Here is a 72,089-nt window from a genome sequence, read left to right as displayed (position 1 = left end):
GTGCTTCTTTGTGTTTTCAGGCGTACTCTAACCTGTTCGCTGGTTTACTTTACTAATGTGTAACTAACAGGGTTACTGTTGCCTCTGTCTGACAGATAAAAACAAAACTTCCTGTGTGCAGCAACATGGACATATGTGTGTTTGTGTCAATTACAGATTACAGTTTTAAGAAGTCATGTTGTGAAAGTACACGACGAACAAAATGTCGGGAATGGCTGCTGTCCTCGATACAGTGTCTGTTTTTTATCTTAGTGTGAAAGCTGATCAGGCTCAACGGGAGATGGGGAAAAATATTTCCCAACGTCCTCCTTAAGGTGTCTGTTGCCAAGTAGTCCAGCTCCGTATGGCACAGAAGGTTTAGCTCCGCAACAGCTCTCCATAAATCCTTAGGGTCTGCTTATATCATCCTTCAAGTAACTCCAAATTCATTCAGACCTACATCACCATCTCGATCTTATCCCTTCTTTTGCTGACTTGAACTACAGCTGCACCTACTGGCAACAGAAAAGTCATTTCAAGTGCATCCCCATCTCTCTTACTATTTGCCAAATGCATTTGATGTATATTATGACCCCTGGTTCTCTAGGCAATGTTCATTGGACAATACCATGTTTGGACTTGTTTCTGTTGTCTTTAACCTTTGCTGCTTTAAGTCTTTTGTGTCTGGTTTTCTGTTCCAGTTTTTTTTCTTCATGTTTCTACACACCTGTCTTCCCTCTAGATCAGGGTTTCTCACTCCTGGTCCTGGGAAGCCACTGTCATGAATGTTTTAGGCGTTTCCCCTGCTCTATCACACCATTTAAATAAATGGTTCATTATCAGGAGAGCTTACTGATGAGCTGACCATTTAAATCAGGTGTGTTTGAGCAGGGAAACACCTAAAACATGCAGGGCAGTGGCTGCATCTTTGGCAGAGTTTGATTCATTAGTCTGTGCTCCTCAGAGTCTTGGTTGGTGTGTTTTATTTCAGTTCACTCTGTTAAGTTCCTTAATTTTCTTTGCTGTCCCCTCCTGCTTTAGATTTACATTTTTTTTAACCTACTTTTTTCGGAAAACGACTAATAAATTCAGCCCAGGTTGTCTATGCACCAAAATCATTTAATACCGTTCTTTGTCTAATTTTGTAGTAATGCTGCTTTTTGCATAGTAAAACAATGATAAAAATCCACACAACATTGCACCTTTCGAACAGGGATGCATGGCGTCGGCTATCAAATCTGCAGCTAAGAAGAATCAACTTCTCAACTGCTTTTCCTTTATTTTTTCACACTCTCCTGTTCGTCAAATGTAAAGCCATGTTTTCCTCTGCCACCACTTTTACACTTTGAAACAGCGCGAAGGTCAGGGTTCAAAGGTTAAAGAGAAGTTCTTTTCACACTCCCACGCCTGTCGCTGCTTTGCAGAGCAGCACTACAGGTGCAGAGTGTCTCTGAAACAACTTTGTGGCCTCCTGCCTCCGAGGAGAGACCTCTGTGAGGGAAAAAAAATACTCTCTTAATTGTTCCCTGCTCTGTGCCGATCAGTGGCCAAAACACTCCTTGTTATTGAGTCTTTGCACAGTATTTTTTCAGTCAGAACAGCTGACAGAGGGGTTGGTGCAAGTTCACAGTCCCTCTTCCATGACAGTAACTCCTCCTGTCACCTTCTTTCATATGGCTGGGGTGTTGGTGTATAGTGAGAGACTCCAACTGACACTCCTGACATGGCTGGACTTAATGGGGACTGATGGGAGCCTGTCAGCGGAGTGACACATTAAGCAGCTTTGTCATAGATCATCCATCGACTTTTATGCAAAACCAGGCCTTGCGTTTACTTGGAGATGACCTTCCGAAGTTCACTGGAAGTCTTGCAGATGCAGAGCTGGGTCAAGTTGAATTTTTCAACTTTAGGATGCAGGGATCATTGAGTTTAGCACACATGGGCATGCATGTATGGATACTGACTTCAAAAACACACACTCTTCCTTTCTCTCTCTTCTATACACACACAAACGCACACATACACTTCTGAATTTCACCCCACAAAGTTCAGCTTCAGGAGTATGATTTTTAAGTACTGCACAGTGATTCAAGTTTGGAATCAAAAAGCCAACACTGCTTTACACATCTCTCTTGTGAATAAAAACACCTGAAAATACTGAATGCAAAGTGAGTTTAAGGTAAACAGGAAAGTGATTTGGTTTGCATAAGTAAAAGGTTTGGGTAAAAGCTCTCTGGCCTTGCAAGGCAGTGAGAGTTGGGATGATAATAAAAAAAAAATCTTTGAAGCACCAACACAAAGAGAATAGAATAAGGGTAGACTTTGCCACAGTGGATTTGGAATATGTATATTTTTGTGTATTTATTTTGAAGAAAAATAAACAAACTTAACTATTAAATATTCAGCTACTGTCTCTGTCAAGAGAACATAAACAATGTGTTTGTCAGAAATGCGGTGATTTGTCAATGCATCATGAATATGAAAGCTGAATTACTGCACGTGTGCAATTCAACCTGGATATGTGATGAATGTAAAAACAAATGTGTGAATCAAATGTCCATTGCTTGAATAAAGTAATTAATTACTTCCAGATATGATGTGACTTGTACATATCCGTCAAATGCAGATGTTAACGTTTCAAACACTGGCCTTCTCAGTTTCATGGTAGTCCCTGAACATCGTAATTCTTAAGACTCACTCCATTTAAACTGGAAATGAGGGGGCTGCATGCTGTAACTCTCCATGATAGTCATATATTCCTGTCAAGACTAACACGGAGTCACTTGCTCATTTGTCTGAATTGTTAGAATAATTTGTGTGAATGTGCTTTTATTCCTCCCCTGTGGTGCATAAATCACAGACAGCTCTTTGTGCCCCACTAATATAATTTGTTTCCTTTTGTTTATCCCACTTAAGTCACTCAAAGCTTGATTCATAGTGAGACAAATCTTGCTTGTAGAGTTTGTCATGTAATCATCACAAATATATTTTCTGCAGTAAATTTCTTTTTAGACTCATTGCTCAAAGTCACCTACAGTCACATGTGAAATTTAATGACTGTGGTGACGCGACCTGAATCCCCAAAATCCTGTGATAGTTTTTTTTTTGCGATACAGAGAGGTCCAACTTTCATGCATAGAAAATAAGCAAAGGAAACAGAATATACCATACCATGTATACCATTGTTGTTCTGAGAGAAACTGTCCTCTACAGCAATATTTATCCTGAAAATGAATTCCCCTCAGCACCTGATGTGTATGCATGTCTGCTGCTGGGTGAGAAAGAATCAATTTACACTATGACTATGTTCGCTACGTACCTGCTCTGCAACCGAGCGCAGGGTAACGAGACAGAAGTCTTTTTTTTTTTTTTTTTAAACGAGACAGAAGTCTGCTTCATTTCCTGCCAAAACAAAACTAAAAAAAAACTGGGCCACAAAGTTGCACTTCTAATTGTTTCTTTCAGGAAAAGGACGATTCATCATAAAATACTTGCATGCAGTGACACATTCAAAGACAACAAAAAATCCCACCCCAATTTTGAAATGCTAAATGTGATGAACGTTCGTTGCTAACATGCAAAGTAATGCAAGTGTATTTATAATGTTCTCTGTGGTCGATTGTTCTTTTCTTTCATTTTAATTCTCTATTTCGAAATGTCTTATTATTATTATTATTATTATTATTATTATTATATGGGTATTTTGTACAATGAGCTACCACTTCACCATTTACTGGGATTCAATAAAGATTATAATTAGAATTTAGGAAAATGGGCCATCATTTAATTTAATTTATCTACTGTCTGAACTTAACAATTAAAGGAGCTTGTGTGCATTAATTGTGAGTCAGTAACTAACAAAAATGTATGTTCACAAATTTAAGGTTAATGATTTGTGTTGAAAAATAGCATGTAAAAAAGAAAAGAAATTGCTACAATTAATAAATAAAAATTACAATAAATCATATCTTGAAAGCAAGTATAACAACTAAATTAAAATAATTATATTATCCTTGACTACAACCTTGTTATGTTGGAAAAGTTAAAAATATTCTTTCCTCACTATAATGTCATATTGACTTATTGACACCGACTGTGTTTGTATTTAAGAGACAAAGAGCTTTGGCATTTTTTTCCTTCTCCAAAGTAAACAAGTTTGAATCTATCATCTTTGAGTGTGTGTGTGTGTGTGTGTGTGCGTGTGCAATTGTGTGTGACAGCGTCTGTGTGAGGGAGAAAGACATAAAAAGAGAAAACTATTCCAGTCTAGCAGCAGGAGAGGGAAAACAATTGTTCCTGACTGATTTTCCCCTAACCCCATAATGAAGCCCATGTGTACGACTGGCCTTTCAACAAGCTGCAAATCTGTGCACGGCCCACTCTCCACTTGATTAAAGCAACGTCCACTCACCTGCTCCTCATTAGCCCTGGCCAGGAACAGACCCAGCCAAATAAGTTAGCACCTGTATGTTCCAATTCCGCATGCCTTCTACATGTATGTAATATTTGTGTGTATTAAGCTGACAGCCATATAAATGATGGCATGGCTTTAGTCGACGGTGCTGCTGCTGCTGCTGCTGCTGCTGCTGCTGCTGTGTGGTTGTGAGTGAGATGAAGAGAGATGGATGTGTGGAAGCAAAAGGGCCACGGGTGGAGAAATAGCAGGGAAATGCTGGATGGTTTGGGTCTGTGCAGATAGATGAGGGACTATGTTTGGAAACCCTCATTAGCCATAATCATGGCCCCTAAAGGAGAGCAGATGGTGGCAGGGGGGGGAAAGAAAATAATAATTTGCTCACGTTACATTAAAATGTACATTCTTGAATACAGAAACAAACAAACAAAATGACCCAGAGATAAAGAATATAGTTAATATACATCAACTATAGTATCAAGACCATTCAGAAGAATATGTGTGTGTGTTGGTAAACATTGTTTATATCCAATGTGGATGTATGTAATGCTAAATGTGCTCAGACGTGCTGGTCATTACAGAACAACCCTAAAGGGCATTGTGTGGGATGGAATCATCAGAGCACTGTTGTTTCTGTCTGGTTCCTGCTAACCAGTGACTCCCCCTGACCTCTGCCTGCTCTGAATGGAAGCATATTAACACTCCAGGCTCTCAGCAACATTTAACCAATTTGGTAAATTATCTGTGAGGCCACTTTTATAGGGCCTTTCTTATTATTCAGAAGGAGGGGGAGTGGAAAAGGAGAGCGAGAGAGATAGAGAGGCTTAATGAAGGGATGTGGGCATGAAGAACCTGTTCCCATTTACATACATTACCAGTGCTGTGCCTTTCCCAGAGTCACAGAGAGGAAGCACCTGTTAGCCTCTCATGGTCATCCCCCTCTACCTCTACCTCTCTCTTGTTCTTTTTCTGCATTTCCATCACCACTGTAGCTTCTTAGTCTTGAACCCTTAGATTCAACCCACAAGCAGGTGTTCTCTGCAAATAGCAATTTCCCTTCATAGGTTCTGTGCATGGAGAAAAGAGAGGGAACTGACCAGGAGGCCAATATGGGCCCTTGCATGAGCAGGGAAAGACTGGTGCTGGGGGGGGGGGGGCCTTCAGTGGGGTAACACTGAACCCTACTGATCCAGGTGTTTGGTGCTATCACTTCTTATTTACCACATGTCGACATACAGTTGTTGCTTGGGCCTCGACTCACAACAAATTGCTGGAGCAGGCGGGGGGGAGGGGGGGTTGTAAAAGAGATGTCTGTTCTGTCGGCAGAGGGGTTAAAGTTAATGTGATCGGGCATGTGTACTCTGGGCGAGGAGCAGAGAACATCTGCATTCAGTGGCATGGCCCCATTTGTTGCAATTTTGGGTCTCATTTCCATTTGCAAGAGAGATAACTGCTCACATATGGAAGCAATAGATAGAAGAGGTCAATGCAATTTCTTTCACCAGGGGGACAAGGCAGGGAGAAAAACCCTTATGCAGTAATCTCAGTTGGCAAAGGAAGAAACAAAAATCGGGGGAGTTTGGAGAAAGGAATTCCTTTCGATGCAGTTATTCCTTGATTCCTTTACCAGCCAATAACGATCCCACACCCTTTCCAAACCCACTCCAATCACTCCTATTATCACTGATTGGATCTGGTGACATGATGTCGTTCAGCCCATACGTGTTCCTGCTCTCCCTGGGAGTAGCATTTCAAAACATATACCACACATCATGCATTGGAAAAAATGTTGTGTTTGATGTAGCAAGTTACAGAAAATGCAAAACCACAGCATTGATTAATGTTCCTATAAATACACGTTTGTGGGAGTAGGGGGGGCAGAAAATTGCAAAATTTCCAACCAATTAAATCAATAGTCAATTGACAAAAGGTGGAAAGAGATGAGAGTCAGGTGAGATGCAGTGATGGCACCGATAATGGGAACTGGGGATTATTTTTCACTGACAAATCAACAGGCAGACTGATTGGGTTAAAACATGCAAGCTGAATAACATTCGAAACGCAGCTTCATCAACATATAATCTCCAAATCTGCATCCAAAAACCTCGCTGTTATTCACTGGAGCATTTCCCCCCCCCCCCCCCCCCCCCCTTGAAAACCTGCCTTACTGATGGAAAACTCTGGGCACAAACTCCAGACATCATTATGTTGCAGACGATAACTTCACAACATGTCGCAGAATAATCAAAACAAGGGCCAATCTAATCTCCATATACTGTCTATGGATGATTCTAATCTTTCCTTTCATATTAGTCAGTCCAAACTCAATACACTCAAACCAGACACTCTGAAAATCCCCTAATAAGGCAAGTTAAACCCCAAGCTTGCAACTGGTATGAAGTCACCGGAGAGCAATTATGCTTTAGCGTGATAGTTAGTTAAGGACCAGAGGAATGTCTTTTTTTTTTCCTCCCATAATGCCAGGACTTTGGAGACTAACCTAATTGAGTGTCTTTTTTGTGTGTGATTATTTATGATTAAAAAGTGTTAGTGGAAAATCTGGAGGAGATATCTGAAAATGGAGAGTGTTTGATGCGGATCAGTGCAGTGCTGCGCTCTCTGATTAATTATGTCCTAAATGTCTAATGGCTGCCTCTGCTCGGGAAGGGTTGTCTTTCACAAAGACAAAAGCCCCCAAACTTTTTTAAGCATTCTTTGAACTGAAATGGTTTTTTCAGAGCATTAAATAATTCCTGGGTGTAAATTCTGGGTTGCGCGCTCGGTTCAGACAAAATGATTTATGTCAGAGAATGAAAGAAATTGTAAGAACTACAATGTATTTCTTGGCAACTGCCCTGTTTTCGATCAGCGATCCGTTGAATATTAGCATTAGATTCTTTGTTTTCCACATCTGCTCTGCGAGTGTCTGTATCCTACATGTGACTCAGTCTCCCGACTCCTTACCAGTGCCCCTGAAGCCCTCATTTCCTGTTGGGAGTCGGCAGAATTGGATAAAGGACAGGGCTCGGGGGCCTCTTGGGGCCCGGATTAGGGCCTGGTAAAGCACAGAGAGCTAGTCTGGACACATGTCCATCCATCACAAATCAAACTGGCTCAAGGATCCGTTCAATCCCAACAGCGGAGTAAAGTAATGTCTCTGCAGCCAAAGCAGGTGCTTTTTATTTGTCCTCAAGGAACATGAGCACTGCAGTTGAGACAAGGATATAGTTAAGGTCAGGGTTTCAGCTGTAAGAACATTTTCACCACTAACAGTGGAACAATGGCACTCGTCCACCATGTTTCAGGAGAGTGGGTTAGTTTGAACCTCAGGGTAGGACTGTGCCCAAGAGCTGACAGAGAGACGACTGTGTGTGCGCTGAGTCTGAGCTCATTAAGCGGACTCTTGTGTATTTAACAGATACCAAGGGCTCTCTTTCTTCCAATAACAACTCATTAATGAAGGTTTGTGTGTGTAAGGGAATTAGAGTGGCTGTAGTCATGAATCATGAGACACATCAGTCTTGTGTTATTGATCAGATCCCAAACACCAGGCTGACAGAGATAAACACAGCTGTAATGTGAGAAGCAGGAAGAACAACAGCTGTTTATGCACATGCCATTTATTCCGATACTCACAAATGACTCTTGAATGGCTATTACGCTTGACTTCCCATTAGATTACCTGATTATCCAGAATAGCTACATGATGCATTTAGCTTATTAATTCTATTGATGCACTGCATTTCATTCTATTCGTGTCAGAAGACATATTTATATATCCACACTTTAAAACAGACTATAAATGGTGAGGTATGGCAATGTCCCATAGTTTCATTGTCAGCAACTCCCATGCAAAGACATGAGTCGCTCAGCCCCTCCTTTGCCCAATCATTTATTCAACAGGTCACATAAAACAACTGAGTAGAAAGTGTCACAGTTCACTAACATACGCATCGATTCAACACTTAGCAGAGCGTTGCCTGCCATGGCCGACTTAACAGCAAGAGTTGCAACTGTTGCTGAAGTGTTGGTGACGCGTTGCCCCCTTTGTCCACTGTTGTTAGGTGACTGACTGGGAGAAAAGGCTTCTCTGAGAGCTCTGTCTGGATGTCGTAGTGTTTGAGCTTAAACGCAAAAACTATATAAATTTGCATAATGCCAATTTTTGCCACTTTGAGAGTTGCTCAATTCTATATTTCAGCTGCGCGGTGCAAGAAAAGCGGACCAATTATTGGACCCGCAATGGAGTTTGGCAACGCTTTGACACCACCACGTTCAAAGTGAATGAGAAGTGTTTCATTCGATCCTTCCACTGCTTACATGGGAGTTGGTCATGATTGTTGCGTAATGTTGAGAATGGATGTGAGATTCATTCTGCAAGGCACAAGTTCAACTGTAGTCCAGTGTTTTTGCTTGATTGAATAGTTTGAATGGACAACAACGCACAGTACATTGAGTTCTGACTCCTAAATGTCATATTGTGTACAGGTTGATTTTTTTTTACAATGATAGCAGCAAGGGCTTGTACATAGTGGGCTAAAACAGAGAGAAAACACTGGTATGATCCTAAAGGCAAAATCCATTCTAAATTGCACAGGATATCCTGAGCTTCATCTGTGGAGTTAACCATTATCTGAAGTCCTCATCTGTATTCATCTAATTTCCGCATCTCATGTCATAGCCTAAGTGAGTACAAACCCCATGCCTGCACGGTCACATTTCAGCACCACCACAACAAAGTACACTCATTCAGAAACAGCGGGTAGGGTGGGGGGGGGGGGTTGGTTGTCAGATGGATCAACACTGCAACAGCAGAGAGGAAATAAAGGGGGAAAGAAAGAGGAGTTAAGAAAAATCGGTTATCATTGCTGTGATTTATGGCCCGATTTCATGTTAAACATGTTATGCGCACAATGACAACACCCTAGTTTATTGCAAAATACCTGCCTGCTTACAATAAAGAAGTGTTCCATATTCCCCCCCTCTTCAAAGGATCGGGTCTGCTGCAGGGAGGGAAACGTAATTACGGAACAATAATAACATCTAAATGTGAAAAAGGAGGAGAAATGTGGCTCATTTGTGTGTGTGTGTGTGTGTGTTAACGGGCAGTCGGCTTTGTATTCCTGTCTGTGAGATTTAAATTTGGTGCAGATTCCTGAGCTCTCCAACTCATCTTGGCCTGTGTACCTTCCTGTGGGTTATTATTACCTATCAAAAGGTTCATAGTTTTATGAAGTTCTTTACAGAGCATCGTACAAAGGGGGAGAAAAAAAAAAAACGAGTTTAATGGCTTGCTAAGTCAAGGCACGGCCCCACAAGATTCCACTACTTCTCTGAGAATGTCTGGAAATGGGAAACATATGTGCTTTGATGGCATCAATTCCTTTTATTATTAGTTTGTTTTGAATTAGGCTTGTGATTGCTGGATCCTAGGAGGCTTTCACTGTCCATTAAAATGCTGATTTGACGTAATACACCAGATTTTGGATAAGTGTCTATGCACACTGTAGAAGACTATAGCTATAGTTAATTATGTTCATAGTGAAGTAACATTATTTTGATATTTATGGGGGATTTATCCATGTCCTTGTGTTTTATTAGCAGATCTGGGCAGTGTGATCAGACTATAATGAAGTTTGTTGGACTGCCAGTCTGGTTCATAACATGTTATATGGCCTCATAAAGTAGCGCCGGTCAAAATAAAGAACTTAGCCGTGACAGTGTTTACCGCATGGTGGAACCAAACAACAGCAAGTTAACTTCAAAGATCCAGCACATTGAACAATAAAGCAAGAAAAAGTTGTAAAAACTTCTTAAAAGTTGAAACCATTTTCTTTCTTTCTTTCTTTCTTTTGACAACTTGTGTTGTGATCAACAACACAACGTGGATTCCTCACAAACTGTGATTGGTGGGTGTAAATTGACATAATATTCAAAGATAAGGATATGTTATAAAAATAACATAAACTCTGAGAATTAGAAACTGTTAATTAAAACCAGGGGTGAGCGTGCCTTCTCCATCAGGGCACCATGGCTTTATAAGGCTTGCTGAATCAGTGTCTTCTTTTAAATCACTTGTTAAAACTTATTTTTTATAGACTGGCTTTTATATGATGCTTTTTATCATTAAAAAAAAAAAATCTTTAATTTATCTCATTTCACTTTCTTTGTAAGCACCGTATGTGTTTTATTTATACTGTTTTTATGTGTGTATGTTTTGTTATGTAATATAAAAGTACCAAAGGTGCTACACAAATAAAGATATTATTAAGATCCCTGGGCACTTACAGCTGGCTGATTGCACGCGGAACCAAAACATTTCCGTCATTCATAGTCAGCACCATCTATTCCTTTATGCATTACAAAGCAAATCTAACTTTAAGTCATTTATTAAAATTCACACAGATATTTTTTTTTATCTCCTGCAGATGGATTTTTTTACAAAGATCAACCCTTGTGTAGCTGGACACTCCCTGCTCAGCATCTCATATGCACAAAAGCAGGTAGCCATTCAAAGTGGCAGCATGGTCACAGCCAATAAGCCAGTGGTGACTGGGCCTCTTTGGGTTGGATTTATTTTAATTCTCTAATCCTGTAATGGTGGAGCCGTGTCTCCCTACTTGTGGGGCTCCTTATTTGGGGATTGACAGCACAGAGCCATGGCCAGCCTGTCTCATTGCCTCAACAGAAAACTCACAGAGCCACTAAGCGGTATTTGACTCCTTAAGCTCCTAGAGGACTAAGGTTAGGGGCTGACAGGGGTGCAGGGTAGAGGAAGGATGCAGGTCTGCTGCCTCGGTGGATTGTTGGTAGTGGTGGTGTTGAGGCCAGGAGAGTGAAGGAGTGGCGTGGTAGGAACCCAACAGAAGAAACATTCACCCAAAAAGTGCATTGCGCGGACTAATGGGGAAATTATTTATGAACTATTTGCAGTGCACCTGAAAATACCTCCAGTGAAATTATGTTTGGCAACCTGAACTGCTTTGAAGTCAATGGAGTGGCAATAAAAATTAGGCCTTCATTAGAGAGCTGGGCCTTTCAAACTGAATTGGCCCAGTCTCGGTGGGTCAGGGGCATTTAGGCAGCGCTCTGCTTCCTTTAGTTCTGGCAGCCACAAACACATGGAAGCAATTTGCCTGATTCTTTGCTGTTTTTATGATTTTCCCCTTTAGTTTTTTTCTCACCACACCATGCTCCTTTTATGTTGCATTTAGGAAATTAACACTAACCGACAAATTACTCTGTAAATAAAAAAGGTAGAGGTTTAAAATGTTGAAACCAAGAGTAGCCCAAGGGCCATTGTTCTCCCAGCAACAAAGACATCCTTCATAACTGTTTAGATATGTCATCGCACAGCCTGGCTTTATTTTATCAAGTGTATATAATTTTTCAATTGAAACGAATGTAAAGCATTCATCTCCCCTATGTGCAGTACTGGTTCCTCTCCACGCAAAATAATGGTGCATTACAAACAAAAAAATCACCTGAGGGGGATTTTGGGGTTCATTTACAAACTGCTTCACGCTCTGGTCAAGCACAAATCTCATTCACAAAAGAGCAAGGGCAGCTGACTGAAGTGGAACCGCGCAATCTTCAGAAAACCAGATGCACTAAAGTCCAGGGGATTGTAATCTTCGGAGATGTAAGCTAATTACTTAATCGCTTACATTTGTAAATCTTATTATTGTAAAAGAAATTGCTGCGGTGATTAAATTACTGATATTTATCTGCTAAAAGCGCTGATTAGGAGGTGATGCTAATCTGTCATTCTGAAAGGCTGATATTAACGGCATCAATCTAACAAAACAATAAACACTTAATATGAAAGAGATGTTTTGTGCACTCGGGGACCAGATGGCCTGCTTTAGTCTGGAATGTGCAATATTCTGGCTGGCTTGGCTACACCACTAATGATGGGAACCGCAAACTGTTGACTTATTTAATTGAGTTGTTTTGCCCCATTAACCTGTTGTCTGACACAGTGGACACGTGAGTTTGGAACAAGAGGTTTTTGCTTTACACTAAAATGGAAACAGTCCTGTCTTTATTTTCCCTCTGAAGTGGTTTTTGACTTATTTTGCACTCACAGTTCAAGATCTAGTACGTTAAATAAAATTAAAATTGTCTTTCCCACCAAATCGTCTTGTTTATGTCAGCATATTCCATCTCACAACGCATATATTGCTGCAGTGACCTGAGCAGTTGAACAGTATAAATGTTTTTTTCTTAAACACACTAAATCTTTATCCTTGCCCTGAATTTTGGGTTTATTCCGTGCACTTTATAAAAAAAACACTTTGAAAAATCCCAAAGTGTAGTGCCGTGTGAAGCAATTCTCTCGTGCTTGCTGTAATGCTACAGAAGTGGCCATAAATTATGCATCAGGAATATGTATATGTATTGACTTTAATAAGAGCTATTTCCTACATGCCAGCTTTTGTACCTGCTGAAGAATCACTTGGGTGCTTCCTAATACGAGGCACATTCACTCCTCTGCTGACTTTCAGGGAAAATGAAACAAAAAGAGCATAATTAGAATAATAAAAATATGATATTCTTTTTACAGTTGCATTTGGCAGTGTTGGAGGAATTTGCCGGAACTGTCGAGGAGCATTAGTGTAAATAAGTAAACTCTGCTTTGTTAGACTGTGATACCTAATCAAGTCAGCACTGACAGTTCTCTCACTCCATCTTTCGCTCTGTTTTCTGTATTTTTTTTTCCCTTCTTACCTCTGTCTCTGACGTGACACTCCAGTGAGTGTTCGTGCTGAATACTTTATAACACAGAAAAAACAACAATGCCACTCATTTAACAATGGAACAACAACCTCGGTGCCCCACGCTGCAAACGGAGACATATTCACAAACAAATGTTACTTTGCTTTTTATTCGACCTACTTGTTCCTCTGCCCTGACCCCAAGTGAGGTTTACTGTGTTGTGCATGTCATTTGTCCACATCTCTTTCCTGTTTTTGTGCTAGTTGGCCTCCAGTGTTTTTCTCTATGAATGTTAACGTGTCTTACCTTGCCCAGGGCGAGAAAGAGAGTATACCTGGTGTTTGGCCATTCTGCTTCGGTGGTCTCTCTGGAAACCTCAGACAATAGCATGCGTGGACTTACACACACCCTTTCAAGCACACACACATACTGACAATCAGACTGAGGTCACACAAACTTGCAAACACGCACTCACTAACAGTCAGACTGAGGTCTCGCTGGCACTCGTTGTCAAAACTGAATAACTGCTTGTCTTCTCCGTGTGTGTTGCGCTGGCCATGTGGTGCCCTTCTTGGTGAGAAGCAGCCTAAATTGGCTGTTGACATAAGAAAACAGCAAACTCACTACTCCAACATGGACTCCCAGTCCCTCATGCCATTATATCACAATACACTCCACAATCAACATTCCGTGTAGTCGAAAGGAGTGGGGGGTCAATCAGCAGCCTGAACTGTGAAAACCACAAAGAAGATGTCATCAAACAAAAATGCTTAGGTACGCCTGTTGAAAGATGGTTGCTAAACAGAGGGGGCAGGACACTATTAAGACGACATCAGGGACAACCTCTCAACAGCTGCGTGGGAGTGCCGCCTGTTATGGAGGACAGAAAATGGAGGGCAATACAAGGGAACACTGATAGACTAACAGCAACATGGGGAGAGGAGTCATCACTAGTCTAAGCATGTGCTGATTGAGCCTGGCTCTTTTTAACCAGCAGGCCTTTGGAGACCTGGTAGTTGGCAGTGGGGTCACAAGAGTACCAGCGGAGACACGGAGCTTCAAAAAGCCCTCCGTCCTTTATTGAGCAACTGCGCGTTACATGGAATGCATCGCATCGAGACTCACTTAGTCGTGGTGGGACCTGCTCTGATTGAGGTAACAGCTGGGATATGACATCAGCCAGAGTGTTGGCCATGTTTTCACTCACTGGAGCAATTCTGCTCTTAAAAGGTTCCATCAGTACCACTCCGGCGAGTCGCAGAGAGTTGCTTTTCATCTCTTTGGCTATGCAATCCACCAGCTGGTAAAAGTGCTCCTTAGTTAGAAGGACAGTGACGCCAGAGTGCTGTACTGATAAGTGCCTCATTGTCCTGATACGCTCCAAAGTGCAAAAGTGAGATGTGAGCACACACACACACACACACGCACATACTTTTGTGATTTTTGAACCATTGGTAGATAAAAAAAAATTCCGTTTATGTCTGCTCTTTATTCCATAACTGAAACCAAATGGCATCTATCGCCTTCATCTATGACTAAAATATATATCATGCGAGAGATGTTTTGGCAACATTTCCCAAACTTTGGTTTGACCTCTGCACAGGTACTCGTGAATGAATTTTCATGAGTGGTGGTGAACTACACTGTGCTTTGGATTCAGCCTCCAGTCACAGTTTCCAACAGGGGCCTCTTAAAACTACTAACGTTAACCTCCTCAGAGTGAACACTGTGAATTAGCACTTGAATATTTTGAACATAAAAAATCTCTTTCCACTCTGTCTTCTGTCCAAGTATCTTTCCACTGTGACACCAGGGGACCAATTGAGACAGAAATCTATTTGCACTGCTCTGTGGCAATGCACGAGTCTACGCTGAAATACAAAGCACACATCGCCTGGAGTAAGTAAATCACCAGGGTGGAAGAAAAGAATGGTAAAAAAAAAGAGAGAGAGAAACAGGCAAAACACAGCTACAAAGCAGCTTATCACATTTAGCATGTGCTTATTTGGCCTCATGCCTCTGTATCGGCTGTGGAGACACTGATTTAAGTTTTGAGCCGGTTCAGACTGATGGTGAGTCTGGAGTATTCTGATGAAATGCAGTGACATAGTAAAACTCGCATAAGAGGCCTGCTATTTGGCCTATTCTCTGGGTAAATGGGAGAAAAACATACACTTCGGAAAGATGCACATTTTGGTTTCGTGTTTGGGACTTTGCCTACGGGAGCTGTTAACACAGTGGATTTTGGACTTTTAAATCAGTTCTGTAATGATATATTGAGTGAGATTTCCATTTTTCAAAAATATATATATATATTGTTGAGGCCTCTCCACACTTTTTACATTCCATATTGGCAGAGAGTTGCATACGTGTTCTGGTGAGACATACATCCCCACAGTTACACTGACACTATAATCAGGGTCCGCATTGGTCCAGCATTATGTGTACATGATCCCACATTCACTTCCAACCAGATATTCTACCTATAGAGCACATGCGTATACAGTATTTGCGCTGCATTATGGACATCTGCAGATAAAGAAACAATGGATTGGCCTGAGAAGTATTAAAGTACACCTGCATAGAAATATACACAATCTACAGTCAGAAACTCTGCCTTAAAAAGAGACATCAGAACTGCAGGGTGTCACGCCCAATCACCCATTTACTTTATGTGTGGAGAGCAAGGATCAGGGTTCCAGTATATAATTCTACACATACATCCACCTGGATCACTTTATTAATTCCAGCTCTGACTGGCTATTTGGCTTTTATGTTTGCTGGTGAGTTTAAAGGCGGGGGGTTACTGAAACTGGATATGCCAAGGGCTCAAAGTTCTTGTTCTACACACTATGGCTTGATCATCACTGATCACAAGTCAATTATCTGTGTTTAAATCCCCCTGTGGGATTTGTATATTGACTTATATAAAAATCTATAGTAGTGTGGCTATTCCCTCGCTTAAATCACATAATCACATCTCCTGCAGACTTCCCATAATTGTGGGTGTATGCTCTAGTTAATGTACAGTAGTTCTGCCTCATCACTTTTAATCAATTATTGCCTGTCCCCTTAAGCCTAAAGAGAATCCACAGCATTATTACCGTCTCAGGTAAATTTGCCCAGAAAAGAAAAGGGGTAATAATTTCTGTTGGACATCATCTTCCGTTCTTGTGCAAAGAACTGATCAAATTGATCCGTGTTAATTTGACAAACTATATGCTGTAACATGATATACCATTTCTTTATTACAGCAATGCACAGGGAAGAGATTTACTTTGCCTTGCACACCCACACACACACACACACACTTTGATCAGCAGAAAGTTTTACAGATTTTGTGCGTTGAGAGCAGCCCCTCAGCCTGCACACCCCCACCTACACCACCACCCCCTTTTTTGCCACCAACAGCCTCCAACAGCCCCTGGTTCATTAGTCGACCTTTAGCCACCAAACAACAATTAGGCCTGTCGCTCGTTGGCTGCCTTGACTCTGCCCGACCGACTGTGCAGCGAGGAAAAGCCCCTGACTAATGATTAGCTAAAGAGACCTGACAGTGTGTTACGGCCACAACTGTAATTGAATACTAGCTCTAACAAGCCTTTGAACAAGAGGAAGAAATATTTCATAAGCTTGATGCAATTTGGTGGGTGCACGTAATGAAAATAATGAATATGATTCCCTCACATTTCTAACTTATAATTGATGTTTGGGGGAAGGTTATAAAACAGATGGAGATGGACACAGAGTGAATGGTTTGAAGATTTTTTGATCCCTCATCTCTTTCGATGTGGAAAAAATTATTTTCCGGGTTTTTTTTTTTTTTTGGGCTGTTTACATACCAATTTGCTCAGTTTTCAGCATTTATAACAAGACTGATGTTTTTGGTTTTTCGAAACAGGCACTGATACCTCAAACATGCAGCGAATGACGAGCAATTAATTATTTCACCAACAGTTCACATCCCGGGCTAAGTCCTCCAGGCAACAGAAATTGTTCTGATACATGTTTTCGGGCAATGCTGTCCATTGGGATCGCTCTGCGAGCACGGCCTGCTTACAGTATCTCCTGCCCAGCAAAGCTTGCACAGCTCCTGTGTTTTTTAAGCACAAATTCCCCAGCTGCATAAATCTGAACAGGCTACAAACAAATATTTTGATTATTTTGCTATCCCCCTGTCATACCTTCTCTGAATAATCCATGAATAATTTAGCTACGTCATTTGTGGGGCATAGCAAAATGTGCTCTCTGCACAATTTGCTAAAGTTGCAATGGAGTGAGGGGAAAGTTTTCTGCACTCGCTGTGGCTAAAAATTGGGACACGAAGGAGAAGAAAAATTGGACATCAAAGGCAAACACAATATTGCAGTCCAGTAATCAGGACATCCACGTTAGACAAATGGCACGGAGCAAAGAAAGAAAGGCTCAAATGACAAATTGGAACAAATTAATGGAGAAAAAAAACAATCAAATATTAAAAGAGGGCACACCACTTCCCCTCTGATATCAAGGGTACACAGCAAATAATCACACCATTGAAATGTTCCTCATTGCCTCCATTTAGCGTTAGAGTAATAAAAGACATGTCAGCGCGAGGAGAAGAATCCCAGCCTGGCCGCTCATTAGCCACAGGGGACAGAGAGACTTTTGGGCCTAATAAGGACATGATTTAAGCAAATAAGGTCATTATGAAAATGTGGCTGCTGATAATAAGGCATGTTTGCACTTGTTTATTTTTCTTATTTTGTAGCATATTTACCCCTTACTACTGAAAAGAAAATAACAGAGCATGTGATTGGTTCTTTTCTTTCACTTTATGTCTCTGAGCTGATGTGTGCTTCCAATTGACCAGCGATGAATCAAGATGGGGTCTGAATTTTTAAACAAGGTCTTTTTCTTTTTGGCTTATTTTATAGGATTATTGCAGACTGTGTGTGAGGAGGGTCTATTGAAGCAATTTCCTGTGACATTTCAAGTTTTCTAAAGTAGCTGGAGTGTGTAACTTTTAAATACAAGTGTTATTCAAACCATTGTCAAATGAGTTCACACAATGCTGATGTAGTTTGTATGCTCCACACGACTCTTTCTGTGTTTATCAGGGTTTTTTTTTTTTCTTCTTGTGTTTGGAGACGTTACCGCACTGCAACAGAGTGAAGCATTTTACAACTGAGCAGGTGAGAGGGGAAGAAACGTTTTCGATTGGATTCTAGTGCTAAGAAAATATCTGGACATTCAATGGGATTTCACATTCATATTTTTATCACAATCGCAGCTTTCCTGGCTCCACCAACACATTCACTTACAACAACTGCCTCACTACGCCTGGATATGTCAGTCTGCCTGTGTCTGCACCACACAGCTCCAGGTTTCCTGAATGCAGTCAAAGAACGCAAACGTCTTTGGGAAATAAATGTCTGGTTAAGTCTCAGATAGTGCAACTGGTTTGACAGGATAAGTGATACAGTTGATTCACATGTCTGTGCGTGCTTGTATATGAAGGGCTTCATAAAGAATCTTAAGCTTTATTACATAGTACAACACAAATTAAGCTTTTCCACTATATAACTCTGCATGGCTTAACTCCTGGTACCTGCTCTGGAGAGGTTCCAAGCAAGCTGAGCTAATACTAAATGTGACTGCCGGCCACTGATTGGTCAGAGAGTGTCGTCACTGGAAGACTCATGAGTGTGACGTCCGACGCAGAAATCAAAACGACCAATGCCGAACTTGAAGATCAGTTGAAAATTCAGAAATATAATTTCTAGCATTCAGCAAGGAAATTTAACAGAGGAGTCCGGTGTATTTAGTGACGGAACTGCCGAAAGCGGCAATCGCTAGCGCCATGTTGTGACTGTATCGTAGAAAAGCGCTAAAACAGAGGATGCATTTGGAGGTGGGTGTGGTTGGCAGTCGGCTGCAAGAGGGAGTGCAGGTGTGACCAAGGCTCATGAAAGCAGTCACAGGTGAACTGACTGACACAAATGAGGCAGCAGTGACTGCTGCATACAAAAGGATGTTCGAACATTACAACCCGGGCATTATGTGCCACAGCGTCAGTGCATAATATTATACACCCATATTATGTGTGCAGCAATAAAGTGTGTGTATTTGTCTCGAGTGTGTCAAGAGAACCCACGGCGGCAGCAAGACTTGCTACAATGCATTTAAGCTTTTCAGTCGCCCCTTGTCAGGTGGGACAGATTTATAATGCATGTGAAAAGTATGTGGAGTTAACATTTTGGCCTCTGACCTGTCAGTATCTGTGTGTGAGAGTGAAGAGCTCAGAGGTGGATGTTTAGGTAGAAGTGGAAGCAAATAAACAGGATATTGAAAAAAAAAAAGAGACAGTTCACAGCATGAGCACAAAGTGCTTTGTTGCAAAGAGTGACACTTGGGCAACTCTGGAAAACCCAGGACACTTTGTTACATCTGAATTTTTTTTTTTTTTTTTTTAACTACTTTACTTTATAATAGACTCCTTGTTACAAAATACAACACTACCAGTTTCTGAGACCATAAAGTGGTTGGGGAACTAACTGGGACTAATAATATTGGCAACTTAACAATATGACGTATCTAGCTAGTCATAATTGCTGACTAACTACATTTTGCCCAAAAGAGCTGATATGTATTAGTAAGATGGTAACATTTCCAAACATTCTAAGGAGAATAATGATGATAATAATAATAATATTATTGAAAATTTCACTGCTAACAGATAGCTGTGTCTCATTGCCAAAGTGGTTGTTTCCCCAGGTTTGATCACAGGCTTGACTAGTCTACTTAACCCAAAAACTGCCTAATATATCCTGCCTTTATGGATGATTAGTGGACGATTGGTCCCAAGCCCAGATAAATAGATAGGATAGGATAGGGATGCTTCAGGGTAAAGATTCTATGCCAAATTAACAATGTAGGGGGAAAAAAATCCACGGTTGCAAGGACATGGGAAAGAGAGTAGCTTTGAAATGGTAGTTTTTCTTTTACAAACTGCAATTAAACAGGAATGATAACTCAAACAGTGCAACATGCACAATATGCATGCTAATGTATAAGCAGCAACCTATTTCTTTGGTGCTGTTTCATTACCCTGACTGAACAATCACAATTTTGAGTCGTCAACCCAGTGAACACAACAAGCTTGACAGCATTTACACAGACATGGAGAGAAAAAGACACAGAGAGAGAGAGAGACAAAATAACAGGGGGACACTTTGCCACAGACAAATGCAAAACGGAAAGAGGACGGAATTAATTCGACATTGGATAAGTGACAGCCGTTCTCGTCTTTTAGTGCTGCTCTTTCTTCTCCTCTCATTTCCTCATCCCGAGTCACTCTCGGTGGAGCATCTCTGAGCACGTTAGGGAATTTCACCCATGATCTGACACAGATTACCAGTCACAATATGCTTTGTTTCTGTTTTATTTGCATGATAATTAGTCGGTGGCGGTGTGTATTCTAATTTATTTATTATTTCACAAATACAGGTACACAGGGAGAAGGAGAAAGTGAGCGCGAGAGAGCGAGCGAGAGAAAAATAGGACAATGTGTTTTAATTAAAGCCATTAAAGCATTGACTGAACTTTGCCTTGATGTGTTTATTCAATTAATAAGCAAAGTGGCAGATGACTGTTTGACTTTTATAACAATTAATTGTCCCATTTTCGTTAATTTGGGCTCATTTATCTTACACACATCCTCTTAAGGGAACACATTAATCTTGGCCCATTTATAAGAGAATCAGTTTCAGCTTATTTTCAGCAATATAGAAAGTAATTAGTTCTCATACAGCAGGATTTTTACTGAATTACTGTGGAACTTTGCACACATTTCTTAAAACTTCTTGACTTAAGTACTCATATTTTCTCCTGACATTACTTTGCCTCCGCAATCATCACACATACAACAAATGTAAATTGCCGCCGCAGTCATCACACATCTGACATTGTTTGTTTAAGTCCAAACATGTTTCAAAAGATTTTTCCTTATTATTATTATTATTATTATTTTATTATTTTTACGAGAAAAACATTACAAAACAAGTAGGGTGATGCTAGTAGAAGTAAATGCAACAACACAATCCAGGGTTCACTACGTTTTGATGTTTGCTCATTAAACTCCATCTTGGTTTCCTTTGTCCTCTCCTCTCTATTCTTGCTTCAGAGGTCTGGATCACAGTTCAGTGTCCACCACCTTCCACCTCATCTCCATTACTCTTGCAAAGGTTCCTCTGAGGGTTAGACACCAGGGAGACGGAGCAGTTTGATTTGAGTGCCGAAAAAAATCAAAACACCTCCTCATCCTCTGCATCTTCTGTATCCTGCTAATTCCCACTGCATTGTTCAGGGGAACAAAGAGAACCATCTCTTTCTCTGATAGGAGACAATGGTTGGTAAGAGGTTTGATTTAAGTGTTGAGGATGCTATTTGCCTAGAGAAAGCCTGAGGACGAGGGCCGCTAGTACTGGCGATGGAATCGGGCTGTCAGCTGGCATCTAGCGATAATTGCTTCCCATGGCAGGACCCCGTCGGCCGGCAGAAGAGGAGCGCTGTGTGGAGAGTCGACGCGGGAATCCATTTTCGCTGCAGCCCAGTCATAATTGTTTCGTGAGCACGAGGATACTTGTTGCCAATCTGCGTGAGGGCCATGCTCTGATTGACACCCATTGACCGGAGAGACCAGGGGATGACAGGAGAGAGGGAGAGGGGTTGGGAAGGCCTTGACTATCACTATGATTGTCACTCAAAGATATGAAGTGGAGGAGAGAGGAGGTAATGGAAAAGGTGAGGGGGAAAAGAAGAGTTTAACAGAGGAAGAGGGAAATAACCAGGATACTTATGATAATCATATAGTGTGCTCGTTCAGTTTTTCTATGCCTTTAGTGATAGCTCCTCTTTTATTATTCATCCTTTCAAAATCCTACTTTTTGCCTGGTAAATGATAATTTACACAAATCAATAAGGTAGTGAGCCTGAAAACAAGCAGCACAGTCAAATTTAATGATCATCTCGGCGGCACTATATTCTACAGGGAGAAATTTATATTTTATTCACTTTAAGCTGCTGGAGAACTATTGATTAGTAATTGATAAGATCATGTCTTTAAATAAACGCAGTTCCCCGTCTGCTTTATCAAATAGATCCTAAACACTGATTGTGATTACCATATGCTCCATCGCTCAATTTGCTCCTGCGAGAACAACTTATTGTCTGAAGGCCGTGGCGCCGCGATGACTTAGATCTATTTGGCGAAAGCATCCTGGGAACTTATCACTCACCTGTCCAAAGCTAATTCTGCTCGGTGTCAAGCATGGAATTGGATTTAAGGACAGAGAGGATGCACCGGTCCGTCTGCTGTCAGCGGGTCCCACTGCCCCTCTCATGTGTCACTTTATCACTGGGTGAACATGTTAAATTCCAAACAGGGTAAAGCACCCACAGGTTATCTCAGGCACTGGGCAAATCTCTGATGACACCATCTATTACCTATATACCTCGCTACTTTGGAACGACGATCCACGGATATCTCCAGAAGCAGCACATTGTGTAGAGAATAGAAATTTGGTGGAGATCCTGACCCTGTGACAGTGATGTCCTGTCAAGAAAGTGCATACGAGAAGTAAAAAAAAAAAAAAAGATTGTCGATACGTATCCTTTAATCAAGCAGGCCATACTTTGAAACAGCCAGCTTTCAGTTTTGTGTGTTTCGTCGTTCAGAAAGTGGCACTTACATCCACACAATGACAGAGTAATTGCTCTGTTATCAGTGTTGTTTAGAGTCTGTTGAGGGGTCAAGGGCGAGAGATTACCCTGGAATATTTTCCCTGGGAAGAAATGGCTGCCTCGGTCGTCAGCCGCAGCCTGCTCGCTGCTTAGCCTTGAGGCATTCAAATTGACAGGTCTCATTATGTGTGAACTCCCGATATTCCCCATCGGATTCCATGGCCTGTCAGTCTCCACCTGCCTGTCCATCTTGCTGCTGCAACACCACAACACCCGCTCACTGACAACCACCATCTCCTCGCCAGCTTTGTGTGTGTGTGTGCACGTGTGTGTGCACATGAAGAGTGAGCAGGTGAAGGCATTGGCAGGCGTCATGGAACAAGCCCATTCTTTCTGCTGACAATCTGACAGGGGTCTGCATGTAAACAAAAATGGAACAACCAGTGTGATCTAACCTATAGCATTGTACTGCAAATTAGACAGGTATTCATGCCTTGAGTGCGTACACACATACAAGCACCTACGTCTAAATATATGCAGGTGCTTACACATACAAGCACACGTACAGGCATGGTGGTACCTTAGCAGAATCTTAAGTATCTTATGCAAACTGTATGTTTGTTGGGGAGGTACAGGCAGAGGAGCACTGATGAGTGGCTCATTATGGCAACACCAGCACTACACACTGGGTATCGCATAATCAAAGCCTGGGGGTACGTATTAATTATCCTTTTGAATAGTGATGAAATTTTAAAAAGCCTCTCCTTAAGGCTCACATCATGGATAGATGAAACAAAGCGCAGCACAGCTTGTGCGCCCGGGCTCACATGTGTTTTTACATCTGTTCAGGATATTTCAATTTGATGCTCAACAAGCTGAGACCGAGATTAAAGGATAATAATGTGTCATCCTCCACACGAGCATTTCTTCCAGAGCGAGTAATAGCACATCAGCAGGCAGGCAAGCCTGGCTGCTGCGGCAAAGCTAGCAAACAGCCATCACAGGCGAAGTCGATCCAGTCACGCATGTGACTCCTGCTCGTCTCCAGTCAAGGTTGCTGAGACACTGTCTTCCCCTCACACTGACTGGGTAGAAGAGAATACAGAAATGGGTGGAGATGAGTGGGCTGTGTTGCGATTTGCTTAAAATAAATATGTATGAGCGTGACTTTTTTTTTTTTTTGCATTGTCTTTAATGAACATGTTTAAAGATTGTTTCATCATCTATAATTCATGTGGTAGGGCTTAGTCGGGGAAACACGGCTAGCTTCGGTTTGTATGTGGATCTCTGATCGTGGCTGTAAAAGCGCATCCTGAACATCTGCTTTTCCAGAGCGCTGTGACAAGGTGTGACTGCTTTACACCGCTGTGGCACACGGAGACACACACACGGGACAGAGAGGCATTATTGTGAGCGTGGAGATATTTGTTGCCGAGCTGTATGCTGTATGGAATTGTGATTGACTCTCACTGACCACAGAAACAGGAGGATAGAGGTTTGGAAAGGCCTTGAATATCATTCATTTGGAGAAGAGGAGTGGAGAAGAGGTGAGGGTGTTAAGATGGATTTGGATTGAGTTTAATATATTTCTGAAATTATCTCTACGTGCTGAATATGTCCTCTTTACTGAACTGATTCATTCAAAATTATATGGTATATGGTATCCATCAATAAAACAGAGACCCTAACAACAGGCACCACAAGTAATTCTTCTTTTCACCAAATGTACACAACACCCTTGCCACGATGATCTTTATTCAAACTAAGTTGATGTGGCCAAAAACAGTTACTTCATTCAAATTCAAAACACCGAGGTCTTTTAGGTTTCGTTTTCTGACGTAACTGGAAACCCTTGGTTGCGTGACTCTACTGACTGCATTGATTGGTAGACGGCGGTAGGTGGCGCCACATGCCAAAAACATGATTTCAAAACATAAACGTGATTTGCAGTCTGCAAAATGTTTTTTTTAATCCAAATATTTTGTCTGTACTGTTGTTGTTGGTGAGTTCAGTTTGTTATATGAACATTATTCCTGAGTCTCTGTGACATATTAGGAGGATTTGATGGCCAGTTGATTTAGATTTATTACATAATGTACCTTTAAGTGTTTTAAACTGGTCCTACAGTAACTAAATATAGTGCCGATTAAGACTTTCCAAAATGTTAAAACGTTGAGATATCCTGAAGTCTGGGCAAGAGGGCCAAGTTACAAAACAATGGATCAGTCATGGTAAAATGGACATTTTATTATACGAAAAATAAAAGGTACATGAGCACTTTTATCACTCTCACCAAGCAAACTGACTGATGTTTTGCATCAGGGGTATTTCAAGCTCAGCTTTAACACATCATGGTAAAAGTAACATTGGTTGGCAAGCAAGCATCGAAAATCATGGACAGAAGTTGTGGGAAAAGATTGAATAAACAGTGGAAACTGAAGGTTTTAACAGCAATACCTCAAAGGTTAAGGCATCTGCTACTTAAAGTAAAAGCAATAGATTTGTTAATATGGATGAATTCACATGGAACATGATATGAGGTGTTGATGAAGGCCTGAGTTTGTCTATGAAGGCTGGGTTATGTCTGTTATTCAGTATAATAGACCTGAAATGACTGTTATGTGTGATGCGTCATAGTGAGTCAAAGAGGCTTCGAGCTCATTATGAAAGTCTGTGATTGTGCTGTATTGAATCACACTAACACCCCAACCCTCCCATCCATATTGCTGCTATACCGCTTAACTTTGAGGAACTGAAGAACTGAATAATATTGAATTTACATGTGTAATAAATCTTAATAAATCAATCTAAAAACTTAATGACTGCTTGTGATTGCAAACACAGATTAGTAGACATTGCAAAGGGAGTACACACCTGTACTGTATGTGTTAACAGGGTGCTTTGTAGGTTTTTAGAGCCTGGATTTTTTTCTCCTTAAAAATGAAACACGTGAAACTGTTTTTACAGGTAAAAAAATATCAAAAGTCAAGGAACCATGACAACATGCATCAGACCTCCTTTGGTTCAGCAGAGCAAACGTGTGTCTGGATGTCTCCTCCTATGACCAGAGTGGATGATCTAATCGCCTGCTGCTGCTGCAGCAGATACACCCTCAGTGATGACAGCATGGGTGAGCAGGTGAGGTCACAGCCAATTGTCACTAATAAGAGCGAGATCAGCCGCGGCACGAGCAACTGTGTAGGAAACTCTAACCTTATTATTTACAAAGCTGCACCTCGAACCTTATCAGTCTCAAATGGAGGTTTGCCTTCAGCGTGCACGGCTCTGCAGAGATTATACAGTCATAAAAAGAAGAGAGGGGGAAACGAGGTATACTGTAGCTGTCAAAATTTCATCCCGTCTGAAATTTCTCCTTCTCAAGTGTCTCACTATATGTAAACACAAGCGCACGCCCACGCAAAGACGCACACAAAAAAGGTACACGCTTACATGTGCGCACACACTGAAATTTTTTCTGTAGTCGAGGATGTTGGAAAACCTGTCAGACTCTCACAAAGAAAACCAAACTTATTTATTTATTTGAGTACAGAGTAATTACAGGCATTACGAGGGTGCTTGGCTGTGACATCTCTTTATAAAGTCAAGTGTCAGGGTGTGCGCCACAAAGAGACGTGTCACGGAGGAAATGTGACTCTTTTCCTCTTATAATCTCTAATTAATTTAAATAGGTGGGCACTTTTTTCCTTCTCTCTCTCTCTCGCTTCCTCACACACACACACACATCACATGAGACGAGCAGATACGCTTTGTCTGAAACTGCAAAGTATACACCCAGATACCATGAAGAATTCTGCTTGTCAGCACTTCCATAATATCTGGTCCTGAGGATTTTTTTTTTCCAGTATGACTGCATGAGTTCACAAACAGTTGCTCAAGGAAAACACCAGAGTCAAGAATCCAATTGAAGGTATTTGTTCCCATTTCCGGCTATTTGGCAAAGATGAGACTAGATAAATATGTTATTCATTTCTGCCAAACACAGTGGCTTCTGAGGAAATGTGTTACTCTCGCCTCTTTTCTTTGACTCTAAATAATTGAACAGAGAGAGGAAGGCCTCTGCAGGGTTCATATTGAGTTTTTACACTGACTTTCCCCACATCTGTTCCTACTGGCTGCCTTCCTCCAAGCGCGCGCGCACACACACACACACACACACACACACACACACACACACACACACAGATCAGATGACAACACAGCTGTCTGAAATTCATGTAGCGTTTGAGACTTTGACAAAATAAGCAAGATGAAGACGAGCACAGGTACAATATGGTCAGACTCCACTGGGTTTGCAGATGCTTACACTCCTTTCTTTAGCACGAGCACCACCAGGCGCCCCAGGGCCCTGACAGAAAAGATATGACATATTCAAAAAAAAAAAAAAGGAGAAAAAAAAGAAGGGGGAAATGAAAACAACTTCCCCCATAAAGAAAAAAAAAAAGCCTGTGTTTAACATCTCTTTCACGACGACAGCTTCGGGGACAGTTTATCTGCAAGAGACAAAGATACTTTGACAATGTCAGCTTCTGTCACTGACGCTAGCGATGGTAGCTGGCGAGGAGTCACTGCAGCAAAGAGGCCTGTTCCTCATGTGTTGATCTGTGTGCACGAGTGTGAGACTGTGAAATGGCTGGGTCTTTTGTGTGCGACTTGATGTCTAGAGGCCTTTATGATAATGAACGCTAGGTCTTCCCCCAACTAAAACATATCAATAAATAAAACATTGAAACCACTTCATTGTGGTTGATTCACACATGGAAGAGGCGCGGGCCTCTTTCAGCTCACTGCCACTTTAAGGCAGTGTAGCTTCGTTGTGAGACAAATACACCATCATAAACACTTAAGACGAACAATCCACCTGAGACCAAGAAAGCAGCCCTTTTATCCACGGAGAAGGAGAACTATACATAATTAAGAGAGGAAAGTGTAAAGATGTAATTGGTATGTTGTTGATAATCTTGATTACCATTATTAAGTCACTTTTAAAGATACATGACTCTGAGCCATATTTAGAGGACTTAACTTATTAATCAGGCAGCTGTTTGCTGTAGCTCTTCAGAGGAATGCGGAGAGAAAAGGTGCGGTAATAAGAGTGCATTAAGATTCAGTTATGGTTAAGTTTATTTCCGCAAATAAAATAATAAAAAAAGACAAGCTCTGAATCCAAATGAGACAGAATTGCCTAAAAACTCTCAAAGAGATTGGAAGATATATCGCTATTTTATGTTAAATGAATAATCAGATAAGAAAAAGTGATATGTGTGATGATTAAATATCAGTTGAGAAGCACAGACTATGCAAAACAAAATTATAACAACATATAATCCACCACAATGGTGAGAGGCAATATAACCACCCCCACCCCACTGCGTTTTAGTAATCATGTTAAAAGTGTCTGTTTCTTTGTGTCTTTGCTCCGACTGCAAAGGTCACGTAGTGGGTCTTACCCCGAGGTTTGAGGTTCGCTCTCAGGTGCTTGTCTGCCGTCCAGGCTCAGCTCACCCTCATCCATCCCCAGGCTCCACTGCTGCTCTTCAAAGACAGATTAAAAGAAAAAATATGTCTGAATTTAAACGAGAGAAAGAGAGTAAACATTGATTACCCAGAAAACATTGGTGGATATTTCTGCAGGCGGAATAGTTGTAAAAGACTCAGCCAAGGAAAAAAAAACTAAACTGGTGAAATGTTTTGAAATTAGACATTTTCAAGATTGTACAACCTTAAAAGATACAAGATATCAATGAAAAAGCGACCACATCTCAATGTCTAAAAAAAAAAGATTCTTGAAAGTTATTCATCCATAGCCTTTGAAAGTGCTTCTGTTGTATCAGTGAAAAATGACGACTAGACGACAACTTTTGGCCCAATGGCAGAGCTAAATACCAGCATGCTTTACAAGAAAATGTTGAACTAATTGATATATTACATTTTTTTACTCTTCGCTCCTCATTCATTGGTTATAATCAAAGGGATGTGAACTTGTGTCACGTCTGAATGGCAGAAGACACAACATTATCCATGTATTCTGTGTAATGAACCATATATCCCCAAACACTTGAATGAATATGGCTCATTTGGGCTCTGAGGTGATGCTTGTGATAATAGTCATACTGCCCTCCATTGGTTTAAACTCATATTACAACAACAGAGCTGAGGGTGAAGTAAGTATGGACATTTCTGTTTGACAAATAGCATTTGAGGTTGTTGGAATCAGGAGTTATTACTATAATTAAAGCCTTGAAAGACACTTCATCTTGATGTTGCTCGTCTGTGTCTCAAAAGCTGAAAATCACCGCAAAATTCAATGTTCAACATAGTTATCAGAGTAGAGTACCATTTATAGTGTAGGTGTAATTTGATGTGATTGTTAATCCATTTTGGCTCCCGACGCCCTGACCTCATTTGTATTTTCTCTTTTATTTTATTTCTCTTCTTCCTTTCAGTCAATCCTCACGGTCTAAATCACTGGCTTTATGTACAATAGGTCAAATAATTAGAGATGAGCTTATTGCAATGCTGTTTACTGCTATTTCACATGGTATGACAAATAAGCAGGCAGAAATAAAAGAACAACAATTCCAGATTTTATGTCCAGTTCACAATTTAAATGTAAATATCAATACATATCGTACACAATTCCATACCAGGAACATCAATACTGAATACTCAATTAATTATCAGGAACAGTCTGGGGCCAGAAAAGAACTGAGAATAAATAGATAATTTTTTGTTTTATTTACTGCACAGTACTTATGTCTTGTATGTCTTAACATTTTTAATGAGATTAATCACAGGGTAGCTGTGGATTAATCACGATTAATCACGATGAATTACCATTCGTAAATATGCCTGAAAAATTCAAATTTTCTCTTTATATTGTTGTAGGAACGGAGAGATAAATAAAGTATGTGAAAATATAAATGTAAAGAACAATAAAATACTGTAAACTTAGTAAAAAATAAACATTACATTGTAAAGAACCCACATTATAAGACAACATAAATAAAATAGCAACAATAAAATACTGTAAATAACTTTGAAAAAACTTTTTTTAAAAACTACACATTGCACTGTAAATAACTCACATTATAAACAAAATATAAAGTATAGAAGTTAAATAGTTTTCTTACTAAACTCACAGCAGGAAATTCCTCATCAGCACTTTGAAGCACTGCTTCTGCTAGTTAGCGTTAGCGTCAGCTAGCATTCTGACGCTAACGTTAGCTGCTGTCTGTGTCCCCGTTAGTTAGACAATGACTGTTAATGTTATGATTATATCATTATCTGCGCCAGCAGCGCCACTTACAATTGTGTGTCTTTCTTTCTTTTTTCTTCCTCCTCTCTTTTTGTCTTCCTCTTCTAACTTCCTGATTGATAACTCCTCTTCACACCATGGATGTGTAATATGAACTGGATAAAGCTCCGCCCCTTCGCTTCCGTTCATTCCTATGAAGCTGCTCACCCAGCGCATATGCCAAACAAGTTTTTGACCGCCGCATTTATTTCCGGGTTACGGGGCCCATAGAGCATGCGCAGTAGTGTCACTACCATAATGTCTCGTGAACGAGCCGTCCGCGTTATCGACTTGCTCGGCGCGTACGTGGACAGCGAAAGGCATGATGGGAGTACGCTAATGACGTGAGCTAGCGGATTTCATGAATACCGCCGTCACGTTAACCGGCTTTAAACCATGGATTTGTAAATAAATGCAAAACCAACGATATCGAAGTGAATATAGTGAAGCTGAAAAGTACAATGACGTAGTTAAAGATTAAAACGATCAATAAAAATGGTTTATTTGGGTTAGGACTGTGACTATTACTTTATATGTGTTACAGGAATCATAATTTAAAATGTATTTTTATTTTATTTTATTTTATTTTATTTTATTTTATTTTATTTTATTTTATTTTATTTTATTTTATTTTATTTTATTTTATTTTATTTTAATTATACTCTACTTTAATTTATCTTATTTGATTTTATTTTATTTTATTAGTGCTTCACAGTTGCACAGAGGGGCTTGTTTTGCAATGTCATTTCACTGGGGTGTACTTGTACATCCACATGTGACAAATACAAATCTTGAATCTTGAATCTTGAATCTTGAATCTTGAATCTAAGCAGTTGCCCGCCGTCTTGCCAGTTCATAAACTGCACGTCTACTCGTAGCGCGATGAAAGTGAGAAAGTGCGTTAATGCGTTAAAAAATTAACGCGTTAATTCCACAAATTAATCATACTTGTTACAAATAGCTGCAGTAAAAAAAAAAGCTAAGATATCTATATGATGTATGAATCAGTAATCACATTACACACGTGTGCCTTATACTGACAGTCTGTGTTAGTTGTGGTAGAAGAGCCTCTGATCGATGGATAGTCACACAAATATAAACTACAAACAAGGCCTGACCTGGATATACACAGTTGTCCCTTTTTAAAGAAGTGACAACTCCCTTTTTGCAGTTTAGCAATGACGTTTGTGAAATGTGGTTCACATCTGGAAAGAGAAAATAAAAGCATGCAGTCATATAGATAATATATAATTAGTTTCATTTCTTAACGGACTTTATGCCATACATCGATGTTTAAAATCCTATACTTCCTTTAGGAAAAGTGGACGCTGGAGGTTATGTCACATACATTTGATGCCTTTAACTGGCATAATTGTCTCCCCTCTGTCCACTGCTTGTCAGTATGAAGATTATATATGAGCATGTGCACGAGTGGGCAAATCGTATGGAAAATAAAATCATGATTCATAATATACCGCACAGACACCTCACCATGACTGAACTTCTATTTCCTCTATTTGTTCGACGTGTCTTCTGCTTACTCATCAAATAAAGGCACGCAGCAAAAGTTTACATGTTGCATGTTTACATCCGTGTCTGTAAGTAATAAAACTAAAACATATAAGAGTATGCTTTCAGTCAAATATAGTGGATGATGTGAAGTCCCTCCAAGGCTTTTCAAAAATGGATGGATGGATGGATGGATGGAAGTAAAACTTCTAAGCACTTCAATAAAGTACATATTTTAACCACTAGTGTGTAAATTCTTGAGTTATATTTCTGCAATCATGGCAACCTCTGACTTCTGACCACAATATTATAATCCGTTCATCTTTGAGTTCAAGTAAACATTTTTAGCAACTTTTTCCCAGTTCTCTCCAGGCTTCCTGGTATTTTTTTTGCTCATGGAATAAAATGTGTTTAAAGCTTTTACAGTATCCTTGACCTTTGACCATCAAGTTCTCCCTTTACTTCATGGACACATTTGTGCCAGATGTAATGACATTCACGTCCAGCGTTTCCTAACATGCTGTGGTCAAAAATATAAGGTCAGTGCGATCTTAACTTTTGACCTTTGACCACCAAAATCTCCCCATTTCATCCTTGCATTACGGCGATATCACTTGATGGAAGAAGGATGGATGGAAAGATGGACAACCTGGGTGGTGGTGCCTCAGAGTGAGTAGAGTGAGTCATCTTTCAACTGGAAGGCTGTGGGTTTGAGTCCCAGCTCGTCAGCTAGTTTACATGCTGATGTATCCTTGGGAAAGACACCACATTGCTCCTGGCAGCTGCACCAACAGCGTGTAAATGGTTCTGAAAAATGTGTGATAGACTGAACTAGAACAGCACTATATATGTACGATTTACCATTTTACAACTTGAAAACACAAACATTCCAGCAAAGACTGTCGCCAGTGAAAGCGTAAAGTTAACTTCTGTTTGGGCTTTACTAGTGAACATGTTCAACTTTGTGGAGCCGACTGAGAGGCCTGACTAGAATAATGAGTGCCTAACCTCTTGGAGGCAAGCGAAGGGTGGCTGATTTAAGAAACCGGTCATGTTTAGGATATTGCCGTGATTGAAACCATATGGTAGTGAGGAAACATACACTTTTCATTTTTCATTAGACTTTCATTTGGTGAAAGTCTTGTGGATAAAACATCCCACCCTTTTGGAGACAAGTCTTAAAATGTCAAAATGACGGCAAATTAACCGCTCAATGGGACCTATAAGAATACAGTTTGTGAGAAAGCTGGCAACTTTTCCAGAGTTCTGTCAACAAACTCTCAAGCCCTGGTGAAAAACGCCCAAATGACTCAGGCCAAGTTCATTCTCCTCATTCACTAAACCAAAGGCCTGGACATGCAGAGGAACAACTTCTGGAACTGGAAATGGTCTGAAATAAAACAAATCTTACCACCTCTGAGCACCCATGTAATGTGTATGTCTATGCACACACAGGCACAGTCCCCGTGGGCCAGGAAGATGGTTTGGAAGGGGATCACAAGGAACAGGTCAACATGAAGAGCCGGGGAAGGCAAGGCGAAGACGGAAGAGTCAAAAGAAACCCAGAGAAGTCTTTGAATCCAGTGGAATTCCTCTCCTCCTCCGCGGTTCCTCTGGGAGGCGTCAGGAGCCTGTGGAGAGAGCGAGGTAAGACGGGGCCTGTCAGGAACAAAGCTCCGAATTCACATGATATGTTTAGCTAAAAGGGTGAAAGAGAAATGAATCAAAGCTCGGCTGGATCAAAGAAATGCAACAATAAAGTCAAGGCGGTTGCCATGGGACCAGCAGGAGATGCATATCATTTATAAGTTGTTCTACGGCGCTCTCAGATGTGCAGGGAATTGATTGTTATTGTTTGGAGGATGAACTGCTGCTAGAGGGGGGTTAAGAGCAAGGGTCATCATCGCACAGTGAGAGGAATATATCTCCTCACTTGTTTTAAACAGCAGCTGCCTGTGATCCGTGTCAGAGGCCACTGCACAACCACCTTCAACTCGTGATAACAGACAACAAGACAGACACAAAGACAACTTTGTCAACCCCATAAATATCTAATCGGCACAAACCAGTGATAGGCTAAACATTTGTTTTGCATCTTACATTCTCAGAGGTTCCGATCATTGTCACCGTGTTTGAATGTGAAATCAAATAGACTTAAGCTGTTCACTGGAGACTTTCATTTTCATTCATGCAGCGTAATTTTCACATGAAGAACGCTGAAGCAACACTGTGGCAAGACTCTGCTGTTTTATTTAAAGAGTCAGTTCACCTATAGTACAAAATACCTATATGTCATTTGCTGGTGATCCTTTATACGCAACTCAAATTTAAATAATCCACTAACTGAACCTCTGACAATATCCCAATAAAAAAAAAGAAGTGAATCAAACTGTGTTTGTTGTCATTGTAATATTAAAAACTAAAAAAAGACAATTTTCCTTTCCTATATTAATACATGTAAACGAATGAGAATACACAATTAGGTCAGTTAATAGAATAAACATCTGTTGTGGTGGTTAAACAGCAATATGTATCTAAGTAGTCCTTGTTAAGTAAATAAACACTTTTTTGTTGTTGTTCAAAAGGTGTAGGAGTTATTTTATTTTAATTTTAAATGATGAGTGTGAATTTGTCTTGCATGTAATACAATGCCACATTAAAGCAACCTGAGATTATGTTACAGGTTGTAATATATAAGCCATTATAAATCATAAAAACAATTATCACAATGAGCACACACAAATAATACCTGTAGGAAAAAAAAATGTCTATGTTCATTAAGATAATGAAACAATGAATAAAACGTTTCTGTTTCTGAGCCAAAAATGCAAATTGCGTGAGAGCAAGTGGAGCAAAATGACTTTGAAAATACTGTATTGTAAATTAACGGATTTCCCACGTGCCTCCAGAAATCCAGCCAAATTGATTGGCATGGCAGTGATGGCGTCATTACAGTTTTTCACCTATGCAGGTGAATGTTAGTTTGAGCGTGAGTATACGCTCGTGCAGTGATGAGACCCAGTCTGTCTGCTGCTCTCTCTGACTGCACCCATGAGAAATCCCAAAATAACAACAAAGGGTCCTCGGCGGGGAGGATGAAAGCTCTGTCACCAGCCATTTCGGCACAGAGTCTCCTCCCCTATACTGTATCTATGAGTGACACCTCGCGCATCACGTGGAGACAGGAAGGAGAGACACACTCTGATTTGACCACAAACAATATTTTCATATGTTAATGAGATTGTCGTCAGCTTTTAGCAGGTGGGTTCTCATTCTGAACTCAACAATGGTGGTTTCCTACACGTCCCTTTGTCTTAAGTAGAGGTCAAACATGAGAAATAGTTTTTTCCATGTATTTTAAATTATAGAACCTCCTTGGCGAGAGTTTAATTAGAAGACAGTAAAGACTGTAATCAGATCTTTAGTTCAAAGCTCAATTAAAGCTGCTGTCAGTGACGCTGTCTATTGGTACATTTTTTTGTTTCCTATAGGATTAAGTATACAGATTACTTGAAATGTTTCCCCTACATTTACTTGCAGACCACTGAGATTAAGAGACTACTGACCACTGACCAAACACTCTGAAGGTCAATAGTTAGATAGTTGCCTGAATATATATTTACACACATTTTGACAAAAGTATTTCACTGACAGTATCTTCAGATCAATAATATGCTAATTATGAGCTACAAGTTGTTATTTTTGACAATTTCGTTTCCATATGAGTAAAAAAATATATTAATAAATCAGCTTTTTTTTTTATGACATTAACTTTTCCAAAAATTCACATATAAATAGACGTACAATATAAAAGTACAATGTTAAAATGTACTAATATGTAAGCCAACTCAAAACTAAATCCCCATACTCGATTAAGAACCAGCAATCCACCATTTTAAGAAAATACAGATATAGTGAATGTTCTACTATTGTTCTCCCGCTAAACAAGAAGGAGAAAGACAAAAAAGCTACAAACGGCAGAGAAGGACTCCATTGTTATTTCTATCTGGTAGAAGCCCTGGGGTTATTTTTCCTCTGCCTTGAAACAAATCAATGAAGCACAGCTCACTTTGAACAACTGCACATTTGCTGAAATCAGATGTGGGTCGAGGAGCCAACCATCTTTGCGCTTGTTCTGTTTGTTGACAGGAGAGTACTGTGATAAACAAGCTTGTTCTTTGAAAAGAGGTGACCATGCATGAGTTCAGTTTTGAGAGGCAATTCAGAAAACTGACTGATTAGAGGGTGTTTGTTATTCTGCATGCAACTGTTTAGATTCCTGGTATCCTTCCCCAAGCCAAAAAGAGACTTTCAGTGTAAACACTCATATTATTATTATTTCTATTTTTCCACTAAGATCATAGTTTGATGTGGATATTTGCAAAATGACTCAGCTGTGAAATTGTGTGTCTTCTCCTGTCACTTTGATATAAAGTATCAACAGACAAGCAAACTTTGGGAAAATCAGTAGATATGATTTATTTAGTCAACGTTGCCCCCAAGTGGCTATTGTGGAAGATGCATGGAATGTCACTGAAGTTCAAGTTTACATTATAACGCATATAAATAACTGAGTGCTATGACAATTTGTGCGTTCAATAATATATTAACAATCATTATTATGTATTACTTAGCGTTAGTTGACATATTAGTTAATGCATTAATAAGCAGTTAATGTTTTTGTATTTAAAAAAAAAAAAAAAATTCAAAAGCAGTTAATGTTTACTACTCAAAGTTAATAAATTATTAAGCATTAATAAAAGATAATATTGTAATTAGTTATCATTATGTATGCATTACTCAGCATTAATTAACACATTAGTTAAAGGTGACATAGAGTGGTCCTGTTGCACATATATGTTAGTTATGGAGGTCTACTTACATATATTAACTTGTTTTTATGGTCAAAAACCTCCTAGTTGCTGTAAACGAGCCGATAGAAATCCTCTTTTCTGACGCTGTTCGTCAGCCATCGATATTTCAGAGTGAACTTTCACCCCCAGAAGACAGAGTCTTGTGATTGGCCAGTACTATTCAGCACATCCGCTCTCAGAAGCGCAGCTCCCCCCTCTGGAACGGTGGATGCACTGCTCCTCATAACGTCTGTTGTGGAGGTGTTTCACGAGCGACAGTGTCTTCTGACTCTGGGTCTGACTCCGGGTCAAAGGTCGTCAAAGGGACTGCGGCGGGGAGTCGTGAAGAAGCTATTTTTAAACACTCTTAAAACAATGTTATGATAATGAGTAGCAGTGCATCCACCGTTCCAGAGGGGGGAGCTGCGCTTCTGAGAGCGGGTGTGCTGATTATGTCACTTCTGGGTACTGGCCAATCACAAGACAGTTGGGAAGGCTCTACGCTGGCTGGCCAATCACAACACAGTCATATTTCTGGGTGTGAGATTTCAGTCTGAAACACCGCGGCTGAGGAGAACGTCAGTAAGAAGAGATTTCTATCGGCTCGTTTACAGCAACTAGGAGGTTTTTGACCATAAAAACAAGTTAATGTATGTAAGTAGACCTCCATATGTGCAACAGGACCACTCTATGTGAGCTTTAAAATAATAACAAATGTATATGTGAATATTAGTATTATCATCTATGTGCCTCTTAATTAAGGGACCCTCCACAGGGTGTCTTTGTGTAGCTTTTGTGTGAGTTAATCTGTCGCCCTGCCCTGATTCTGGATTACTTCTGTCTGCCTGTTTTTCCCGATTGCCCTTTTTATGATCTGTGACCTGTTTGCCTGCCTGTGTCCTCCTGACTTGTCTTGTTTGACCAACCTGTCGAATAAACGCTGCCTTTTTAAAACTCTGAAACGCTGCCTGTGCCTGGTTCCTCTGTACCTCATGACAAATCCCAGTTGTGTTCTGACTGACTGTTCCACAGCAGTAAACACAGCATGCAGTTCACAAACTCAGCTTATCGTCTCTATCAACATATGGAAGTGTTTTCAAAATCGCTATCTACTTGCAGCAAATGGTCTTAAATCAGTCATTTTAATATCAAAGCGCTTAACACTGGATGATGATTACTTACAGGTGGATAACCGTGCTGCTTGTCAAGACTGCATTTGAAGAAAATGACTGAGCTCTTATCCGACACATACAGTACAGCCAGTGTTCAACAGGCAAGATCACATTACATGAGATTACTTTGGAGTTTCAGCAATTTTCACAAATTACACTGGCCTTTGGTCTCTGGTAAACTTGATTGACTTGAACGGTTTTCATTAGAAAGCCTTGCAGAGCTTTTGCTGTTTTTTGCTCGTACACAAAAGTCAAGGCATGTTCAGGGTGAACGGGTGCAGCTGGGACACTGGAGTGCATGGATATGCAAATACTTTTTGTGGAAATGCTTCATCAACCCTGGAGGGAACATTTGATTTGTGACACTCATCTGTGTTTCACTGTTCCACAGGCCTGACAAAGCCATTTGGTGTCAGTTAGCAGTCTTGATAGAGCGTGCGTGAAGTACTGAATCAATACAGGCTTTCACAAACGGTGTAGCGTGAAAAGGACAGCAGTGTATGGTGTTTTGATGCATTCGGTGTGTGTTAACGATAACACAAACCGTATGTGATTTACACTCACTGTCATATTTGAACTTCAGCAGAACCTCCCCTCTGTCGCTCCTCATTGAAAGTAAAACATGTGAGTAATGGAAATCAGTTAGATGTCACAAAGAGCCTGAGACCAGACTGACAAGAAAATAGCCCTGAATAACTTGACCGCCCTTATTACCCCTCTAGGAAAATACTTAGCGTAGGATCCAAAACAAAGAGAAATACGGATACACTTTCAGTGTCACAAATAATCAGACCTATTTATCCTGGCCAGAGATATTCCCACATTCCCATGAAGTTGCTTAACCTGCTGCTTCACCACTAGCATCCAAGATGGTCACCATATATCTCAGGACTTAAAGCATGGTGTGGTGTCATATTGTTCTCTGCATTACCTGGCTAGATCACCAAATCAGACTTTAAAAAAAATCACAAATTGACAAAATGTGGAAACATTTAATTGTTTGCCATCCGCCACTGTCCATGTGTAAAACCAACCGCATTGCTGCCATTTGGAAGAATTGCCAGTGTAATACATGAGAAAGGGACGTTTTGTGGAGTAATCTGCAGGTTTGTGATGCCACCTTGAGGAGACCGAGTGACATAACACGAAAACCAGTGTGCTCTTATGTCCTTCAGTTGGGAAAAACTAAATCTGGGTTACATTGAGTGAGAATATCAAATATCAGTTGGGAGGTGAGTTCTGTCAGTGAATAAATGACATGCAAAGTACTTTCTCTGCAGCTTTAATTGATGATAGATTAACGTCAGTGGAGATTAAGTCAAGAGTTTGATCATTCTTGGGAGAGAAGGAAGGCAGCAGCCACTATGGAGCAATAACATATGCTGGTTAGTGTGACTTAACACACAGACACATAAATACAGCTTTATTTGCCGGCACAAGAAGAGCATAAAGCTTTAAGTGATAAGCTTTAACCTCCTCATGTGCTCTCACAACATGCTGGTATGTTCACGAGGGTCAAATCAGATCATGATGGATCAAAACGTGGAAAAAAAACAACACAACATGCAGTTCATAATCAAGACTCCACCCATGCCTTGCAGTATGTTTGGCTCTGGCCTCCATTAAAAAAAACAAAAACATTTTTGTCTCATAATCTCTGGCATTCATCCTCCAGCTATCAACAAAGTTGAAGTAAACATGAAGTCATGTCCACTGGGGCAGGAAAGTGTACAAAAACGACATCCATCCTATTCCGATGATAACACTACTTAGATGTCATTATTCTTTCTTTAATCATCTCAGCCCCATTGCGTCCAGATTGCATCATCGTGATTTGACAGCTCGGAGTGTTTAAAAAGCAGGACGCACACACACACACTCCAGCCACAGCTGTCAAGCAGCTGACCACAGAGCAAGTGTTTTTTGGAATGAGCAACCTTCACCAGACAATCACAGACGGCTTGGTTTTCTGAATTTACTCACCAGTATTTTATCTCGTGACAGTTATAAACAGTCCGAGTTAGTTTGATACTGATATTCAAACGTATGATATCATGTGTTTCACTGGTGCAAAGGCAGGCCACTGTGCACATGGTGAATTCCCCACACAGACACTAAGCAGATCTGGGTTTGTTACATCTCACTGAAAACAACTGCTGCTCTGCCAAAGTTAAAATGCAGTGGCTTCAAGAACAGGGGCCAAGCAATGGGATTCCAGCGGAGGTTAAGTTACAAGAAAAGCAGCCCCTCAATAATGTGGGATAATTCAATCCCTCTAAAAGGATCTGTACTTAAATAAAAAAAAAAAAAAAGGCAAAGCTGAACACTTAGGTGGGGAAGTATGTGGAGAAAACTGCCACTTCTTGACAGCAAAAGCATGTGCTTGTACTATTGGGCTGAACCATGTGTGCGGTGTTGGCTAACAGGCTGGAACTGTTGGTGATCAAGTACAAATGTAAAGGGCAGGATTGTGTCTTTACTCAAAAAGATGTTTTACACGACTAAAAACAAACAAAATGAATAAAAACATGTTGATTCGTACGCTTGATTAACTCGCTACATTTTAATGGCAATACAAGCATCTAGGAAGTTCTTAGTGCGAACCACACGCATGTTCCCAAATCCATGTTTGCTGAGCATGGCCACATACTTGTCCTCTGTTCTCTCACTTCCCTCGGTCTGGACAAGCATGTTGAGAGACTGCAGAGCAGAGTAGGGTGACAGGCCATCCAACATGGTCTCAGCTATGAGCACTGCACTCCCTAAGACCCAACACAAGAGATTGTTCAAGACCTCAGTGAGTGGGGAAATTATATGTCTACATTTTACCTACATAATATTTGTACAAAACCTCAAACATCATAGATTTTCTTTTCTTTTTTTAAAAAAAACAGCTTTTATTGGTTAATTCTCTCAGACTAAGGTCAGCAAAATCATTGTTGACCGACCTTAGTCTGTAATTTCGACACACACGAGATACAAGTGCATAACAAGGCCTTGAATAAACTGCTGTTGAAAGTGATGACAGTCACACTTTGAGGCAGAGCATGACATCCAGGAAGTTGCCTGTGTGCCTGACATGTTCTGTGGTGAAACCGTGGCTCTTGAAAAGCAGACTGTATTCTGTGGCGCTCCTCTGTTTCCCCGTGCTCATACTGAGAGCCTGCAGCAGCCCACGACTCGGTCCCCTCCTGTCTTCGTCCAGGAAGATCTCGCTCAGCAGGAGTCCACAGCCTGACAGCACGGTGTAAGTGTGTGATACAGCATGTACACAATAGCTTAAAGAACAATAGGCCTACTTTTGTATTCCCTCATCTTTTTGCTTTTAATTTCTTGAGGCACAAAATGAATCACGGGAACAATAAGATGGTTCTCAACCAAGTCCCAATAAAGCCTGACGAAGCCAAATTAAACAGATGATTTTACGAATATTGAAGAAATTAACAGAATCTTCTTCAGCAGTTAGAAGAAGTAACTGTAGGGAACTGGACTTGCTTGGGTTAGATTGAAGAGGTTTTACCTTCCTTCTAATGGTGCTTTTCCACGACACAGTTCCTGCACAACTCGGCTTGGTATGGCACGGCGAGGCGCGACTCTACTCTACTACTTTTTTTTCTTAGTACCTTTCTTAGTAACTGCTCTGGGGAGGTTCCAAGCAAGCTGAGTCGGTACTAGAACGTGACATCGACAGACTGCCGGCCACTGATTGGCAGCGTCAGCAGAGTGTTTTTTGCAGAGTCTCTGAGTTGAGTTTAAAGAGATTAAAATGAACTGAACTAGTGTTTTTAATGAATCAGTACACTGAAGAGAACTACTTTACTCGTCAGTGGTCACTCGTTTGCGTATGTAGTGTATAACATATAACGTCGCGGCAGTTTCATGCAGCCGTGCTATGATAACCCTCCACCCACGTTGAGGAGGTACCGTAATGATGGAAAGCGATACTAAACGATGCCATGCCGAGCCAAGTCATGCTGGAACTGTATAGTGGAAAAAGGCATCTTCATTGAAGGGAATCGCTTCCAAATTGTGTTGCAACACGTCTAAGAAGGTTTACAGTCATCAAGGTCACAGTCAGAATGGATGACAGAAAACCTTTAGACATATAGGTGACAGAAGGATGAGGGAGGGAATGCACATAGCAGCAAAAGTTGGCCAAAAACATAAATCAGCTTCAAGATGAAATAGAGAAACTAAATTTACAAATAGCTTAATTTTACCTGGTGTGCATGTGCTCGCGATCTTACTCAGCAGTAAATGCACCTTCTCATCAGGCCAGTCATGCAGAATCCTCGCCAGGATATACAAGTCTGCTTTGGGCAACTGGTCATTGAAAAAATCTCCTGTTGACGAAGCCAGGAGTAAAGAAAAAGAGTGTCATTCTAGCAACTTAGAACAACAACTAAGACAAAATATAAACAAAAACTGCACCGATTAAACCATCAAACATTGTTGTAATTTAAGCAGACAAACAAACTGACCTGCTACAAATGAAACTCTGCTGTCTTTGTGCAGCGGATGAAAATGTTCACTCATCTCAACAACCGCAGGTAAGTCCAACACTGTCACAGACAAACCAGGATGGGCTTTGGTGAACTCGTAGGCCATTGCACCAGTGCATCCTTGATGGGAAAAAAAATTGAGGAAAAACATTGGTTGACTGTTAAAACCCACAATTTTAACCTTTTACAAATTATACTATTATATTACCTCCAAGGTCACAAGCTGTTTTGTAACTCGAGAGGTCAAAGGCTGTAGCCACATCTATTCCAGTAACCCTTGCAATGCTGTGCATGGCATTCATAAATCTCAGCTTTTTTTCTCGGCTGCTGTAGTAATTATCCTTTTAAATGGAGAAATATGAATGAGAAATAAAACGTTCATCTGAAAGAACAAATTGAGGCACAACGTCTGAAGAGAATCACCTGAAACACATCCTCGGATTTCTTGCCAAAGGCCTTCTCGTGCTGGTGAGTACCTTCCTGCACAGCACTCTCCAGGTGGGAGAAAAGAGGCCATGTTGTGCTGTTACAATGCTGGATGTATCCGTGCAGCGAGTACGGTGCATCAGACCGCAAGAAACGCACGGCCAAGTCTGTGTTCTCGTACACAGGCTTGTGGCACTCTGGGAGACATTTAAAAAAAAAAAAAAAAAAGTCGATTTTTAAGTTTGAGTTTTAAATGCTCCAATCATTTTCAAAAGGAATAAGTACATACAGTTCAGGTGGAAGCTGACTAACCATTCTCTTTGCACTTCAACAGTCCCAGAGACACACAAGCCTCCAACAGGCATTCAGTCCCTTTCACAGAGGCTTTGATGTTCTGAGCCACTACTGCTGCATCCAGTCCTGGTCTATTATGGAGCAGGTCAAACACACAGAGCTTGGAGGCAGTGAAGAGTGCCTGAAGCATTTTAAGAAAAGCAGAATAAATGAAGAAGAAACGCACAGTTTTATTGATGATGATGATGTGTGTGATACCATGCAATGTGTGTGCTGTCTATTGTTAATCGAAACCAATAAGAATAAGGAAAGTCCAACATTTTGGCAAATATGCTTTATCTTACATGCCTTGGGTTAGGGTGAAAAGATCACTAAGAACTACCAGCCATATATAATACTTTTTTTAACCTGTATCATGGCAACCTGTGGTAACCTTGTAACTGACAGAGCGAGCAGGAAGTCGCTGCACCTGACAAGGGTGTAACACCTATCTACTGTGAAACCACATCTTTTTTGAACAGGATGAGACAGCTCTTTTCTCCTTATTTTAAGTATTTATGTTAAGATTAACTAATACTTTACAGGCTGGAACTTCAGTGATATGAGAATCACTGATCTTTTCATCCAACTATTGATAAAAAAAAAAAAAAGAGTACTCCTTTATTCTGGCTTAACATGAAGACAGGGCAGTTAATATTTAATTATGACAACGCTTCACTGTAGATTCACACAGTTTATACCCAATTACCTTTGAGGCTTTAAATCCATCCATTAGATCAATTATTCTCTGCAAGTCCGTCCCTTTGGGTTCACTCTCCTCGGCAATTGCCTGCCCTCTGCTGGATGCCCGTGGTAGTGTTTTCTCAATGTCTTGGATCTCAGATTCCCCATTTTCTGTATGTTTAGACAAGCTGTTCACCAACTTCGAAGAACAATCACCCACTTCACTTTCACTGCCTTTCCTTATCACCTATAAAATAGATAAGGTCTAGTCAAAAAAAAAAAGGAAAATAACAGGAAATGGATTGTGTTTTTAGTGTGAAAATGACTAACCTTATGAACAGGACTGAATGATGGGCTGTTGTCAGGGATATGGTGTGTTAGACAGGAAGAAGGGCTCTGAGCTGACAGGTCAGTAGGGGACTGAGTGATTACTGAGGTGGTGCGAGTGCCACTGGGGCTCAGAGGTTCAGATGTACTTTCCGGGCCCGACGAGTTAGTATTGCTGTTGTAAATAAGGTCCAGCTGCTTGCAGAAGTGGTTGAGGGGGAAACCTACGACGTTGAGAAAGTCCCCGTGGACGTATTCCACCAGCATGCCACCGAGAGCCTGGATACCGTATCCACCAGCTTTGTCCCTAGCACAAACAGACACACACAGACTTTTCATTCAGTATAAATTGCAAGATATGGTCTTTTTCAAGCGAAAGATAACACTCTCGCTGTCATGAGTCAAAAAAAAGATTTTCTTGTCTAACACGCACAGCTCGAACAAAAAACTCTGGCATCAAAGTCCAAAAAGCAACAGGTTCACGAAGCTTATAACCACTGAAATTACCTCCATTGACCGAAGTAATGTTTCTACACCAAGAGAAATTAATAGCCATTATACCGTATTTTCTGCACTATAAGGCGCACCGGATTATAAGGCGCACCTTCAATGAATGTCCAATTTAGAACTGTTTTCATATATAGGGCGCAACGGATTATAAGGCGCATAGAATAGAAGATATTGCAGTCAAACGTTTGACTGGGGTTGCGTTATGCATCCACTAGATGGAGCTGTGCTAAAGGGAATGTCAACAAAACAGATAAAGTCAAACTTTACCAATTGATCCACATATAAGGCGCTCCGGATTATAAGGCGCACTGTCGTTTTTTGAGAAAATTAAAGGCTTTTAAGTGCGCCTTATAGTGCGGAAAATACGGTATATGTGAAAGTTCAACAGCTAATACTCACATGGGTTCACCACTGTTGATGTACTCCCACAGCATATCTTCTGAGAGATCAGCAAACTTCACCTTTGTCTCTTCGTGGAAGTCAAACAGCTGATAATCCACTTCTTCATCTGCAATTCAGGGCATTGGCACATACGTATGAATACTAGACATCCTTCACATAATATTTATAATAGAGATGCTATTTTTCTTTTTTTTTTAAAAACATCCATTACATTCAGTTGTGACTCACTTTCTTTCTCGTGACAGAGGACAATGGCTACACCTGTGAAGACACTGTGCTCTTTACCACTCAAGCTGGAAGAAGACAAACAGAAAGAGATGAATTGCATTTTGTTTTGTTTGTAATGTTAATTAATTTGGGACAAAAACTGCTAAAATATACTAACCTTGACAACATCCTGTAAGCATCATTTTTGTCTACTGGCTTCTCTAAAATCATGCCATCCACAGACTTTGGAAATGAAAAATAAATCTGAATGTTCATCATAACATACAAAGGAAACAGATTTGTTCTGATACCGTCTCTATCTTACCACGATAGTGTCTGCTCCAATTACTACGTCGGGAGTTTTCAAGTGTTTCTAAAGCAAAACAGTCACACCAATATATCATTAATATGCGGTTACACTAAAAAAAATCCAGTAAGTTGTCATGCAGTATAGTTTTGACTTACAAAAGGCATCCTCCTGGCCACCTCCAGGGCTTTCTGTTTTGCTGTCTCAACTGCATACTCATGGGGTGCTTTGAAAAGTCCCTTGTCAAGGGTTTCTTTAAACCAAGATGGCACTACCTCAAACCGTAAACCCTGACATACAGGAGGAATAAAACTTTTTAAAAAACATAATTTCCATCACGACTGGCATCACTATTGTCAGTTCCTCTTTTTAAAACAAACAGGCAGACTAGAACAATACGTTTAATCATTAATTTATGTGATAAAAACATTTCATTGCAATTGGCACTTGTTACACACGTTAACCGCACTATAACTATCACTGTATTCTTCCTTTTCTTTGCTACCACTTTATGGTTTATCTGTTTTAATCATTTGCCTTCATCTACTGCTGTCACTTATATTGTTTTTCGATGTGTTCCCTATGCTCAAAGGCAAATATCACATGCAGGGCAAAAAAAAGAAGAAGCCTGAACTGAATTGAACTACTATGAGGTCACCTGACAAATATTAGGTCATGAAAGACATACTGTGCTTTTGACGTTGTAACAACCACGCATAGCAGTTCAAATGTTGAATGTTCTGATGCGTTTAACCAGAGGGAAGCGTACCACATTACGTAGAATCTCTAGCCTCCTTGGCGAGCCGCTTGCCAGCACGACCAGTTTGCCGGAGAGCTTGGAAATGACAGGGTTCAGCACCATGGTGGTCCTCTCGTCTGACTGCGCCTGAAGTGATAAACAAAGTTAAACAGTAAAGACGTGGCCTAGTTTAAGTCAGAGACTCAGCAGAAAGTAATCAGGAGACTGTCTCTGAGGATAGACAGAGGTGAAGATGAAGGCCGTCGATCAGTTAAACAAGACGGTGAGAAACTGCACGTTAAAGTCATTTATTAAAGGAAGAACGCTTAAAATAAAACAATTTGTTAATGTTTCAAGTATTTTTCTATCTCCTATCTTCGACATCCTGACTTACAGGATACTTGTGTGGTACAGCAACAACTCAGAAGCTGAAAAACACAAAAACCACAAAGAAAAATCTGTGCCAACACAAATCTGCCTTCTGATACTTACCCACACGGGACAGCCAGCATTTTTTTTATTCGTCAGCATGTACATAAACTGTTTGAACTCCTCCACACTCCAAGTGAGGACCTTCAGAGCACAGGCCACATGACTTATGAACAGCTGTCACACATTGAACCGTGCACTAAAATAACACACCGTATACACAAATGTGTTATTATTCTGATTCGTGCAAACAATCTACGTTGCTATGTTAGTGCACCTGATATTCATAGTATTTATCATGCAGTTACGATAAAGGAATCTTAACCTTTAAAGAATGAGGATTTTCAGCTTCTCTTACAAACACAACACAATAATACAAGTACAAGAGAGAACTGTAGTCAGTTAGATAAAGCTACATTAAATACATAATGACAGCCTTGTTACAACGTGACATTACTATTACGTGGCGTTATATAACAAATGAAATGATTGGTGATCTCTACTACAGTACATTTATGCTAACTTGGTGTTAGCTCTATCAGTTCATAGCAGCTAACACGGTCTGCATGAGGAAACGCCTCCTCCTGTTGTTGCAAATCAGTGCAATGTTGGTGAGGCGCGTCTGTTTATTCTGACCTACTAAAAAAGAACATGGCGGAAATAACTACAGTGACACAGAAAAAAAAAAACGAGATATGACAGATATGACACTCACCAGCACAAGTTAGAGAATCTACACTGACAGGAGTCAGGAGGACGTACTTGCTACGGTGATGATCACGCTGAGGCGCAAACGTGATGACGTATGTTACGTGACGCATCAGATCGACCAATCACACACTTGTTAGTGAAGCGTCACATGCAACACATACTTTTGGCTCCTCCTCCTCCTCCTCCTACTACTACTACTACTTGTAATAACTCCTCGTCTGTGTAAATATATACAACTTTTATTATTATTTTTTGTTTCATGTGAGTTGGTGTTTTTGTGTGTAATACAATTACGAAAAAGAAGTAGCAGTACTAATACATTTTATGTATTTTATATAGCAACTTCCTTGTCTTTATCACCCCTAAAGCATGTCACGGCTCATATAAGGAGGACTTCAACTATTAAGTGAACCATCACATCCTCGCAATTGTAAACAGTGAATAGTTTATTTATTATTATAATAATATTTTATTTATATAGCTTAACATCACAAACACAATTTGCCTCAAAGGCATTTTACAGTCTGTACAGCAAGTGAAACACAGATAAACTCAACAACAACACAAACCTAGATCACAGAACACAGACAGAAGTAATATTGTAAATGTTTTACTCTACTTAGGCAACAAATACTGAATTCATATTATATTTACATGTGTGCTACTGTATGTGGCCGGTAAAACTGATATGGTGCGTTTAAAATATATAGACATATTCACAAACAAATGTTGCTTATTCTTACAAAAACATGGCAATAAAAGAAAGGCAGATTAATTTAGCTTAGGACTTAGGACATAGCTGTGGTTCCAGACCATTTGTTTTGGTGCTTATAGAAAAAAATGGGGGAAAGGGTTACATTAATTGGTCATTTTACACAATAAATGTGTGGTAATAGTTTGACACTCAGAAGAACCCTCAACAAATGCCTTGTTTTTCCTCTCACTTCCTCTTTTACCACCTCTCTTTCTCCTACTTTTACTGTTCCCTATCACACAGTGGCATTAAAAACGCTGCCCACTGCGTTAACTCTCTCTGCGCTCATAATTGTTCTGTGTAGTGTATAACATCTCTTTTTGCTCCATCTTCATTGAGTCCATGCTACTTAGGCTGTGCAGATTTATCATCTCCCTCAGCTTATGTCTGAATTCCTTGGAAGCAAAGTAGTAGATGAAGGGATCGAGGCAGCTGTTCAGGCAGCTGAGACAGAGAGTCAGTTTGTAGGGCATGTACAGAGACTTGTTGTAGAAGAGTTTCAGCACAGTGTGACTCAGCAAGAGGACGTTGTTGGGTGTAAAGCAGAGGGTGAAGACCAGGAGAACGATAAAGGCCAGACGTATGGCTCTCTTTTTCTGCGCCGTCTTGGAATCTCTCGCCAGTTTGTGTATGACGCTGGCGTAGCAGAACGTTGTGACGCAGAGGGGGCAGAGGAAGAGAATGAACTCCAGACTGAAGAGAAAGGCAGCCCAGGCCAACGTGGACGGGAGCATGTCTTTCTTCAGCATGTCAAAACACGTGGTAATCCCAAGTTCAGGGATGTAAAAGGTTAAGTCTGTGGTCATGAGTGGGCTCAGAACGGCCAGCACCAGACCCCACATGAGGAGGCAGCCGACGACAGCGAAGGACTTCCGCTCTCTGGTCTCTCGGAACAGCATCGGCCTGACGATGCCCATGTAGCGGTCGATACCAATGGCCATCATGGTCAGAATGGAACAGTACATGTTGGTGTAAAAGACGAGGGTCATCGCTCTGTAGGAGGATACATGGAAGGGGTTATTTGGAGAAAAATGTGTGTCTTCAAATTTGAGAGGTTCTATTCATTTTGCCACTTAAACTAAAACACTTAATTTCCGATTTGATTAGCTGTAGATAAATGTTAGACTGACTGACTAATATGCAATGTGTATTGATCTTAGAAATATGACTCTCTGGGTTGTTATTGTCTCCAGAAATGCATTATTTAATTTTGGCCCAAGAAAGACAAAAAAATGGAAATTATAAATATTATTGAATCCCAATACAAATCAAATAGCATCGTGATACTAAAGAGTACCTACCCGCACATGTTAGGTCCCAGATTCCAGTTATAACCTTGGAGCTGGTAGGCTATCTGAAAGGGCAGCGCAGCTCCAAGTGCCAAGTCAGTCAGGGTCAGATTAATCATGAAGATGATGGAGGGAGTCTTGGGCGAGGTACGGAAGAGGAGGAGCCACATGGAGAGACCGTTTCCCACAAGGTTGATGGCAGTAACAATTATGTAGATGACAGAAATGAGGATGCTGGTGTTTGCACTCTGAAGCAGGTGCAGGGTTGCATTGTCCAGCTTTAACACGCTGGAATTTCCCACCATGACTGGACTGGATGGGCCGCCACTCACCTGTGTACAACACAGCAGAAGAAAAATAAAGCAGAGTATGATCAAATATCTGATTTTAAATGCAAATGTGTGAAATTATAAGGCTTACAACACAACAATAAACTAGTCTAGCTCTTATCTCAAATGATTGCATGAGTGGAAACATCCGTAAGGGAGAATAAAGGAGGGGTGTGAAGGTGTCGTGAGATACTGATTCACTTCAAAGCTTGTTTGTTGGGTGGAGTATTCACACAGGAAAAAGACGTCCTTGATTCGTCATATTGTGCTAACTGTCGATCTGGGCGGGTTGTGCACAATCCAAGAACAGCCAGTAGTTCTATGGTTTTATAACCACAAATAACAGTCTAATTGACCAAAAATAATGACCAGAATTCAAATGCAGCACCATGAGATGGTTAACACTTTCTTTCACACTTGGTGCACAGGGAGGTGGGGGATTACCACAAACCATGCACGGCTATGTAATTGTTACTGATACTTGTGCAAGGGGAAGTACACAATTACGGAATTAGTGATCAGGACAGTGATTGTGGGAATTATCAGTTTCATATCAGAAAAAAACTAAGAATAAATAAAAATCACAACAATAGAATTATCTCTCAACATAGTTACGAAAATAAGAAAAACAAAAAGGTGTGTGAGTGCTACACTGGGTCACATTAGTGGGAATCGAGTGCTCAACAACGATAAAAATGATAGACTATTCAAAATTCACAAAATTCCTTTCTTAATTTGTTCAATAAAGTGCGACAGACAAAAAGAACGGCATCCGAGGCACAAAGACAAAGACAAAGACTAAAAAAAGGACTAAGATATTCATGTAGTAATGAAGAATTCTGACAGTGAAACGCCTCGGCCGCCACTGCCACTGCATTATTCTCCTGTAAATTGTATTGTAAGGATTTATGTAAATGTTCACCTCATTACATTTACACCCTACTGATGTTAAGGCTACATATATATATATATATACACACATAAAAGTATTAAATAGCTGACACGTGGCACAGCTCAGGCCCATTTCAAAATGGTATTAACACCTTAAATGTATATAAACCACAGTAAAAGTCAGTTAGGAACTCACCTATATATTCAAGTCTCAAAAGATTGGAGCGCGGAAGGCACACTGGTGTCAGTTACAGATGAGGGTACGGATAGTGCGACTGTTGGTAGAGATTGCATTTGTACTTGTCAAAAAAAAGTACCACACACACACACACACACACACACACACACACACACACAGCGTGAGAGAGAGAGAGGAAATGAGCCATGTGACAATCTTGTACCAACTGTAGTAACAGTTAGATTCAGACACGTGGAGCTGTCTAAGACTTTCCACTCCAATCCCAATAATTACCCACAACCGTGGTCTACTAAACTAATAGTTGAACTTTGTGGTCCACGACTTATCTGACTGTTTCCTTCAAGTCTGCACCACTCAATAATACCTGGAAGACATGCAGGTGTCTACTTTCACTCACTGTTACAGAGACGCACGAGTGGTCACAGGCTTTTAAATTTCCAGTTCACTGCATCACGTTCGTTTTAACTGTTCCCTTTTCAAATGATGATTTTCTTTTCTAAATGATTTTTGCATATACAGTATTTTGTGACTGGTCTGTTTTCTTTGGCTGATATTGGGAAGTGAAAAGTGGTCTATAAATCAAGATTATTCTGTTTCTATTCTTACTATAAAAAAAAGTATTATTCATAAGTAAAACCTGTGACAAGTACTGAAGCTCCCTAGAGCACAGACACACACACATGCATACGCACCACACAAAGGTGCATACAGTATGCCTTCATAACAATCAGTGCTCTTACCGACTTCCTTTTGTTTGCGACAGATCTGCTTCTTCCTGTGACAGACACCATCTATATGTGATCACTGTGATAAAAAAAATAAAAAAACACAAACAAACAAAAGAAAAAGCCTCTTCTGTGATCTCAAATGGCTGAGGGTCTTTTTTAGCCACGAATGCTTCTTCTTCTACTCATTTATATACGACAGGCAGTGCAGCAGCAGGTGCTTCCTGACCCAAACTGTCAAACTGCTGCAATGACTGAAAACACTGTTCAATCTCTCGTAACATCAACAAGAGCTTTATTTTCTCAGTTTAAGGAGAAAAAAAAGGATACAAGAGGTGTGATAGACAAATATTAGGGCATGAGTTGTTAAACACACTCCATATTTACACTTTTTTTGCATTTATTTTCGTAATATCTAATAAAAAAAACATGTACCAATATTAAAAATGTATTATTTTCACTTTTCTATCTCATACTGCCATTTCATTTACATTGAATGCTATATATATATATATATATATATGTAGAGAATGTGTTCTTCCTGGCTCACAGATGATCATTGTAAGAATCAACAGAATACAAAACTGTAGCACGACTGACAGACATTATTGGAAAGAGGTGTAACATGTTGACATGTTGTCCACTTAATAAATAATAACTTTCCCCCTTCAGTCGCTCACCTGTACACAAACAAAAACACACACAGGATTCCCAGGGTTCATCTGCAAAAGTTCCTCTTACACTAAATTTCATAGGTAAGATTTCTCTTTTTACAGTTCAGCAGTGTCTCTGCAAAAAGTTGACTAATAACTTCTGTTCCACCAAACTGTTGAGGGACGTCGCACTAGAGCCGTGTCTTTTTTACGGGGACGCACTTCATAAAAGTGATGACCGACAGGACACTGGGCTGCTTGACGTGACAGAGCAAGCAGGAGGATTTCAAACATCAACATATCAATAAGGGTGTGAAATATACAAATCAACCAGTTGTGCTGTTACTACTGTGACTGCTGTTTTTGCATCAGTTCTTAGTATTCTACATAGACTTTTAAAATACTTAAACACTCAACACTTCCTGCTTCTTCGTTTCCATTGGTTTATACTTCAATTTACGTAGAAAGCTTCTGCTTTAAAATGCAAATGGTGGCCACTGTAAAGCAAGGCCCTTCCGTGCCTTAAGTACATAGAAAAGTCTCATTCTAAGGCTACAAAAACACACTGGACCTTTAATTTGTGCTAAAAATGTACATGCTCCAGAAAAACTAAAACCTTGAACAACCTTCAGACCTCTTTGTCTTTGAAGCGCGTTCTACCTCAGTGAGATCGATTAGTCTTATCATCGTAGTCAAACCTGTCACCATCGACGTGGGCTGAAAAGCCACGAATAATGTACTCTCATTTCCTGTAACTTACTAAAAACTGCTCACAGCTCATCCTTGCTCTTGTCGAACATCTTCTCCAGCCCCGTTGCCGTAGCAACGACCTCGTAACAGTGATCCGCCCCGGGTTCAGACGAGGGCCCCGCGGGGACGCAGTCGTAGCCTTTGCCCGCCGAGTTCATGCGTTTGCGGTTGCGTGCGCCTGGTTGGTAGAGCTGCATGGCCGGACGGTCCTGGAGGGAGACAAGAGAGCAAGAGACATGGGAGAGACGAGCAGCACACGGTTGGAATTCACATAGATCCATATGTGGTCGTTTATTTATTTTCTTAATTCATAGTTTATGCCAGTGGTTCCCAAACGGTGTGCTGCAGCAGACTGGTGCACCATGAGGCCAATATAGGAGACAACCTTACACTATGATGCTGATTAAAGACAAGTAAAGAATCAGAATCATCATTTTGCTACGACCATTCACTTATGACAGTTAAGTACAGATGTAATGTATGTATTTTATCAGAGGGTTTAAATGTGTACACGGTGCTACAGCTTTTAAATCATTTCCCAATTCTCAAGCTTCACATTAGTGATGGGATCGGCAGTTCATTTGAGTGTACTGAATCACTTGAATCCGTTCATTAAAATGATTCGTTCAAAAGATTCGTTCACCGAATCGTTCAGTTCTAAGTGCGGTACGTGCGCGCCGCGGGTCATAGAGTGCGTGAGTGACAGCGCGGACGAGATTCATGTCCTCAGCGACAGTACACCGGCTCTCGGTGTGTCAGTTCGTCTCTCAGCATCAGTTCACCTCCTCCCTGTGTGTCAGTACATCCCTCAGCGTCAGTTCGTACCTCAGCGTCAGTTCACCTCCTCCCTGTCTCTCAGTTCGTTCGTACGCGCGAATCATGAGTGAGTCAGTGTACTGACAGTGTACGAATCGGCGCACGTTGGCTGGCGTAGTTTGCCGAAAGATTCACGAGTGAGTGACGGCGACGGCGTCGGCGAAATGACTTCACGAGCGATTCACAGGAGCCTGCAGTTCCACTCCCGGCCGCCACGCTCGCTGCTGGCTGAGCTCAACTGAACTAAAAATGGAACGAATCAGTTCATGAAGCGATCCCAGTCAGTTCGTTCACTCAAACGATTCGTACTTTCGAACGAATCACTCCAGACCGACACAACACTGCTTCACATTTCTTACTTCATTATGTGAAATATCTCACTTTTCTTTTCAGGGTGAGAGAAGCATCTGTTTCAGAGGCTCGGATTTGACTACAGACGTGCAAAGATGTTTTGGCTTGGCCTCTAATAAAAATAAAAATAACATTTGGTATCCTGAAATACACAGTGTACGTCTGTGGCTCAGCTGATCGCAGTCATCTGCAAACATCCACATATCTGAGACACGGTTACAACTTTGCATCACATCATGCTAAAACAAAGGTATGTGTTGGCTTCACCACCCAAACCCCTCATGCTCACCTTCTCGCTCACCTTGTTTCGGAGGCGTTCCTTCCTGTTACTCAGGTCCTCCCTGTCTTCCTTCCCTATCTTGTCTCCACTGTCGGGACAGTAAGAGAAGCTGTGGTGATGTCCCTCTTTCTTGGCTCGGTCTTGGCAGTAGCCCTTTCCCCACTTGGTCTCGTCTTTGCGCCGCATGAATTTATCAAACTCGTAGTGGTGTCTCTGCCGTTTCCTCTCTTCATCTTTCCCTCTGTGATCTTTATCCCTCTGTCGCCGTCCGTGCTGTTCTCTTTGCTCCTTGTCGCTCTCAGGCTGACCTCTAGTGGGAACAGGGGGAATTGCAGGCACAGGTTACAAAATTATTAGAGTTCTTTGGACTTTTTTTTAAGGTGATTTTCTCCCGACTACATAGATATTGACATTTAAAATTATACAAGTTATAACTTCTTCCTATATATGTGTATATGTATATACATATATATATATATATATATATGTATATATATGTACCGGTGTGAGCAGTGCCGACTTTGTTAAACCTGACTTTTGCACTTTCTTGAGAGTTTCTTAAGCTTTTCTTTTTCACTGGTTCTAGAACTCTGTTTATTATTATTATTGTTATTATTATTCCGATTTGCTTTTGTTCTCTATCCTCTCGACTGTTTTCCCACTCGCATCTCCATGCTGAACCAGCCACTGGGAAGCAGATTAATTATGTTGTTATCACAAGATAAGCGAGATTTGTTACCCAGAGATTACAAATTGATTATTTTTACCTGATCTCAAGATAATGGAATGAAAAGCACAGTCGTGATCACCATGGCTGTTCTCGGCGTCCATACAAGTACGTGCAGTGAACTTACTTTTCTTTGGGGTCCTTTGGCTTCATTTGTCCTCCTGCTTTTTCCCATTTCCCTCTGTCTGTCTCTCCGGTGTCACTTTTGTCCTTTATTCGGTCCGAATCCACATCGTCGTCCCTGTCGCTCTTCTTCAGGAGCTGCACATGCAGAACAAACCCATAACTATGTGTTATAAAGTGCCATCTAACACATTTGTAAACTGTAAGCAACATCATTTCTTTTAGGGACGAGTTACTTTGATTTTGATGTCTTTATCGGACAGTTTCTTCTGCTTCTCAGCCTCTTTCCGTTTGCGTCTCTCCTCCTCTCGTCTCTTCCTCTTCTCCTCTTCTCTTTGCCGTTTCTTTTCCAGCTCTCTTCTCCTCCGCTCCTCTCTCTTCTCCTCTCTTATTCTCTTTAAGGACAGATGTAGCATATATTTCATATTTTTCAAAGCACACTGTGGGTAATTCTATTTGCCACTTTATTTTTTTACCTGTTTCTCGATTTTCTTATTTTTGATGTACTCCAACAGGGGTGTTGTTCGTTTGGCTGAAAAAAAAAAAAAAAGGGAAACATCAAATAATGTCTATACTTATGTAAATGGATACTTTTGTTATATCATTGTTTGTATTTGCAACCTATGAGCTCTCTGGTCTTGGCCTCTATCTCTCCGAGGAGAGTCTCAGGATTGGCCATCGACTTCTCCTCGTCACAGGAGTAATTCTCCAAGAATCGCTTGTACTCCGGATCTGAGACGGTTTCACAGCAACATGCGTATAAATGAGAGCACATGTGTCATCACCAGGTGAGGCCAAATATTGACTTTCTGTATACATCGCATTCATATTGGAACAAGATGTTCACAAGCTTAATATCATACTTATGGCACTTGAGAATGTTGCCTCAAGCTGTGTGTATCAATACCTTCTTCAATGCTCCCAGCTTTGGCATCTTTCTTTTTTAGCTTCTTCTTGGAAATTTTCTGGAAGGGGGCAAACTCCACCACTGCAGGATATTCCTGACCTGAGTAAATATTGAAATAAAGGGGAGCTCATCATTCAACAGACCAACCAGAAGATAATAACGGTGACGGTAAACGATCCATGCGCATACAATTCAGCCTGCAGCTGCAAAACAAACGGGATTTGTTTGCATTTAATTCTGCAGACCATATGACTTTGTTTGTTCACCTTCATGGCAACAAAATAAAGTTCAAACAATAGACATACCTTTGTTGTCAATGAAGACATAGCCATCAAATCTGTCTCTAAACAGCAGGATATCTTCAGGGTTCTTAAAATTGATGTATGCTCTTGAGAAGAGGTGAGGATACAGACTGGGGAGGGAGGGGGAAATGAGAGGTCATTACTGTTTTCTTGAGAAGGAAAAATGATTTTGTACTACAAGGTCAGAAAAGGTTATAATACCTTTGATCTGCTGGGAAAAACTCAAAATAGTCATAGGAGGGCAGAGGGCTGAGCTGTTCTTCTAGTTGGTCTTTTGACAGGTGAGGAGGAAGCCTTCGAATCACCACCTGCAATTACAGAAAAAAACTGTGCATTAAGGTTTGAGGGCTTGGTTGCACTGTGTTTATTGCACTTTATTGGCAGTTCTTATAAACTAGAAATGTATGCGTCTATGTTTCCATATGTCCTTACTGTGTGTTTTTAATTGCTAATTGCAAATTGTCTTGTGATGCAAACAAAAAACAATTGAACAGACCCAGAACTCATTCATTCCCTTTAACTTAACTTGGTCATGCTATTAGTAAACTCAAACTGTGCAGACAAACGTTGTCCAAATCTAGACTTAAGTTTGATCTGTAAGGGAGATTTAAGTGTCAAAGCAAACTAAATATGTCAAGATTCAAGAAAAGTGTTAAATGTTAAAATGATTCGGGAGGGAGACAAAACAGCTAAACTGACAGAATGGACTGAGACGTGGGTTTGTTTGTTTATCTCTCAGGCTAATGAATGGTAAAACATACAGTATATGGTTTTTAATAAATGACAACATTACTCAGAGAAACATAAAAGCTGTCGAACATGTAAACAGCGGTGAGTCTAAAAACAAGGTGCTGAGAGAAGCGGTGTTTTTTTTTTTAAAGCCCACATGATGCACAGGACTAGACGCAGTGCTGCCATAATCTCTTACAGTCGATACTGCCTTTGTTAAAGCTCACTATCTGTCATGTTTCAGCGTCTTTACATCAAGACTTCATGAGTGAAGTCGTTTAGAAATGTGCAAGTGAAGCTGATGCGGGTCTACTGTCGCTGTCCGCGGTGCTGAAATGATCCCAGCTCATTCCTCCATGACTGTTTCTCCACGTTCAGAAATGATGCGACACAGAGCGGGGAAAAAACGACGCTCGGCTCCCCCACCTTGGTGAAAACCTCCTTCTTCTCCTCCTTCGGTTTGAGGTTACCGGGGACGTTGTCCTGCTCTCTCGGGATGTCCCTGAACTGTATCTCGACGACGCTCTCCTCCTTGCCCACGGTCATTTGGTCCTTTTCAGATCGCATTTCTCCCCCATCTCCTTCTCCAAGCCCCGTGTTGTCAGTGTCCTCGCGAGACTTTGCGGTTATCGCGAGTGCAGGGAAGAGCTGGAAAAAACGGCAAATGCATGCGCGCACGCACGCACGCATGCATGTATGTCTGCGGAGCGCACATACAGTTTTCAACAGGACCATGTGTCACGTCCACACAAACAATCAAACACGGTTCATGATGCAGCTGAAAGAAGGAGACAATAGTATAGAATGTGCATATTTTAAACACTGTCTCTTTTCCCAAATATAAATGTTATAATAAAAAATGAAAGGTATGTAGGTCACATGACATGGAATGTTTATAAAATGTAGGATACGTTATTAATTAATGGGGTTTTTCTCTTCCTGAAAACAAACATAATTATATAAATGATCATTTGTCAGCTATTTTAAAGATGGGGTTTTTTTTTGTGAACATATAAAATAATCATATAGACCAAGCATTAAAAGCGAATATAAAAGGCTGCCGTCTGTGCCCACTAGGTGGCGCTCTTTTGCAGTAACTGTTCACTTCAAATTATTGACACGTTCTGCACACTGATCAAAGGTTACGTTTCAGGTCGACTGGACACGTTTATACGTGAGATCGACGGTGAAACGTCAGCGTCGCTATGGCAACACCTATAGGCGAAAACTCACAATTATAATAATTATTATAATAATAGTCTCGAGCCAGTTCTCATCATAGGAGAAACACACCAGAGCCGTGCGTTCAGAAATCGCCTTTATTGTGTTTAAATCTCATTCACAGACGGGATTGACTGGTTTTGTCACCGGAGTTCATCACACGTATGAAAACAAAGCGACTCTCAGTGGTTTTTGCGCATTTTTTTTACTGCAACGTTTGTGTCCCAGCGTCTCTCTGTAAATGCAGGCTGGAGTCCGCGTCAGTCTGCGCCGCCGCTGTGCGCCGCCACGGTGCGCTGATCCACAGAGGACGAACAGTGTGGATGAACGCTGCCCACAGACTCAGTGCAGGAAGTCTGACTCACTGAGCGTCCGTGGACATCTCGGTGAGGAACTGTGGAGCAGATGAAAAACACAGTCACTGAGCAAGAAAAAGCACCCAGGGAGCGCAGACGTGCGCAGTGTCAGCGCACGAAACACATCATTGACATCAACTGGGCGATTTGACACCACATTTGTTTTCGGTTGAGTGACATTTTATGAACAATAATTGGGGAATGAATATGGAGGCTAAATTTAATTTGTGCCATATTGACAATAGGGAAACGCATTGGAGTAAAATATGCATAATTCATGTATGAAAAGACCAATATCATGCTTCAAATGACATCAGCATGAGTGCAGTGTCATTATCTTACACCAAGCTGTCTCAATATTATTTATTACCGTAATTAAATTATTCTCAGTCAAGATGAATTGAATGAATTCTACTTTTTTTTACATTTTTTCATACGACAAATTATTTCTAAAAGCGTCACTTTTCCCTTTGATTGTGTAAAAGGATTGTCTGGAGCTAAATCATGACTATCCATAATTCCAGTTCGAGATATCTAGTTGTGGATATCGGAGATTGTTTCTTTGGACTAAAGGTAGAAACTAATTACAGAGAAATACATATCCAGACTGCTCATTAAATGTTAAAATATATAATGGATGGGTAGAAAGCAATTTTGGTAAAACTTGAATCATTTGTATACATGAGTATAAGTACTTTCCATGTTTCAGATCCAGATCATCCAGATTTGGACCAAATGACACAGTGGTACCACCAAGACATTTCTTTTTCAAAGCAACAGTGACATTTTAAGACGTTTTAGTAACAGAAACATAAATGTCACCATCTTATTAGGGACAGGACACCACATATTAGACCCGACTCTATCGCTGCATGAACTCACCGCTGAGGAAACTTTGCCTGCTGCTGCTGCTGCTGCTGCTCTCCACGCACGGCCGAGGTCTCTCTGCTGGGGTCGACACGGAGCTTATGAGACTGGGAACAAAAGTGGAGCAGGTGTCCAGGTCCCGACAAACCCTGTCCTGGGTGTAAACGACGCTCGACTTGGACGGAGTACAGCCCATCTGCCCTGGGCTCAGATACACTTGGGATTAAAAAAATAAAATTAAAAAAAATAAAAAGCAGTATACCGTGACTGACATGTGAATCTGAGAGAAGTGATGGAGTGGACGTGACTGATGTGAGGTCAGGAGATTTAACTCCTCCCCTGCACAGGATCATGACACTTGTCTCACTACATGTGACTGCAAAACGTTTCTACACATTCCCCTGCTCATGAGCTATTATTCATATATTGAGACAGCATCTTTAAAAAATAAATATCTTTACAGTAAAATATTATAACCCATAATAAAGAGCAAATATAAAGATAAGTAAGCAATCCTGATTACAAAATAGTGTTAACAATAAACATAAATGTGCAACAGCTTCTAAATACAAACTTAAGATGAAGTCAATGTGACAATAGGATCAATATTAAAGTTATTAGGTCGTGTGCAACTTTAATGCATTAGCCAATGAAGGCATAATGCAAATGTTTACATTGTGTGTAAAGTCAACCATACTTCCCAGGTGTTTTGGAAGAGCACGGGTGTGTGGGGGAGTCCTCCATCAGTTGCAACCCGTTTCTTCCACACTGGACGTTTTAACATTTCTCAGCAGTTCAGTTCAACTAACCAATCCCACACGACACAAAACACACATGCAATTTCTTTAAAGATAAATTCAAGATTTATTGTAAGAATTACCAAGAACGTATTTAACCAAAACTGCTTGGCTTTTAATTCAAGGTGAAAATCCACAGGTTAAGAGATGTGGAGGGTCCTGCCATGGGCAGCAATAAGAGACTACAGTCTTTAAGTCATGACGTGAGAAGTGGAGGCTTTTCACTCTGTTCAGCCAAGTGTCAGAAGATCACATGTTCTCATTGTCTTTATGCTCAAGCCAAGGCCCAATGCTCAACCAAACACTCAACAGCCTTCACCAAAGCTTTCGTTTCCCTTTAAAAGTGCACTCCTGCAAAATGTACATATACAGCGATTGCTGTATTGAAACTTTACCCTCAGTTTTATCGCTTACAGAAACAATCATATCGAATGCACAAAGAGAAGGAATCCACAGGTAAACTTTGGCAAAGGACAGACGAACAACATTTTTGATGTGAATGTTGTCCCTGGGCTTGGATATGTGTACTTATGACGACCTGTTTCTGTGACAGCTCCACGCGCGTACAGTATGACATCACGTGCTGGTGTCCGATAAGGTGTCCAACATGACGTCGCTCTCGTACATGTCACACTCCAACGTCAAAGAGAGTCGCAGAGGTGTCTCCAGCATCATCTTGTCCTGATTCGACAGTGGTGTTTCCAAAGACGTGATGCTGGTGTCTTCGGCTCTTGGCGTGGCTAGGAGGTCACCGGGCTCCGATGTGTTCAGCATCTTAATCAGCGCTGGAGTGTTCAGGTTGCCTCGCACTTTGTCGTTAATGTCGGTGCCTGAGTGCAAATAAATGACAACACGTTATTGACACATTGCTGGTGTGAATATTTTACACAATACAAAACATTACTGGTGATTCAGTGGAGGTTATATGCTTGCCCCCAAAAAAGAAAATTCTGGATAACTCGATATAAAATGCTAAAGAGTAAAATAGTTATCTCATTACCTATAAAGGCATCCGTGTCACCAATGTACATCTCTATACAGTGACCAAGCATTGTTACAGAGAAAGTGTCGTCCCTTTTCAGTCCCAGTGCCTGCCATAGAAAGAGAAAACCTCAAACTTCAAGAAAGACAAGACATTTGTTCAGAGAAAATCAACCAATCAGTGAATTCTACCTATCACATTAATGTTTAAACTTCTTTGAACAATCATACTATACTTGAATGGAATGAAATTCATTTAAATAGCATTAAATTCCCAATTTTTGAACTGTACTGGGTCTAAACACCACCTTGTTCTCACTATAGAGCTCAGATTTCCATGGTTACGCCTTTTCTTGCTGTACTGCCAGGAGGAGACAGACACTCTAATCCTGTGAATAAAAGGGACTTTACCGTATGAAAGTAGTCAATAGCACTCTCAAAGTCGCCCATGAGGCTGTGCACATATCCTATGGCAGCATAGGTGGAGGCGTGCTGAGGGATTAACACCAGCGCTTGACGGTGGTACTCGAGAGCCTGATTGTACTTTCTACAAAAAACAAGACGTAATATGCAAAGTTGACATCGACAATATTATTAAATGTTTGTAAGTGACAAAAAACATTTCTGAGTGTAGTAGCATGTATTAAAACAGAACTCTCCAATGACTGTGTCTGTTGGTAGAATAACAACACGATCACCCATCTGCAGAGTGAGCAATTTAAGGCATGTAACGACATCTATGCCATGAAATCAAAAAGAATACAATGAAGCATATCGCACATATCCTGTGTTCAATTTGCATAATGTCTTCATACGGAAACACTTGTATTCAGTGTGATGGAAGACTGAAAGTAAACCATCTAAATTCCATGCATCCTGCATTCGCTGGTCTGTAAAATCCTTCTTTGTTTAGGGTTTTAAGTATATGTATCCAGTTTAGTGTCACAATAACCTAAGCGATTTTCCTCAGTGACAGTGTGTGCCAATGTCAGGTGTTGTTTAACTAAAACCTAAGCCACATTTGTGTTTTTTATAACAGCAGAATAATAAAAAATAAAATACCTCACAACTCCAACATTCATATTTACGGATGCTGGCTGTTTTGTGGCAAAAATGCATACGTACAAAAAAATAACAGTTTCCAAGTAGACACTCATTGTATGTGTACAATGAGTTTCAGTTATCGTTTTAGAAAGCAAACGGAAAACTGTTACAATCTGTTCTTTGCAGCAATGAATCAATTATGCAAATACAAGTCTTCATTTTGTATAGATTAATCTGTCCTTTTCTATTTACCTAACCTTTCAAAACTAACACATGCGTGGTACACATTCGGCAAGTCCCTTATACCAATTCAGTGGTGACAATGAATTATTCATTCAAGTGGGTCATTGCATGAATTCTCAATAAGGTTCCTGCCTCTGCAGAATGACTGCTAACAAACACACAAGCACTTCTATGAAAACAGACGGCGACAGATAAGAAAGGAAATAAGCAGATAAATAGGAGAGAACACATATTCAATTATTCACACAGGAAACATTCTGCGTCTAGTTTCTGTTTTAAGGGTATCTCATGTGCTCACACCGACATAGACCAAAACGATCTTCTACACAAGATTATTCAACGTCATTAGCTCAAATAGAAAACCGCAAAGTGGATAAATACTTACTTCAGTTTCCGACACACATGACCCAAGTTGTTTAGCAATGGCTCCCATTTGTCCACAGTGACCTTAATTTATTTTTTTGAAAGAAGAAAATGATAATAAAAAAAAAATCATACTATAAACAATTCTTACAGAGACATGGTCATATCTACCAGCTACGACAGTTCTGATTTCAACTGGTGTCTGTGAGAGAGAGAGTGACGAGACCACTGGGTGGTTTTCAGTACTTTGGCAGGTTTCATGTCTGTAGATACATTCTGTCACCACAGTAGGATCACAATGGTGGAGCCACAAAATGTGTGTTGTTTGCAGTTTAGATCAGGTTTGACCCATGAGTATTCGTGTAATGATTGAGTAATAACTACTGGGTACTTTTGCAATTAAATAAGCAGTTACCTCATTCCCTATGGCTTTAATCTTCTCCATTGCGTCAAGAAAGAGCCTCTCTGCAGTCTTCCAGCTGAAAAAGACATGGAAAAGATGTACAGGGTTCCCACACCTTAAATATCTGTAATAAACTGCATGTGTGTAAAAACACACGTTCCTTGAACTGACAATGACATATTCTTTCACATTGAATAAATTAAGCTCGTCTTTGGATTCATGAAAAGAACAAATTAAACTTCAGAAACAGAATCAATGAAGATGCTATAATTAGCACAAAGCAGATAAAATAAATATCAAGTTTGAATTGCACTGCAAAGCGTATTGAGGTTATATGATTTTCTTTGTGTACACAAATATATGTAAACATCTTTATCTCTACTTGGGATGGTTCATACAAACAATTAAATATGTATATAAATATATTGTAAACTGTCATCATTAAATGTAATACCAGCTGTTTTACCCATAGTAAAAAATGTACAGCAGCAGTCAGGGCTGCACTTATACAAACACTTTAATTTAACATTGAAATATAATCACTCAATGAGCAATACATTCTCAAACAGCGATGATAAATGCAGGTCATATTTCAAAAATAGACGTCTTTGCCTGTTTAACTACCCTTTTTTTTGTTTGAAATATCACAGCTGTTCCAACATCAGATTGCGCTGCCAATGACGCTTACTGTAAAGTGTTACGGTGTGTTTATGGCTGCATGACTCACTCTCCATTTTGAAAAGCAACCACTGCCACCTCGTGTATGACGAATGGGTCCTCTGGAGCGATACTAAGGGCCTGGCTGAAGAAACGTTCAGCCAGCTTGGAGTTGTTGGTCAGACCGTACTCCAGGCCAATGTAAAGCATGGGTAAGTGACACCTGAATGAGAAAAATAAAGATACCACACTCTAAGTTAGCAACATATCTTATTATTTAACAACACTTAAAATACTCTCCGGTCTCTAAGAGACGTTTCTAAAAAAAATATATATATATACTAGGGTTAGGGTTATACTAAATAAAATAACAAAAGCATAAAATAACACTACAACACTATTTTTTGGCTGACTACCCTTTTCAATCAAAGCCTTTAAAATTCTGCTCTCCATTTGTGTCACATATTAAACATTAAGACATCTCAACACACACTGCCTGTGCAATTAGTTGTGACATTGTTCACTTTTATATATAACAGACAGCCAGAGCCTCCAAAATGTACATCTCAGTATAAAATAAGTCAACTGCTGTGCCAACTAGTCAAGGGGACATTTTTGTAGAAATTAAAGCTACGTCTTCCCAGTTTGTATCCTGTGCCCAGGTTCATTCATGTTTTTTATGCTTCAAAGTTTATCCACATGTCTATAAATTCTGCCAATTACAGAACAAGTGGAGAGACGCCCCTGACAACAGAGAGCAAACCGTAAACATGATGGTGAACTGTTATTTCCCACTTCCCTCCACAGCTTCCACACATGTATACATGCAGAAACAAATAACAATGGGTTTTGCTTTGCACTGTACAATATAAGACAAAAACATACAAACATATAAACCCTTGTCTAGAGCAGCTCTACAAAGACTCATTTATAAAAGCATATATGGGACATGTGAAACGTTTATCTACCCTTTCATCAGCTGGGCAGCAGTAAAGTAGGCAGCCATGGCTTGGTCGTGCTCACTCTCCACTGCAAATGAATGACCATAGGCAATCCACGCAGGGCCATAAGTCCTCTCCAAAGTGGTGGCTTTGCTTCAGGAGATAAATCAAATTGTGTCAAATATATGTGCACAATCTGGCTGCAAACACACACTTCCCTTAAGAGTGTAGCAATACACACCTAAGGTATCGACGAGCATGTTCGTTTTTATGGCCAACCATGAGATAGTAGCACCCAACAGCAAACCAGGATACCTGATAAAACGTTTCACTTTGTTTATCAAATGCTGAAAATTATCCAAACAAAATCAAGTGAGATAACTGCAGCACTTACTGGGTTGTTGGGATACAAGTCTACAAGTTTGTGAGAGAGGTAAAACAACTCTGTCGAGAGGGGGGGAGAAGACAAGAAAAGCTTTAACAGAACAAAACTAACCACAACTATTGTATGGTTATGAAGGGTATCAACTACCAAGCAATCTAAACAGTTCTATATGCGGTAGAAGATTTTACCATTTGCTTTTCCAAGCTCCACCAGAGTTCCTATATGGACTGGTAAACAGTTGGCATGGAAGGGGTCTTTAACTATCACCCTGGAATAAAGAGAAGAAAAGCTGCATTCAACAGTTAACAAATGCCATACATTCATATTTAGATAAATAGTTTAATTGTGTTCGCCATCTGGTAGAACCAGTTCAACTCCCATCATATGCAGGGTTCACAAATCAAATGTCAAATGAGCTGGCGGTTTGGAATTTGGCGTTACAGTGGTTCAAGTTCAAGTTGCACCTAATTTTCCTAAATATTTGGACATTCTGGTAAAAGTGGCTAGTCCTAAAAACATTAAAATTTCTACTGTTTAAAGTTAGTAGTAACTGTATGAAGCTTTTTGTGTGTGACTGTCAAAGACAAATCTCTTGTTGCAGTAAGAACCATGTGGAGGTAAAATTGAGTAGTAAAATTAATCAGCTGAAATTAATCCTTATCGTGTCATATCGTAGCACATCAATTCAGGCCTTAAATGACCAGAGATGTGTTAATTATTTGCAAACATTAAGCAATACAACAGACAAAAAACCAAGGACACCTACATTGATGTTAGTTTGTAGCACATCTTGAAATCACAGTTATAATAATGTCTCTCGGCAAGTGACACCACTACATCCAAATTGTCCTGTAGACCATTGACCATCTCTGGCACCACCAAATCACTGGGTTTGTTATACTGTAGAATAAAGGAGAAAGAGTGTGAAGAGAAGGTAGGTGCAGGATTTAAACATTTTAATTATTATTAACTGCATACAAATAAACCTTGAGGTTCAGCAAAATCAAAATCTCTGTACCTTCTTTAACTTATTCTCATAAAGGAAGTGTAACAGCTCCTCCTCTTCCTCGGTGCACTGTTGACTCAGAGGCAGTGAGTCAAGGAAGTCTTTCTCTATTGAAGAATGACAAACATGTATCACAAAGGCTGCTACCATAAAACCTATTGAAATTATAAACAGAATACATATCTGTAGAAAACTAAAAGATCAGTGCACATCAATGACCCACATCAGTCTTACCTTCCTGTGCAGTCAACATGTGGTGGGATGTCAAAAGGTCAAAAGCTTCAAAGCAGTATACATCCAGTTTTAAGGCCTCTTTGTAGCTGGAGGTGGCCAGTGGTCTGTTGTCCATGGCGTCATAGATCTTACCCCGCAGGAGGCAGATGGAGCTGCTGATCTGAAATAGTTTAGAGGACAAACGGGAAGAAGTTGGGTGAAGGAGGATTTAAAAGTATTCTAATGTCCTGACAAATATAAACAAGGAGTATATAACATTACAACACCTCACTGCACAACATTGACTTACCTTTTTAGTTATTTTAGAGATACACCAAAAAATGTGGTGATTTTGAGATCATACAATACATTTTAATATACGATGACTCGTGCAATATCACGAATGGATGAATTAAATATTAAAATCTCAGCTTGTCAACAACTTCGCTGTTGAGTGCAGCCGTGATTTCTCTCCACAGTGTTGCTTTCTAACCTCTGCAATATGTGTCAATATTATCTGAACCGCAAGGTAGTGAACAATGAGTGAGTCGAGATAAACAGGAAGTCAGCGAGATAATGTCTGCAGATGCATGTAGTGGATACAATAAAATAGATGCAAGTCTATTATCCATTTTCTATTGTTCAGTACTATGAGATGCAGTATCATCTTATAGATTTGGGAAGACACTCCATGTCTCAAAGAGTGCATGATGTGTAGAGTTGCACAATACCCACGGTACCCACGGTGCCAAATCGTAACTGTTCCAACGATACTAGAAGTTCTACACAGCGGTAATACCGTGGATTATGATATGCCTCCTGACTTCTCACTGCATGCTACTCCCTTGTAAACAAACCCACATTGCAACTACTGCAACCAAACTACAAAGCTGCTAAATGATTGGCTATTTGCCCGTTACTGGTGACGTCCAGGGATATGATAGGCTGTTTCCGCACGCTGGGTCCGCCCGTCTGTTAGCAGATTGGCTGTTGGCGTGTTTCTGCAGGCAAGAACGAACTCTATTTGACGTTACATGATGTTATAGAATGTAATGGCGTTATAGAACATTAAAAATAACGTCAGTTACTTTGCTGAGTAACAATGTGGTAACCGAGTTACTCACTCAATTACTTTTTGGGAGAAGTAATTTGTAACTATAACTTATTTAAAGTAAGATGCGCAACACTGCCGTCCAATGTGCAGGCGCTGCCACCAAGCTATAGGAGCCAAAGGAGGGAACACCTCCAGCCTCATAACACACCTGCAATATCGTCACACAGATTTATATGTCGAATACCAGGTTAGTATGCCCCGTTTATTTTCTCATTGGCTAATTAGGCTATATGCTCCGTGTACAGGCTGAGGAATGAAGAGTTAAATGATGTTAACGTATAAAGCACATAGAAAATGCATAAAAATATAGTTTTCACAGGGAATCAGTTCCTGTTTGTATTTTGTCCTTTATGGTTTATTATGTTGGAGAAGAAGCATTATTATCAAATTGATTTTTTTTTTTTTTTTTTAAAGACAGTGAATTTGATATCCTGAAGATGATTATTTATATTAGTTAAACATACATTAATGTGCAAAGGAAACTGAACGATTATTTAATTTCAACCATATACACTAACTTCATTTATTCGTTTTTTTATTGCTTGTATCCTTTTATTCATGTACACTTGTTGACCCAGTTATGAACTAAAACCATTCAGTCTAATTCTTACTTCATCAGTATTATGTTTATCATGCACCAAACAACATTATAAGTAATTCACAAGTATTTATAACTTGTACAAATACATTGCAGTTTATAACAAATAATAATAATGATTTAAAAAAAGGCAGCAGTATCGCGATACCACCCAGAACCGTGATACTTAGTATGGTATCGTACCGTGGTTACTCATTTTGGTATCGTGACAACTCTAATGATGTGTTACATGTGACCTCTTCCTTATGTGATTTTCATTTGACAGGACTGTAAAAACAAAACAAAAAAACAACATAACTGCTTCACAATATCATTTCAATCAAATGTAAGATTTTAGTGGCAGGCCAGACTTACAGAGGCAGGGGACATGTCCCAGTCCTTAGCCAATTCTTTTGTCCCACTGTCCTCCTTTAGACTCCTGTCCAACAGCTTCTTACTAGCAGGTTCCTCCATGTCCAGAATATCCAAGGCCTGTTGGAACTCTTTGGCAGCATACTTAAAAAAAAGAGAAACAGATTTTTGTCTGATACAATTATCTAAATAATACACTGCAATATGTTGACAAAGCTAGAATGTTAAGTGATACAATAGTTTCTATTTTCATCTACTCACATGGCACCTAGCAGCAAGGTACTGACAAGCTCCATAAAGCTGTGTGAAAGAAGAAAAGCTTCAGACTGGGCTAACATGTTCAGTAAAATCTTAATTCTTCTTAAGAGAGCGCCACATAGAGATGTCTCTCACTAATATGCGATTACCTTGTCAAGTTTTCGTGATCGGAGAGCATGCGAGGCTCTGTGGTACTGTGAGGTCAGGTAAAGGCACTGAGCTAGCCAGTAGATATCCTGGGGATCCTCTGTATGTCAAACAAAATTATCCATCAATTTATGACATTGAAGAGCCATAATAGACAGGTCAGTAAAGGTTCTCCAGGTCAAAGTCATCTACAGTAATTGTAGGCAACTGGACTTGCTTGAGTTGAAACTAACCCAAGCAAGTCCAGTTTATACAACTAAATTCTGAACATAATAAGACAACATACACAAACAACACTGCAGCTGTTACGATTATATATAATCTGACATCATATTAAATAAGTTTTTAAAAAAAGAGTAATTAACAGTTGCTATCGTATTTTAAAAAAGCTCCTCAAAAAATAACAGCTATGCGAAATGTAGCTATACATTTACAAGTAGCATTAGCTTTATAACTTACAGAGTAAGAGATTAACAAGTAGGTAATAAATAATACAATTAGATGCAACATTAAAGTCACTCACCGTGGGAAAGGGATGCTATCTTATCGGCCCAAAAAAGAGCACTTTGATACTGTTGCTGTAAAAATTCACACAAACAAAAGGCAACGTCACTGACGAACAGTTCTATGCGACTGTGTCCGACTGAGTTTTAGCTTTATAATAAGGCAAGAATAGTGTATAGATTTGTTACTACTAACGGCCGGTTTGCTTGAAAGCTAGCATTAGCTAGTAACACATCAACTCCGAAAGAATCATCATAATTCTTACCTGGTCGATATACTGTCGTACTCGCTTTCGAAGTCTGTCGAGATTCATTTTGGTTTTTTTTAAAAAACAAGTCTGACACAACGACTAGCAGAATCGTGTCATTCTCGGAGAAAACTATGTACTAAACGATCCACTCCAACAGTAGTATGTGCTAGCTCGCTAGCTGCGTAAAATCAAATCCGCGGCTTCTTTCTGCACTGAGTGTTCTGTTCAAATGTACCGGAAGAAAACTAACAGCGGATGAAAGGTTCCGCAGTCAAAGCTTTTTCAATGTCGCACCATGTAGGACATGCCGTACGTTTACAAATGTAACACATTTTGTTTGAGTCACATGTGTATTATTTAACGTGTTGTTCAAGAAATGAAGGGTTTATTTTGACTTTTTAATTAATATTTTGTCATCCACATTATGTGTCAAAACAGCATATATATACACAAAGTATTACAGTCAATTTTAGACTAGAATAGAATTAAACATTAAGACTACCATACTATACTGTGATGTTACTGGCGTCAACGTTGTTCTAGTCTAAAATGCTCGTTATGGTCTTATTACTGTGCAGAAAGCTATAGCTGATAAAGCAACATGGCGTTTCGTCACTGGTTGTTAGCTATGCCTGTGCCCTGATGCATCAGTTCTCTGTAGCTTGTGTCCTGCTGGTTTCTTTGTTTTTGTCATTTCCGTCAGATTCACAATCTGCCTTGTCATTTGTGTTGTTGCTTGCAGGGCTCCGTGTGGTTGCATCTGTGTTTTCTTCTTTATCAAAACCACTGCTCTGCTTCCCAGGTTTCTGTTGCCCCTGTTGCTGACACATTAAATGAAATCTTTATTATTTAATATCTTTTTTAAAAATAAATTAAAGATAACAATACAGCCTAGGAAGACATTGTGGCTGTTGTGTGACAGTATATTTCGTGTATAATTTGTGTGTTCCTTCGATGAAGGAAAATAACCTTTTGTGGTGTTGCGCTGGGGGCAATGCTGTCCATCAACCCTTGAGTTTTGAGCCAGTCATCATGCCAGCTCCTCATATTAGAGTGATAACGGCACAGCATATAGTCATCATTCCAGCAGTCAATTCCTCCATTTGTGCCCATGATGTGTGATATTTTGTCCAAAAGAATAGAATTATCCCTCTGAATCACCAGTGTCCTCTCCTCCTCGAGCTAAACAAGACAAAATGCAATTTGTCACTGCAGATATCATTTATTTACCATGATAAATATGTTTTTATATAAGAAAGATTACCACTGAAAGGTGAATTTGAAAAATAGGTAATAATAAATAACCTGTTGTTTCTTTGCCTTCTGAATCAGATGACCGTGGGTTTTTGGTGCAGTATTATTTATTGTTGGATTAGCAGACTTAACCTTGGGGGGGAAACATTCAGCATTTACACTAACAAAATGGAAAAAAATGGTTCCATGGTCAAGACATTATGAATCTGGAATAACATGTTGCTGACCTTTCTCCTGTGTAAATCGTATTTAGAATTGTCCCATTTCTGCTGAAGATATCTGCTTTTTGTGGGGAACAGTGAGAGGTATGACTGATACTCCTTTGTTGGCCTGGAAAAGAAAGAACAGGCGTTTGATTCTGCTCCTTTCTAAGATTTCAGTGAAATGTATTTTCAGGCTATAGATGGAGACTCTCCTCAACTCACCTTTTCTTTTCAGAGTTATTCCAACAGTCAACTCCTCCGTGTGTCCTTATGATGTTTGATATTTTTTCTAAGAGCATATAATTGTCTCTCTGAATCTCCATTGCCCTCTCCTCCTCAAGCTAAAAGAAACAAAACATATATATTTTTTGAAATATGCGACCTGACCTGACACTTTTAATAGAAACCTGGAAAGGGTATTGCATTATTCATAATAATGACTTATCAATAATAATGACTGTTTATTTAATGGTTCTATCATTGATATTTCTGCTGCCAAATTATGGACATGAGTGGGGGAAAAAGGCAATAAAGAAAAACCTGTTGTTTCTTTAACTTCTGAACCAGATGACCGTGGGTTTTTGGCGGAGTAGCGTTTATTGCTGGACTAGCAGAATTCACCTTTGGGGGGGAAATTAAACATAAAAGCAATAATACAATTTTCGTTATAAACATTACTGAGATCAGGGAAAAAAACTTGTTTTTATGAATTCATGGTGAAGACATCTGTGGTAACATGCTGTTGCTGACCTTTCTCCGGTGTAAATCATATGTAGCGTTGTCCCATTTCTGCTGAAGATATTTGTTTTTTGTGGGAAACAATGACTGATATGTCTGATACTCTTTTG

At 40.2% G+C, this 72,089-nt stretch overlaps 4 protein-coding genes across 5 annotated transcripts; all 4 read right to left on the bottom strand.

The window, feature by feature from the left end:
• Positions 1–40,154: 40,154 nt before the first annotated feature.
• asmtl (acetylserotonin O-methyltransferase-like) lies at positions 40,155–47,324 on the bottom strand. 2 transcript variants are annotated; one of them, XM_083890523.1, is made up of 15 exons: positions 47,265–47,324; positions 46,151–46,267; positions 45,540–45,671; positions 45,400–45,447; positions 45,253–45,317; positions 45,096–45,160; positions 44,865–44,973; positions 43,959–44,262; positions 43,654–43,875; positions 42,924–43,086; positions 42,609–42,808; positions 42,394–42,526; positions 42,165–42,305; positions 41,904–42,026; positions 40,155–40,445 (listed from the first exon to the last, which is right to left on the bottom strand). In XM_083890523.1, the coding sequence occupies exons 2-15, from the start codon at positions 46,241–46,243 to the stop codon at positions 40,240–40,242; spliced, it is 2,004 nt and encodes a 667-aa protein (XP_083746649.1). In that variant the 5' UTR covers positions 46,244–46,267; positions 47,265–47,324; the 3' UTR covers positions 40,155–40,239. The 2 variants fall into 2 exon arrangements, with proteins under 2 accessions (XP_083746649.1, XP_083746648.1); XM_083890522.1 differs by lacking the exon at positions 40,155–40,445 and adding an exon at positions 40,509–40,917.
• A 959-nt stretch (positions 47,325–48,283) lies between these two features.
• Positions 48,284–50,782, bottom strand: p2ry8 (P2Y receptor family member 8; the record flags this gene model as incomplete). Its single annotated transcript, XM_083889754.1, has 3 exons — positions 50,720–50,782; positions 49,316–49,635; positions 48,284–49,007 (listed from the first exon to the last, which is right to left on the bottom strand). The coding sequence occupies exons 2-3, from the start codon at positions 49,606–49,608 to the stop codon at positions 48,284–48,286; spliced, it is 1,017 nt and encodes a 338-aa protein (XP_083745880.1). The 5' UTR covers positions 49,609–49,635; positions 50,720–50,782.
• Positions 50,783–52,870: 2,088 nt separating this feature from the next.
• Positions 52,871–57,652, bottom strand: upf3a (UPF3A regulator of nonsense mediated mRNA decay; the record flags this gene model as incomplete). Its single annotated transcript, XM_083889753.1, has 10 exons — positions 52,871–53,059; positions 54,307–54,607; positions 55,152–55,285; positions 55,384–55,542; positions 55,624–55,679; positions 55,769–55,879; positions 56,055–56,153; positions 56,360–56,466; positions 56,558–56,664; positions 57,512–57,652. The coding sequence occupies 10 exons, from the start codon at positions 57,650–57,652 to the stop codon at positions 52,871–52,873; spliced, it is 1,404 nt and encodes a 467-aa protein (XP_083745879.1).
• A 2,837-nt stretch (positions 57,653–60,489) lies between these two features.
• Positions 60,490–69,954, bottom strand: cdc16 (cell division cycle 16 homolog). The gene is made up of 18 exons (XM_083890104.1): positions 69,800–69,954; positions 69,554–69,608; positions 69,033–69,130; positions 68,887–68,925; positions 68,629–68,769; positions 66,584–66,743; positions 66,362–66,456; positions 66,110–66,243; positions 65,532–65,611; positions 65,353–65,402; positions 65,200–65,273; positions 64,986–65,111; positions 64,088–64,240; positions 63,373–63,436; positions 62,980–63,041; positions 61,719–61,854; positions 61,327–61,417; positions 60,490–61,156 (listed from the first exon to the last, which is right to left on the bottom strand). The coding sequence occupies exons 1-18, from the start codon at positions 69,845–69,847 to the stop codon at positions 60,903–60,905; spliced, it is 1,860 nt and encodes a 619-aa protein (XP_083746230.1). The 5' UTR covers positions 69,848–69,954; the 3' UTR covers positions 60,490–60,902.
• Between the last annotated feature and the right edge of the window lie 2,135 nt (positions 69,955–72,089).

The sequence above is a fragment of the Microchirus variegatus genome, assembly GCF_963457635.1.
Source record: "Microchirus variegatus genome assembly, chromosome: 5".
In the NCBI taxonomy this organism is placed as follows: domain Eukaryota; kingdom Metazoa; phylum Chordata; class Actinopteri; order Pleuronectiformes; family Soleidae; genus Microchirus; species Microchirus variegatus.
This window is presented reverse-complemented; position numbering and strand designations above follow the sequence as displayed.

Coding starts and splice junctions, on each gene's coding strand:
- asmtl (XM_083890523.1), bottom strand. CDS start 46,243: ATGGTGCTGAACCCTGTCATTTCCAAGCTCTCCGGCAAACTGGTCGTG. Junction 44,974..45,095: donor CCTCTGTCACGAGAAAGAAA/GTGAGTCACAAC, acceptor CCTGAATTGCAG/ATGAAGAAGTGGATTATCAG. Junction 40,446..41,903: donor CGCGAGCACATGCACACCAG/GTAAAATTAAGC, acceptor GTTGGGTCTTAG/GGAGTGCAGTGCTCATAGCT.
- cdc16 (XM_083890104.1), bottom strand. CDS start 69,847: ATGAATCTCGACAGACTTCGAAAGCGAGTACGACAGTATATCGACCAG. Junction 68,770..68,886: donor ACCTTGCTGCTAGGTGCCAT/GTGAGTAGATGA, acceptor CTTTTTTTTAAG/TATGCTGCCAAAGAGTTCCA. Junction 65,612..66,109: donor TGCTACAAACTAACATCAAT/GTAGGTGTCCTT, acceptor TCTTTATTCCAG/GGTGATAGTTAAAGACCCCT.